General features: G+C 44.8%; 1 protein-coding gene across 2 annotated transcripts; it reads right to left on the reverse strand.

Annotated features, from left to right (window-relative positions):
• Nucleotides 1–637: 637 nt before the first annotated feature.
• On the reverse strand, nucleotides 638–55,389 carry BIN2 (bridging integrator 2). 2 transcript variants are annotated; one of them, XM_077297824.1, is made up of 11 exons: nucleotides 55,152–55,389; nucleotides 32,368–32,448; nucleotides 32,168–32,222; nucleotides 29,594–29,688; nucleotides 22,729–22,824; nucleotides 19,499–19,606; nucleotides 18,788–18,873; nucleotides 16,340–16,415; nucleotides 5,094–5,176; nucleotides 2,087–3,399; nucleotides 638–938 (listed from the first exon to the last, which is right to left on the reverse strand). In XM_077297824.1, the coding sequence occupies exons 1-11, from the start codon at nucleotides 55,227–55,229 to the stop codon at nucleotides 907–909; spliced, it is 2,103 nt and encodes a 700-aa protein (XP_077153939.1). In that variant the 5' UTR covers nucleotides 55,230–55,389; the 3' UTR covers nucleotides 638–906. The 2 variants fall into 2 exon arrangements, with proteins under 2 accessions (XP_077153939.1, XP_077153940.1); XM_077297825.1 differs by having other exon boundaries at nucleotides 770–938; nucleotides 32,394–32,448; nucleotides 55,152–55,288.
• Between the last annotated feature and the right edge of the window lie 16,700 nt (nucleotides 55,390–72,089).

Here is a 72,089-nt window from a genome sequence, read left to right on the forward strand (position 1 = left end):
GCTGTTCACATGTCTGTGAAAAAACAATTTTTAGCATTTTTTATGCTAGTCACAGATCAAACTCACCCTTTCAAGTTTATGAGTCTGTAAAAACTCGGACGGTACACTGATGCTATCTGTGTTCTGTCCATTTGTTACTGACTGATAGAAGTTTGGGAAACCTCCGTCAGTGTTTTGTTGAAACACTGATGGTAAAATCTGACACTCTGACCAAGCACTGATAGAAATCTGATCAAAAATATTGATCAAAATTAACCTTTTTTTTGCATACGCAAAGAAACACTGACATCTGCATGAGGCCTGAATAAATATAGGCCTCCCATCTTTTTTCTTGGATCATAGCATTATACCCCTAAACTGACATATTATAAAGCTTTGCCTGAAGAAACTATGATGGAAAGGATGGAAACTAATGAAAACTGACAGGTTCTACTGAGTTTCAGGTTTTACGAAAATAATAGCAAAATTTCTGTTTTTTGGCTACCACACGGCAGTGAAAACCTGATTAGAAATGTAATACATGTGAATATAGCCCAAGGTCCACTGTAATTTATTATAGAAATATCTTGCAATATGGTAACAATCAGATATACTGTATGTTGTTATTTTTCTGAGAAATTTACACCCAAATTTGTTTGTAACAGTTTATTAACAGTAAGTTCATTATACAAAATGCTGCATGGTCACATCACACAAAAATTATAAGAATTAATGCAAGTAAACAATAGACAATATAAAACGTATATTATGAACTTAATGGATCCAAATGACTAAGCAATAACCAAAAGCAATACCAACAGTCAGACTGAAAGATGAGATTGAACGCTGTGTAATGAAGGAGATGGGAGCAACTATTGGAGTAGCTGGCTCCAACATTAGTAACTGCCCTCCTGTTGGCACCTGAATTTACAGGTGAGTTATCAACTGGTCTTCACCACCTGCATAAGATAAAAAAATAAAGAAATGAAAATATACGATGTTTTACACTTATTCTGCATCAACACATTTGGTTAACACACATTCATTTTTGTATTACTGCTATGTGATCACAGCAATATTTTGGAATATAAACTAAAAAAAATAAAACAATTAGCAGAATTTGTTGTTTTCCTTCTATTATTTTACATTTTTAATGTTTATATTTTAGTTCATTTTCCAGAATATTGGTGTTTTGGGATCACTGAAAAGTTGTGCAAAGACTTGTTAACACATTTGTGAATTTACATGGATGAATCAATGCCACTTTTTACCTTTTTTAAAATGTTGTCATCATATTGGTTTCCCCTCGGTCTTTGGTGGTTACTATAGACTTGCTAGAAAAATATTTAGAACTGAGATTCCTCAGTGGTTGATACCTTTTAATGGCTAACTGAAAAGATGGTAACAAATTGCAAGCTTTGCTAAGCAGTTGTGCATTTTTTGAGATTCTGCATGTGGGATACTGACTTAATAAAATTTGTTACTTTATTTATTATTAATTATTTTATTAGTTCAAACCTCATGTTTGGCCCTGTTAAAATAAAAAAAAGTTTAAACTCACCCCCCCGTGCTGGCACAGTTTCAGCGGTGTCAGCACTTGCCTTCCTGAGATTCATGTGAGGTTGTGTTGACACGTGAGCCATGCGCCCAATAAGCTCTGGTGTCACTGTCTCCGCCTTCTGACGTGTCAGGAATTGACAGAAAGTGAGCAGCCAGCCGCAGCCCTGACTTTCTCTTGATTACTTACACATCTGAAGGTGGGGACAGAGACGTGACGTGATCCCTGGGAACGCCAGTGGCAACACTGATGTAACTGTGCCAACACCAGAGGTCAGTGTAAACTTTTCTAACAGGGCCAAACATGGGGAATGAGAAGGGGTTGTCCAAGAAGTGGACATCCCATTTAATATTATTGGGGAATGGAAAACACAGCAATTTTGTATTCTTTTCAGGATTTGTTTTACAGCATTCACGGTCATGTACAGATGTACAGTTCCTCTCAAATTTGACTTCTCAACCTTTAAAACTGAGTAGATGAAAAATACTGCATGGGGCAAGGGTAGGTTTGCTGTATGATATCGCCCTGTAATTAAGCAATCTAGCATACCTGATTCACTTTGGAGCTTTCCAGTTATTTTGTCAGATGTATCATTAGTTAGATTTTGCTTCACGTTATCGATTGGGCATGGTGAGCTGGGATGTATCACAGATGAAGAAGACTCATCACTTGGCTTGTTCACCTCATCAGTTGGACATGGTTGGAGGGGATTTGGTACAGAAGAATAAGGTTCATCACTTTGCTTCTTGTCTTCTTCAGCTGGGTATGGTTGGCACGGATTTAATACAACAGAACAAGTTTCATCACTTTGCTTCTCTTCATCGGCTGGGCGTGGTTGGCACAGATTTGGCATGGAAGAAGGTTCATCGCTTATCTTCTTCACTTCATCAGCTGGACAGGATTGGCAGGGATTTGGAACATCAGAAGAAGTTTCATCACTTGACTTCTTCAGTTCATCAGCTGAACATGGTTGACATGGATTTGATACAGCAGAAAAAGTTTCATCACTTGTTTTTTTCACTTTATCAGTCGGACATGGTTGGCTGTGACTTGGGACTGAAGAATGTTGTTTTTTTTGTTTTTCAGAATCATTGTCTTCAGATATATTTTCACATTTTACAGGCACTTCTTTACTTAGACCCTCCATTCCAACACTGTGTTGATCACTCCATATTTTGTCCTCAACACCCTCTTTGATACCTTCTCTGGCACTATCGTTTTCCTTTCTAGTCTCTGATTCCACTAAGCCTCTCTTGCAACAATCAATAACATTTTCTTGTGTATGGTCTATACCTTTCTGATCCCCATATTCCATATCCTCAGTGACCAGTTGCTTATTGTTCCTTTTATGTCCCTTTTCTTCTCTAATTATTTCAGTAGAGTGGCCTGGAATATCAAGGGTTGTCTTGTCTTTAGTTCCATTGTGTGTAAAGTTATTAATATTTTCAGATTTTACATTTTCTGATATCCTTTCATCTAATACCATTTGATGTTTCTGAGCCATTTCCTTTGGATCACAACTTGAGTCATTTCCTGTTTTAGCAATCTCCCAGTCTTCAATATCTTTAGGTGTATCATTTTGTACAAATTCCTCTGTGTTCTGACTTGTTGATTCTTCTAAGTGTTCAACATTTGGAATAATTTGTGATTCCTCGCAAGTAATTTCCTCGGTTGAAGAATTGTCTTCTTCTGTGTTGGAGTCTTGGGTTTCATTTAAAGTTGAAGATATAGGATTGGTCTCAGATCTTCCATCTAAGGAACCTTTTTCAGTAACTGGAATGCTTGTCCCTGGGTCTATTGAAGCCATGAAAAAGGAACTGGAAGAACTTATTGGTGATGAGATCAGCAGAGAATTTCTTTTACTGAAAATAAGAAATGGGTACAGTAATAATTGGGATGCCACATAAAATAAAAGCATAAAAACAAACACATTCTAAATGCTTAAAGAAACCCTGAATTATCCTAGAACTATTAAAAAGAAAACATGCAAGACGCTCCTAAAATAATTAAACAAGGCTAGGGCTACATGGCAACGTGTTGCGCGACACTGAAATTACAATGACATATTGTAACATTGAATATAATGATTTATTATGGTGTCGCATTGACTCGAGACCTGCAACACAAAGTTGCATATGTTTCCAAATGTCTTGGATTTTCTGTAGCTGGTCGGAAGTCGCAAATGACACACTTTTCATAAACTTCAATACACTTTGACTGTGACTTGTGACTTGATTGCAACTTTACTGTTTTATTTACAGCAAAATCAGAGCTTTATATTAGTAGGCCAACAGCAAGTCACAGACAAGTTGCACAAATGTTTCTGCTGGGTGACTTTTCAGAGACTATAAAGGTCTGCTGGAGACCTCTGGGTGTCATGCTAACTCATTTGTGACCCACGAACATGTGACGGGGTCACCGATGGGTGGGATTTCCAGTGCGCTTCCCGGAAGTGCGAGTTAAATACCACTGTCAGAGATTGACGTCTGCATTTAACTAGTTAACAGCCGTGGGTGGATCGTGATTCCACCTGCGGATGTTGCGGGCACATATCAGCTGTATATATCAGCTGATGTGCCTGGAAAGGTGCAGCTCAGCACCGGAGCCCGCACCAAACAGGGAGTCTGACATTGGCGTGCTATTACGCCCGATGTCGGAAAGGGGCTAAACATATGCGGCTGTTAAACTGGATGTACAGCAGCAGAGAGAAAATTAAGTTACATTCTCCCTGCAGTTGCTTGGTCTAGTAGGCGGTTCTTGGGACTGTGAGCAGTCAACGCTGTCAACACAGGGCAGTCTAATCACGCCCACTAATCCTCAACTGACATCCTGCTCAGTAGCGTGTGTATGTGCTGATCAGGATGTCAGACAACACGTAGTTGGTGTGATTTCTGTGCTGTCACTGTGTAGAGATATCTGCCTCCCACTTGACTAGAACCGAGCATCTGCAGGGGGAATAGAACTCCATTTTCTCCCTGCAGTTGAACATTCAGACTGCTGCATATGTTTATAATCACATTTATCTGCAGACTAGCACTATTGCTGCACGTATATCATTTTTAAAACAGTTATCTGCATGTATGTGAGCATTTAAGTGATGCTTGTCTGCTATTTTTTTCTCCAGTACTTGCTGCTTATTTTTTTTTATTTCTGCTCTATTAGGTCAGAGCTGTGACCTGTGACTACAGTTTAGCTACAGTACTTACAGAGTCTAAAGTAGTCAGAGATTCAGCTCCTGCTTCCTGATTGGTTCCTGCTGCTCCAGCCTCCTTACATTACCTTGTCTGATTGGCTGCTGTGTATACATACTGTAAAGGCTCACCAGGAAGTAGAGTATATGAGGTCATTAATGTTAATGCAGAATGATTTAAAAGGACTTATTACTAAGCCACTAAGATAGGTGAACATCAGGGAATTACTGCATGTGTACAAAGCTAAGTGAGCCTTAGTGAGGGGAAACCTGGTGAGTCACTTTAATGCAATGTTTATCCTTATTTGGCCACACTAACTTCAAGAGTCATAATTTTATGTGTTATACTATGTAAACTAAACGTACCTTTTGACTCCTTTAACAACAAAGACTTTGCTGGAATGTTGTTTCTCTAGCTTACTCATAACGTCATATAGGTCATGGTTGAGCTAGAGGGAGGATAAGAGAGATTCAGAAATTAATTGCTGTGACCTGATTGCTGTTGGCAGACAAAAAGCCTCATGTAAAATGTACACTCAAAAAAATGTGGAGGCAATATTTTATAGGAGATTATAGTATAAAGGCCATATATCATAAGAGGAACAGTGTGAGGGACATATGTTCTGCAGGGAGCACTGTAAGAGAGATCAAGATACACTTGGCTACTAACTTACTTTTATCCTGAAATGCAACAAATACACTGCCGTGTAAAAGTTTAGGGTCATTTAGAAATTTCCTAATTTTTGAAAGAAAAGCACAGTTTTTTGCAATGAAGCTAACATTAAATGATTCAGAAATACACTCTATACATTGTGAATGTGGTAAATGATTATTCTAGCTGCAAACGTCTGGTTTGTAATGGAATATCTTCATAGGTGTATAGAGGCCCATTTCCAACAGCCATCACTCCAGTGTTCTTATGGTACTTTGTGTTTGCTAACTGTGTTAGAAGGCTATTGGATGGTTAGAATACCCTTGAAAACCCTTGTGCAAGTATGTTAGCACAGTTGAAAACAGTTTGGATGATTAGAGAAGCTATAAACCTGACCTTCTTTTGACCTAGGTGAGAATCTGGAGCATTCTATTTGTTGGTTACATTAAACTCTCAAAATGGCCAGAAAAAAGAACTTTCTTGTGAAACTCAACAGTCTATTCTTGTTCTTAGAAATGAAGGCTATTCCATGGGAGAAATTGCCAAGAAACTGAAGATTTCCTACAACGGTGTGTACTACGCCCTTCAGAGGAGAGCACAAACAGGCTCTAACCAGAGTAGAAAGAAAAGTGGCAGGCCCCGCTGCACAACTGAGCAACAAGACAAGTACAATAGAGTCTGTAGTTTGAGAAATTGACGCCTCACAGGTCCTCAACTGGCAGCTTCATTAAATAGTACACGAAAAACGCCAGTGTCAACGTCTACAGTGAAGAGGCGACTCTGGGATGCTGGCCTTCAGGGAAGAGTGGTGGAGCGCCCCCGTAGGGCTGTGGGGTACTTGGTACCGGGTCCTTTCGGTTCTCAAGGCGGATGTCACGGTGGCTGACCCGGTCCGTGGCCCTAGGGACGTCCATTGAAATAAGGGGGGAAAGGTCTTTAAAGGGACATGTTCGTGACGCCACCTGTGGTATTCGGTCAGGATGACTGACGCTGCTTAGGGGTCCGCTGGGTTGATATTATGGCAGCTAGATGGTATACCTTCCCACAGGTGAAGTATGTCCCCAGGGCTTCCCAGTGTGTGTAGATGGTGTGAGGCGCAATGAAGAACGAGGACACAAGGTTGCAGTCTCTTTACCTTTTACTGAAGGCTTCAGCATCCACAGTCCAGAGCACCAGATCACAGGGCAGACAGAGTCCGGCCGGTCCATTGAGCTGTTGTGGGAGCAGCTTGACCATATGGTACGCAAAAAGTGCCCATCAAGCCAAACCAACTTGTTTGAGGGGTTTCTGGAAGCATGGGGTGAAATTTCTCCAGATTACCTCAGCAAATTAACTGCTAGAATGCCAAAGGTCTGCAATGCTGTAAGTGCTGCAAAGGGAGGCTTCTTTGACAAAGCAAAGTTTGAAGGAGAAAATTATTATTTCAAATAAAAATCTTTTTTTCGAACCTTTTCAATGTCTGGACTAGATTTTACATTCATTTGGCAACTCATTTGATTAATAAAAGTATGAATTTTCATGGAAAGCACAAAATTGTCTGGGTGACCCCAAAATTTTGAACGGTAGTGTATGTGTATTGGATCTTGTCTTGTTGAGCACAGTTACAGCCGCCGTCTCAATACATAGAGTAGTGACTGAAATCACACTGCCCACGTGACTGAAGCCTGAGCATTACCGGGAGGAATAAAGTTTGTTTCTTCCCGGCAACGGGGGTCTTAAATGCTGCTGACGGCCATATTCAGAATGTTATTAAAATGAAAATTATCCCCACATCTGCAGCGTTTTTTCATGCGACTGGCCCTTTAAAAATCATGCAGGTCATACAGTGGCTCAGTCATTAACACTGTAGCCTTGCAGCGCTAGGATCCTGGGTTCCAATCCCACCAAGGACAACATCTGCAAGGAGTTTGTTTGTTCTCCCTGTGTTTGGGTGGGTTTCCGCTGTGTCCTCTTGTTTCCTCCCTGCCTTTCTAAGACATGGGGATAGTGCCACTGGTTTCTGTAAAGCGCTGCAGAATTAATGGCGCTATAAAAGTGAGCAAAATAAATACAAAATACTAGATGTAATTTTTTTACGTGGGGTATATTTATTTTTGCATCAATTAATTTGAGTAAAACCGAAGATTTTATCATGAAAAATATATTATTAACCTTATTTTCACATTGTTCAGTGAGCTATTGATTAAAATCTTACATTTCAAAGAGGGTGTACTAATTTATGTTGAGCATGCTGGGAGATAATAGCAAAGGAGGATAAGAGAATGCTAGACTTTGATGTGATAGAAGAGTCAAAAAGTGGATGGTCGAGTCCCATCTTCTTCTGGCTGAAGTCCGACGGCGAGTGGTGATTTTCTAATGACTACCGCAGGCTGAACGAATTGTCCAGTTTTGATGTGTATCTGATGCCCCGCATGGATGAACCCATTGAGAGACTTGGACCCACGAGGTGCATTACAACCATTGACCTGACAAAGGGCTACTGGCATATGCCCACATCCCAGAGTGCCAAGGAAAAGACGGCCTTCTTGATGCCGGATGGGTGTCTCCAGTACACTAGAATGCCCTACGGACTGCAGGGGGCCCCATCTACCTTCCATAGGGCTATGGATCGGATCTTGCTGCCACATAAGAATTATGCCGCAGCCTACCTTGATGACATTGTGGTCTTCAGCCCTGATTGGAGTAGTCATCTACCAAAGGTACAGGTGATCCTGCATGCATTAGGAAAAGCTGGGTTCACCTTAAATCCAAAAAAGTTTGCCATAGGGGATTAAGAGGTCAAGTACTTTGGCTACGTCGTTAGGAGAGGCGAAATTAAGCCACAGTTAAACAAGATTGAGGCAATTCAGAAGTGTCCGCAACCACTTTTCAAGAAGAAAGTGAGGGCGTTTCTTGCAATTGTGGTGCATTAGCGGTGGTTTATACTAAGTTTCACCATAATTGCTGCACCATTAATGGATCTCCTTAAGGGCACTAAGTTGATGATGATTAAATGGACTACTGACACAAAGATGGCGTTTCAAGAGCTGGAGCGGGATCTGTGTAAACATCCGGTTCTGGTTGCATCAGACTTTACCAAAGAATTTGTGGTCCAAACAGATACTTCAGAAGTCGGGTTGGGTGCCGTGCTGTCTCAGGAAATAAATGGGGAAGAGCATCCTATCCTGTATCTGAGCCGGAAACTCTCTGCCTGCGAGAAAAATTATGCTATTGTCGAGAAGGAGTGCTTAGTCATAAAATGGGCTGTGGATACACTGAAATATTACCTACTAGGCCAAAAGTTCAAACTAGTGTCAGACCATGACCCTCTGAGATCGTTAAGAGAAAAGAAGGGTAAGAATACCTGGGTGACTAGGTGGTTCTTAGCCCTTCAAGATTTCAGTTTCCACGTAGAGCATTGACCAGGCAAGTTACATGGTAAGGCGGATGCTCTCTCCCAAATCCCCTGTTTGGTGTCTGAAGGTGTTAAAACTCCTGGCTTTGGGGCCAAGGGGAATGGGATATGTGACAGGGTCACTGGCACTGTATGTGAGGGGAGATATGTGTCACGAAGATTACTTTCTTCCGTGATCCAGAAACCAATACTTTTCTCTCCAGCATGCTATGTGCTGAAAGGGTTAATCAGCCATGATAAGCGACGGTGTCCTAGAAAATAAAAATCCTTGAGGTCCCTCATATCCCCCCTCCCTTTTTTCTTTTCTCTAGCATTTGTCATGAGGAGACAGGAGCTAGCACTCACAATCTGCCTTTTTGTAAAATGGCAGTGCACAAGGAGATGTGAAGCAGCTTAATTAAAATACAAGGATTCCTCTTTATGTTCAGGTGGCTGAAGAGGATGTGTATTGTCCACAGAGAGAGAGAGAGAGAGAGAGACAGGAAAAGTCTTATTAGATTTTGAATGAATCAAAAATCTCGCACCCTTTACAAATAGCTATGGTCACTGCAGTTACAATGAGAGGGCAGACAGTATGTCTCCGGGAGAAAATATAGAATATGGAAATTTCAATACATCTGATATTATTGAGATGTACATTTTCAGCACCATGATAACTATTTATAAATATACATATTTTCTCTTCATTATAACCCCTACCAAAAGGCCCCAAATCCATACGGGCCATATTGCCGCCAGCAGCTAGGCCTTGTTAGGTTTCTAAGCATAGATAAAATCCTGATACAAAAGATGACATCAGTTTCAAACTTCTGTGATCGCACTATGAGGAGTTATAGCATAAATTGTGATTTCCTAAGAATCATAAAGGGCTGAGACCAGCCCACAACCAGGCCCATGTGATGTCATCACAGGGGGTTTGTGGGTGATAGTCAGGGTCTGATAAAAGATCAATCCCAATTTTGGTCTGGATTTGTGTAGAGAGTTACATATCATGTATGCAGGGACCCCATTTATTGATAGCCAAATCGAAGCGCTCTCCTTTGGCTAAGTGCTCCTGTTAATACCTTTTATTTTATGTAACTGTATATGCTATATTGTTTTGTCCCCCTTGTAAAATCTTTTGTATATTTTTCTTAAACACTGCCTCCCTTTGGATTAAATATACAATTTAATAGTTCTGTTCCTTCTCTTCTGTAATCTACGAAGTGATAAGTTACCATCGGTGTCCAATCGACCGAGACAGATTGGTGGTTGGCTGTGGTTATTGGAGAGTAGCAGTGACCGTATCGGGGTGTATACACATATTCCATGTGTACGAATTCGGCCTAGTAGTACGAACAGCCTGCGGCCTTCTCCGTTGATCACCGGCTAATCGTGTCTTTGTCCGGATGAAAGGGGACAGCAGAGAGATGTTCGCTCCAAGGATCGCAGCGGGTGATACCCGTGACCTTCCCAGCTTATGATATCAGGAATTTATAGGGTTAAGAAAGTCTTGACAAATTAAATTACCGGACAGTTGGGATTTTTGGTGAGAAGGTCAGAGACACCTACTTACCATATCTCCACCTCAAGGCAGTGGCTGGGGAGTTAAATGTTTAACCACTCTTTTTTTTTTCTTCTTTTGTGTGTTTGAAAAGGAAAGATTCCAGATGTGGCTCCAGGAGGACCTGAGGACTTTGTGTGTTATCTGCAGGTGAATCCTGCAGGAAAAAGGACTCTATTGAACTTTATCCTTGTCTTGTTTTGCCATTCGGCCAGAAAGGCCACATTTACCTTGTTCAACCCTGCTATGGTTTATGCTGTGCTTTAATAAACCAGCAGGTGATTTACCACAAGAAGCGTTCCTGTGTTCACCCCGGCAAGCACGTGTGCCGATCTCTTAAGTATCAGCACAAGTGACCACCGGCCCCAGCAGGAAGCAGGTGGCTGACAGTGCGTGCTACTGAAGAGGTATGGATACTCACCGAGATCTCTGATGAACACACAGTGAGTATTCCGGCAGCTGTGCTCTGCTTGTGAGCAACGTATGATGTCCCTGCTATGCGCTGCTTACAAGCATTAACCCCTTCCTGACATCTGACGTACTATCCCGTCGAGGTGGGGTGGGCCCGTATGACCACCGACGGGATAGTACGTCATACGCGATCGGCCGCGCTCACGGGGGGATCGCGGCCGATCGCGGCCGGGTGTCAGCTGCATATCGCAGCTGACATCCGGCACTATGTGCCAGGAGCGGTCACGGACCGCCCCCGGCACATTAACCCCCGGCACACCGCGATCAAACATGATCCTGCGGGCTTCCCTGAGACCCCCGGAGCAACGCGATGTGATCGCGTTGCTCCGAGGGTCTCCTACCTCCCTCCTCGCCGCAGGTCCCGGATCCAAGATGGCCGCGGCATCCGGGTCCTGCAGGGAGGGAGGTGGCTTACCGAGTGTCTGCTCAGAGCAGACACTTGGTAAGCCTGCAGCCCTGCACAGCAGATCGCAGATCTGGCAGAGTGCTGTGCACACTGCCAGATCAATGATCTGTGATGTCCCCCCCTGGGACAAAGTAAAAAAGTTAAAAAAAAATTCCCCACATGTGTAAAAAAATAAATCAAAAAATATACTAAATAAAGAAAAAAAAAATATATTATTCCCATAAATACATTTCTTTTGCTAAATAAAATAAAAAAAACAATAAAAATACACATATTTAGTATCGCCGCGTCCGTAACGACCCAACCTATAAAACTGCCCCACTAGTTAACCCCTTCAGTAAACACCGTAAGAAAAAAAAAAAAAAAAACGAGGCAAAAAACAACGCTTTATTATCATACCGCCGAACAAAAAGTGGAATAACACGCAATCAAAAAGACATATAAATAACCATGGTACCGCTGAAAACGTCATCTTGTCCCGCAAAAAACGAGCCGCCATACAGCATCATCAGCAAAAAAATAAAAAAGTTATAGTCCTGAGAATAAAGCGATACCAAAATAATTTTTTTTTCTATAAAATAGTTTTTATCGTATAAAAGCGCCAAAACATAAAAAAAAGATATAAATGAGGTATCGCTGTAATCGTACTGACCCGACGAATAAAACTGCTTTATCAATTTTACCAAACGCGGAACGGTATAAACGCCTTCCCCAAAAGAAATTCATGAATAGCTGGTTTTTGATCACTCTGCCTCACAAAAATCGGAATAAAAAGCGATCAAAAAATGTCACGTGTCCGAAAATGTTACCAATAAAAACGTCAACTCGTCCCACAAAAAACAAGATCTCACATGACTCTGTGGACTCAAATATGGAAAAATTACAGCTCTCAAAATGTGGTAACGCAAAAAATATTTTTTGCAATGAAAAGCGTCTTTCAGTGTGTGACGGCTGCCAATCATAAAAATCTGCTAAAAAACCCGCTATAAAAGTAAATCAAACCCCCCTTCATCACCCCCTTAGTTAGGGAACAATTAAAAAATTAAAAAATGTATTTATTTCCATTTTCCCATTAGGGTTAGGGCTAGAGTTAGGACTAGAGTTAGGACTAGAGTTAGGACTAGAGTTAGGACTAGAGTTAGGGTTAGGGTTAGGGTTAGGGCAAGGGTTAGGGCTAGGGTTAGGGTTGGGGCTAGGGTTGGGGCTAGGGTTAGGGTTAGGGCTAGGGTTGGGGCTAGGGTTGGGGCTAGGGTTAGGGCTAGGGTTACGGCTAGTGTTACGGCTAGTGTTAGGGCTAGTGATAGGGCTAGGGTTATTGCTAGGGTTAGGGCTAGGGTTAGGGCTAGGGTTGGGGCTAGGGTTGGGGCTAGGGTTGGGGCTACAGTTAGGGTTGGGGCTAAAGTTAGGGTTAGGGTTTGGATTACATTTACGGTTGGGAATAGGGTTGGGTGTGTCTGGGTTAGAGGAGTGGTTAGGGTTACTGTTGGGATTAGGGTAAGGGGTGTGTTTGGATTAGGGTTTCAGTTATAATTGGGGGGTTTCCACTGTTTAGGCACATCAGGGGCTCTCCAAACGGGACATGGCATCCGATCTGAATTCCAGCCAATTCTGTGTTGAAAAAGGAAAACAGTGCTCCTTCCCTTCAGAGCTCTCCCGTGTGCCCAAACAGGGGTTTACCCCAACATATGGGGTATCAGCGTACTCAGGACAAATTGGACATCATCTTTTGGGGTCCAAGTTCTCCTGCTACCCTTGGGAAAATACAAAACTGGGGGCCAAAAAATAAGTTTTGTGGGAAAAAAAAGATTTTTTATTTTCACGGCTCTGCGTTGTAAACTGTAGTGAAACACTTGGGGGTTCAAAGTTCTCACAACACATCTAGATAAGTTCCTTGGGGGGTCTAGTTTCCGATATGGGGTCACTTGTGGGGGGTTTGTACTGTTTGGGTACATCAAGGGCTCTGCAAATGCAACATGACGCCTGCAGACCAATCCATTTAAGTCTGCATTCCAAATGGCGCTCCTTCCCTTCCGAGCTCTGTCATGCGTCCCAACAGGGTTCCCCCCCACATATGGGGTATCAGCGTACTCAGGACAAATTGGACAACAACTATTGAGGTCCAATTTATCCTGATACCCTTGTGAAAATACAAAACTGGGGGCTAAAAATCATTTTTGTGAAAAAAAAAAGAATTTTTATTTTCATGGCTCTGTGTTATAAACTGTAGTGAAACACTTGGGGGTTCAAAGTTCTCACAACACATCTAGATAAGTTCCTTGGAGGGTCTAGTTTCCGATATGGGGTCACTTGTGGGGGGTTTGTACTGTTTGGGTACATCAGGGGCTCTGCAAATGCAACGTGACGCCTGCAGACCAATCCATTTAAGTCTGCATTCCAAATGGTGCTCCTTCCCTTCCGAGCTCTGTCATGCGCCCAAACAGTGGTTCCTCCCCACATATGGGGTATCAGCGTACTCAGGACAAATTGGACAACTTTTGGGGTCCAATTTATCCTGATACCCTTGTGAAAATACAAAACTGGGGGCTAAAAATCATTTTTATGAAAAAAAAAAGAATTTTTATTTTCACGGCTCTGCGTTATAAACTGTAGTGAAACACTTGGGGGTTCAAAGCTCTCAAAACACATCTAGATAAGTTCCTTAGGGGGTCTACTTTCCAAAATGGTGTCACTTGTGGGTTTTTTTAATGTTTAGGCACATCAGGGGCTCTCCAAACGCAACATGGCATCCCATCTTAATTCCAGTCAATTTTGCATTGAAAAGTAAAATAGCACTCCTTCCCTTCCGAGCTCTGCTATGCGCCCAAACAGTGATTTACCCCCACATATGGGGTATCGTCGTACTCAGGACAAATTGCACAACAACTTTTGTGGTCTAATTTCTTCTCTTACCCTTGGGGAAATAAAAAAATGGGGGCGAAAAGATAATTTTTGTGAAAAAATATGATTTTTTATTTTTACGGCTCTGCATTATAAACTTCTGTGAAGCACTTGTTGGGTCAAATTGCTCAACACACATCTAGATAAGTTCCTTAAGGGGTCTACTTTCCAAAATGGTGTCACTTGTACAGGGTTTCAATGTTTAGGCACATCAGGGGCTCTCCAAACGCAACATGGCGTCCCATCTCAATTCCAGTCAATTTTGCATTGAAAAGTCAAATGGCGCTCCTTCCCTTCCGAGCTCTGCCCTGCGCCCAAACAATGGTTTACACCCACATATGGGGTATCAGTGTACTCAGGACAAATTGCACAACAATTTTTCGGGTCCAATTTCTTCTCTTACCCTTGGGAAAATAAAAAATTGGGGGCGAAAAGATCATTTTTGTGAAAAAATATGATTTTTTATTTTTACGGCTCTGCATTATAAACTTCTGTGAAGCACTTGTTGGGTCAAAGTGCTCACCACACATCTAGATAAGATCCTTAGGGGGTCTACTTTCCAAAATGGTGTCACTTGTGGGGGGTTTCAATGTTTAGGCACATCAGGGGCTCTCCAAATGCAACATGGCGTCCCATCTCAATTCCAGTCAATTTTGCATTGAAAAGTCAAATGGCACTCCTTTCCTTCCGAGCTCTGCCATGCGCCCAAACAGTGGCTTACCCCCACATATGGGGTATCAGCGTACTCAGGACAAATTGTACAACAAATTTTGGGGTCTATTTTCTCCTGTTACACTTGGTAAAATAAAACAAATTGGAGCTGAAATAAATTTTGTGTGACAAAAAGTTAAATGTTCATTTTTATTTAAACATTCCAAAAATTCCTGTGAAACACCTGAAGGGTTAATAAACTTTTTGAAAGTGGTTTTGAGTACCTTGAGGGGTGCAGTTTTTAGAATGGTGTCACACTTGGGTATTTTCTATCATATAGACCCCTCAAAATGACTTCAAATGAGATGTGGTCCCTAAAAAAAAATGGTGTTGTAAAAATGAGAAATTGCTGGTCAACTTTTAACCCTTATAACTCCGTCACAAAAAAAAATTTTGGTTCCAAAATTGTGCTGATGTAAAGTAGACATGTGGGAAATGTTACTTATTAAGTATTTTGCGTGACATATGTCTGTGATTTAAGGGCATAAAAATTAAAAGTTGGAAAATTGCGAAATTTTCAAAATTTTTGCCAAATATTCGTTTTTTTCACAAATAAACGCAAGTTATATCGAATAAATTTTACCACTATCGTGAAGTACAATATGTCACGAGAAAACAATGTCTGAATCGCCAAGATCCGTTGAAGCGTTCCAGAGTTATAACCTCATAAAGGGACAGTGGTCAGAATTGTAAAAATTGGCCCGGTCATTAACGTGCAAACCACCCTTGGGGGTGAAGGGGTTAAGCAGCTGCTGGCACCGGAGCAGGACGCTGCGACTGCGAGGGAGCGGAGGAAGGTAAGAGTAAAGGTTTTTTTTTAAATCTTTTCTGATGAGGCCATGGATACCAGAACTGGGATGGGGCAAATCATACCAGCAAGGGGATGGGGCCAATCAATCATACCAGGATTGCAGGAAGAAATGAATATTCATTGCCCTCCATGCCCATGGGCGTGGAATGCAGTGCATATTCATTTCTCTTTAGCAGCGGGCACAGGAGTTAGCCTGAGCCACCGGCTCCTGCCTCTGTGACCCGCTGCTCCTCCGATACCACTCCCCCACCTCCCCACCACAGCCAGAGCCAATATATCCTGACTATAAGACGCACCCCCTATTTTCCTCCACATTTTGGGAGGAAAAAAGTGCATCTTATAGTCCGAAAAATATGGTATTTACCAGGACAAATAGGTTAAAGAGAAGCCCTGTAGTACGACAAATCGATCATCAAGTGGAAGTCAGGGCTGTAGCTGATCTCTCACTGAAACGGCGCCGGCATGAGAGGCGAGTATAAGCTTTTTTATTTTATCTGTGCCATACATTTAGATCAAGAAGGGGTTATCCTCGTAGTGGAGAACACCTTTAAATACACTGAATAAAAACTGCTAGCCATGGTGTAGATTGCCTTTAATAGAAACAAATGTGGTGCAAGCATCCCAGTGTTACACAGCTATTAAAGATTATGCAAGCAGTTCCCCTTTAATAATTCCATATAACATGTTTTGCTATTTAAACATTTCTGTAGAAATCATGCCACTTACCTTACTCATTTCCTTGTAGAAAACGTCTCTAAGATTGGAAATATTCTGGAAAATGGTCACATAACACCCAATTCGACTGTCAGAACACATAAGATCAGTGTGAATTAAGAACAATTACAGTTGGACAGCAATTCAGTAATATGCAGACGAAAAATCAAACCACCTTTTAAATTTAATTACACAAATGAAATGTTTAACTAAACATAATGTGTCCAACTTTGGGAACAATTTTCTTTTTTTACTTAATAATTTAGGGCTACAAATCAATTTAAAAAAAAAATTAGCTTTCATTAAAAATTTAGCACTGTTTTTGCCCTTTATTATTTCGGTGTTGTACTGTGCTGGCTGCTGAATAAGTTAACTGAGAATCCATCAGTGAGCTTTTTCTGACAGTCTGACAGGAGACTTTATTATTATTACTCTTTTATCTGTCTTTTTCTGAGCTCCTCTCATTAGATTTAGGACCACAGACCACAAGAAAGTTGAATGTGTTGAGAAACAAAGATCCTGTAAAATCCAAACGGTGTAAGATTTGCAATGAAACCCAACTGCAATAATTATTTTAAACCCCAAATAAATGCATTAAAGTAAAAAATAAAAATCCCCAAAGGTGGCAGCTAATAGGGAGTACTCTCAAGGTGAAAACAAAATTTATACAAAGGCATTGAATGGATAGGAGACACCATCTGCAGAGACTGTGTTCTTTCAATGACAATAAAAGAGGGAATACTGACATGCTCTGAAGACCAGCACTTCACGAGAATCCCTTTTCCACTGAAGGCATCTGAGAAAGCAGCCACAGAGTCTATGGTAGCCCCATGCTGGCTATTATTTGTGAGCAGAATTGCTTTGGCTATTTCAGATTGTGGAGTATTATTATGAAAGTAATGGTTGTCTACGAGGCCACTAGATGGCAGCAGTGATATTATAAAAAGAATACTAATATAACTTTTCATGAACTGGAATTTAATTTTACTCATAATGAGATTACATTGTGATATTCAGATTGTGCTTGACGGACTACAGTTTACCTTAGTCACTTTGTATAGCCCTAAAGCTGGCATTGGCAGGGGATCATTGTGTCTAGGGGGATCTTAGAGGGGTTTGCTGGTCAGTCGTGTGACTGGCAGATATCTCAGCTTATCCTAATAACATGCCAATTTGGACTCCCTTTTGGAAGCTGGAAAAATTTTCCCCCATTTTGCTTTTATAGCAGGGTTAAAAAAGGTGCCTATTTTGATAGTCATCACTTTGCTTGATGTTAACAGTACGCCATTAATCCTACAAGCATTCTAACATACAGCTTGCCAAGCTCTCCAGCACGACCAAGGGCCTCTTTGGTTCATTTTCAACATTCTTCAGTTACGGTTGGCTGTCATAGCCAGCATCATCTTTATCATCATTTTCACTCTGCTTCACTCATCACTGCCTGTGCCAGGTATATGTCTCACTCCATATCATTCCACTTGCTGCTACTCCACCTCCAAGTCCTGCAGCATATAACATCGACATTGAGAGTCCTCAACAGACACAAGACAGTGATGAACAGGTGCAAGTTGCTATTTTTCCTCCATGCCCTATTATATTCCAATGCATGTTTTTCCAGGATAAATATTAGCAGGATTACCAATGTCTGATCTTTAAGAAACCTACGATCCATTTTGACTACTGCATGATGTAGTCGGTCCCTGATTTACACTGCTCGTACAGATGTTGCAAGATATACAGCAAACCAATGGCGCGCTGGTAGGCTGTTTAGTTTTCGCAAAGCCAGGAGGTTGTGCTTTGCCACATAGGATCGTTTGAAATGACCAGACACTTTCCACCACCTTCCACAAGCATTTATATTTGTGAAAGAAATGTTTGACAATTAAATTCAGGACATGGGTCATACAAGGAGCGGAAGTTACTTTATCCCACAATAAGGCAGCCGTTTGGTTGCATGCCTATATACAGGCCCATTCACTGATTCCAAGATTGTAGACACCTGTGATGCTATTTAGTCGACATGCCTTGATTTAACATGTCCCTTTTGTCACATTATTTTCAGGGGTACCATCATTTCTGTCCAGGCCTATTTCAGGAGTTTTATTTTATTTTTTATTCTGTGGAAGCATGGTTGAAAAGTAATGTCTGACTTTCATTTGTTCATTTTCATAGATCTTTTATTAATTATTACTTTTGTCAGATCAAGTTATTTCTGTGACCATTGTGGGTTTTGCTGTCATTAAACGAGATGTACCAACAATTTTGACCAATTTTGACCACGTGTGTACAACCTTTTTGCTTTATACCTTACAAGGGCTGCTCTCAAGCTGCCTCTGATTACAGTATGGGATAGCGCTCAGTTCAGACTAGCAGGTCAGCCAAGTTGCTGGCCCAAATTGTTAATATGCATTAGTTCACTGCCCCCAACTGCTCCTGAAGAAAGTAGAAAACCCCTTGTACCTGGCGTAGAGAACTGGAAGCTCTTCTCTTAATTCTTTGTTCAAATCTTCAAATATCATCTGAGCTTTATTAAAGTCCTCTTCTGCCTAAGTGAAATATTGTTTTACTTTAATAATAAACTAACATTTTATTGGCACATACAAGCCACAAGTAAAAACACTGCCGACATAAAACATCCACGCTTTGCCTATCTCATGTGAATGGCCTGCTTTATACACACAATTAGTAACAGACCTAAGGCTTATAAATTACAGGTATTCAGTTTAGTTCTAGTTTGTATATGGGATATTACTCCACGCTGTGTGAAGTAATGTACATGTGATTTATGTGCAATATATGTATATTTGTATGTCTAGCTCACCATAAATGATGGCTGTGAAATTTGTTTGCTGTGTAGGGGAAACGTGGTCACCAGTAGATAAAAACTTCAAGGATAAATTTATAAATGTATGCCTCTTGCTGAAATAATTGAAAAATAAAAATGGTCACATCCCACATTAAACTATACCTGCAATTTTGACATAACTACCTACTGTAAAATTGCCCAAAATTGTCCCATACTGTGAAGCCTCTAAACTGGAAGACCAATGGACTGTGCTTCATATATGCTGCCCTGCAGTGCGCTTGTGGCACAGAGAGAACCAATGCCACCAGACCAAATAGCTTTAGTTGTAAGCTTCAATCTATAGTGACTGATTGGCACGTGCTCACCTTTGCAATCTTGGCCTCATCTTTCTTCTTAGCACTTTGCAGTGCCTCCAGGTGGTGTCTGGCACTGTCATAATCCACCAGTTTTCTCCCTCGTTTAGCAATTCTTTCCTGTACAGTTTATAATACAATATATTATTACCAGAGTTGAATTATCGCTAGCCATTTAGTCCATTAAAGATAACAGTATGGTAAGTTAAAATTGAATATTTTCACATGTTAATGTCCATTATCATTATGGGTGAAGTGTACCTCCAGGAAAAACCTTACAGTGCTGCTGCAGGCCTCCTCATTCTCTACTATATGATTATTAATTCTGCACCATACATTTGAGATATAACTTGGGGGGTTAGATTTTGTAATATATATATATATATATATAAGGCATCGTGATTACTCGCTAATCCCGCCCCCTGCACAGTAGCTCTGCCCCCCACCACATTACCACACACAATCCCGCCCCCCCACCACATTACCACACACAATCCCACCCCCACCACATTACCACACACAATCCCGCCCCCCACCACATTACCACACGCAATCCCGCCCCCACCCCATTACCACACACAATCCTGCCCCCCACCACATTACCACACGCAATCCTGCCCACCCACCACATCACCACACATAATCGCGCCCCCCACCACATCACCACACATAATCCCACCTGCCCACCACATCACCACACATAATAAAGCCTGCCCACCACATCACCACCACAATCCCGCCCACCCACCACATTACCACACACTATCCCGCCCCCCACCACATTACCACACACGATCCCGCCCCCCACCACATTACCACACACAATCCCGCCCACCCACCACATCACCACACATAATCGCGCCCCCACCACATCACCACACATAATCCCGCCCGTCCACCACATCACCACACATAATAAAGCCCGCCCACCACATCACCACACACAATAAATCACCACACACAATCCCGCCCGCCCACCACATCACCACACATAATCCCGCCCCCCCACCACATCACCACACATAATCGCGCCCCCCACCACATCACCACACATAATCTTGCCCCCACCACATCACCACAGATAATCCCGCCCCCCCCCACATTACCACACACAATCCCGCCCCCCACATCACCACACACAATCCCGCCCCCCCACATCACCACACACAATCCAGCCCCCCCACCACATCACCACACATAATCCCGCCCGCCCACCACATCACCGCACATAATCCCGCCCCCCACCACATCACCACAGATAATCCTGCCCCACCACATTACCACACACAATCCCGCCCCCACCACATTACCACAGATAATCCCGCCCCCCAGCACATCACCACACATAATCCCGCCCCCCACCACATTACCACAGATAATCCCGCCCCCCCACCACATTACCACACATAATCCTGCCCCCACCACATTACCACACAAAATCCCACCCCCCACCACATTACCACACACAATCCCGCCCTTCCAACACATCACCACATAATCCCGCCCCCCATCACATCACCACACATAATCGCGCCCCCCACCACATCACCACACATAATCCCACCTGCCCACCACATCACCACACATAATAAAGCCTGCCCACCACATCACCACACACAATCCCGCCCACCCACCACATTACCACACACTATCCCGCCCCCCACCACATTACCACACACGATCCCGCCCCCCACCACATTACCACACACAATCCCGCCCACCCACCACATCACCACACATAATCGCGCCCCCACCACATCACCACACATAATCCCGCCCGCCCACCACATCACCACACATAATAAAGCCCGCCCACCACATCACCACACACAATAAATCACCACACACAATCCCGCCCACCCACCACATCACCACACATAATCCCGCCCCCCCACCACATCACCACACATAATCGCGCCCCCCACCACATCACCACACATAATCTTGCCCCCACCACATCACCACAGATAATCCCGCCCCCCACCACATTACCACACACAATCCCGCCCCCCACATCACCACACACAATCCCGCCCCCCCACATCACCACACACAATCCAGCCCCCCCACCACATCACCACACATAATCCCGCCCGCCCACCACATCACCGCACATAATCCCGCCCCCCACCACATCACCACAGATAATCCTGCCCCACCACATTACCACACACAATCCCGCCCCCACCACATTACCACAGATAATCCCGCCCCCCAGCACATCACCACACATAATCCCGCCCCCCACCACATTACCACAGATAATCCCGCCCCCCCACCACATTACCACACATAATCCTGCCCCCACCACATTACCACACAAAATCCCACCCCCCACCACATTACCACACACAATCCCGCCCTTCCAACACATCACCACATAATCCCGCCCCCCATCACATCACCACACATAATCTCGTCCCCCACCACATCACCACACATAATTACTCCCCCCACCACATCACTACACATAATCCCGCCCCTCACCACATTACCACACATAATCCCGCCCCCCACCACATCACCACACATAATCCCGCCCCCACCACATCACCACACATAATCCCGCCCCCCCACATTACCACAGATAATAACGCCCCCCCACCACATTACCACACATAATCCCGCCCCCACCACATTACCACATAATCCTGACCCCCACCACATTACCACACATAATCCCGCCCCTTCACATTACCACACGAGGCTCCGTCCCCCACACATTACCACACGAGGCTCCGTCCCCACACATTACCACACGAGGCTCCGTCCCCCACACATTACCACACGAGGCTCCGTCCCCACACATTACCACACGAGGCTCCGTCCCTCACACATTACCACACGAGGCTCCATCCCCACACATTACCACACGTTAATTTACCACCTGCGTAAGCGCTATTGAATGTTGTCATTATTTACTTCAGTTTAATTACCAGCAGCGTTAATTAGATAGCAATGAGCGTGCCGAGTGTTAGCTGGCTGGAAACACCTAGTATATATATATATATATATATATATATATATATATATATATATATATACTGTATATATACATTTATGTATATATATCTGTGGATATGATCATGTTAAGTGTAGCAGAAAGACATTTTTTAATAGCCCAAAAATCCATCTATATAGTTTGTTGGCTATATATATGTTGGCTAACATATTTTCAGAATTAAGTTATATTTTAATAATGCATCTCCCAAAACTGTTTAATCAATACTGTATTATATCACCTTCATTTCAGAGAACTGAGACATGTAATTCTCCATAATGTGGACAGCCTGGTCAGCTAATTTTTCCTCATAATCATTCCAGAGAAGGTCATTGTTCTAAAAACAAATCATAAAAAAGCTAAGTTTTCATTAAGGTGAAATGATTTACACAAGTGAAAATAATATATTTCTGGTTTAATTAATAGATAATGCAACTAGAAATAAAATTGGAAAGAGTTCCCTCTTCTGACCTCGGGGAACCAGTTTTTCAACATGACAACGCCAGGCCGCATGTTTTTTGTGCTCCTGTGAGCATCCTGCATGGCCTAAATGTGCTACCATGGCCTGCAGCCCCTTCGGACTAACCTCATTGATAGCAGCCCAGGCATGTTATTATTTGCCTTCTTTGGCTCGATCTCGAGCCATGGTGACTTGATGGATGAACACTCTATAGGAAGATTAGTCTTGTGGAAGCCTAGATAGATCCACTAGGGTCTTCTCTGCTGTTATCTTGATAGTATAATGCCATCAGTTGCTGGTCTTCCTCTTCGTCTTGTTTCTTCTATTATTCTGACCATGTTGTCCTCCAGTGATTGATCTCTACATATGATATGTCCAAAGTAGGCACGTCGTAGCTTCATGATCCATGCTTTGAGTGATATGTCTAGCTTGATTTGTTCCAAAATTGATTTGTTTGTTATTCTTGCCATTCATGTTATTGATAAGATCCTTCTCCAGCACCACATTTCGAAGGCGTTAATTCTTTTTTTGTCTTATTTATCATCCAGGTTTTGAACCCTGTTACCACTGTAAGAGTCATGTCGGTCTGGTAGTCGGGGGCAGGTATATCTCGCCCAGGTATTTGTCCTATGTGAATTAGGCCGCTCAGTATCTTCAGGATACCGAGGGGTTAATAAGTGCAGGAATAAAGGCTGACCAGCTGGAGGTTTCAGGTGTCAGCCTGGGGCACACAGATTGCCTGTCTGTGTGAGACAAACGTGAGTGAGAGCGGTGCTCAAGGACTGTGTGTTGTTAGCTGGGTGGGAGAAGCCCCCCCCAGTTGTTAGATAGCAGCTTATTTGTTTAGTTAGTGCCGGACAGGCTAGGATTTATTTTTATGTTTTGTTTTTTCCTATGTTGCTTTCACGTTAATAAATCTGACCTGAGGTCAGTCATCTTGGAAACCTGCTGTCGCCTCAGATTCAATGCACAAACCACGTGACCTTTGACCCCAGCAAAGGCGATCCCGGAGTGTTTTGTCACATTGTGGTGGAGAATGCGGGCATCGCGTGGCACAGGCGACAGTATGGAAGACGTGGTGAAAGCCCTAGTACAGTCCACTGCCGCACAGCAGCAGGCCACTGCCGCACAGCATGAAGCTAATCGCTTGATGGCCGCACAGCTGAAGGAGTTATTGGACATGACGGTTGCAGACCGCCAGCTTCTCCAACAGGTGGCGCAGCGCCTGGTGAGCATGCCTGAGGTAGACCCGGAAGCAGAGTCCAGAAGGATCCATGTGAGTCGGTACTGGCAAAAGTTGACTGCAGAAGATGACGTCGAGGCATACCTGACAACGTTTGAGCGGACGGCGCTGAGGGAGAAGTGTCCGAAGGCACGATGGGCCGATTTGATTGCTCCGTTTCTCTCCGGCGAGGCCCAAAAAGCTTACCATGACTTGGACCCGGAAGTCGCTCAGGACTTTGAGAAGCTGAAAGTTGAGATCCTGGCCCGGCTAGGTGTGACGACGGCTGTCCGTGCGCAGAGGGTACACCAGTGGACATACCAGCCTGATAAACCGCCGCGGTCTCAGATGTTCGACCTGATCTACTTGACAAAGAAATGGCTGCAACCCGAGGTACTGACAACCCCAGAAATAATCCAGCGGGTTGTCCTGGACAAGTACCTGAGAGTGCTACCTCCAGCGCTGAAAAGGTGGGTAAGCCAAGGAAATCCCACGACAGCGGATCAACTTGTGGAGTTGGTCGAGCGTTATTCCGTGGCAGAAGGACTTCCCGACGAAACCGCTAGCACCCGGTCTGTGCCTTCTCCTCGTGGAACCGGTAAGACTGTTCCAGCGACTGCGGGTGAAGGAAAATCGCCCAAAACTGTGGGGGAGGAACCCGGGACTGCTCGCACTCCGAGACCGAGAGTATGGGACGGTGGTCTCAGTAGGGGGCCTGTTAGGTGTTTCCGTTGCCATGAGAAGGGCCATGTTTCTGCGAATAGTCCTGTTACCACTGAACCTATGCAGTGCGATGTTATAGACTCTAAGAAACGCATGTCTTTGGTTACACGGCTGGTGAATGTGAATGCGGGCCAAAATGATATAGCAAAACACCTGTGTGAATTATCTGTTGATGGGAAAAGTGTTATGGCATTACTAGACTCTGGAAGTGTGGTGACTCTGGTGAAAGCTAGTCTGGTGGCACTTCCGTCTGGTTCGTCTGACAAATTCTCTGTAACGTGTGTGCATGGTGACACCTGCTCGTACCTAACAGCGGTCATACCGATTTCCACTCCCTATGGGTCTGTGCAACACAAAGTGGGACTCGTTCCCGCATTGTTACATGATATAATCCTGGGTAGGGATTTTCCCCATTTCTGGCAGTTATGGGAGAATCAGTTGCTCCTTCACGGTAGCTGTGAACCTTCCCCCATGCCATCTGGAGGTCCCGAGTTCCTAGACGGGACCCCACAGGAAGATGATGCTGGGGAGGTTATTGAATCTAACCTTCAGTTCCCCTTCTCAGTTATGGCGGGGGAAACTGAGGAAACTGAGGAAACTCAGCGAGAGGCGGAGGCAGACAGCCATCCAGCACCCTGCCTACCCGATTTGGGAGTCCAGTTGGATGACTTCCACAGCGAGCAAATGAGAGATCCTACCCTGACTCAGGCTAGGAAAAATGTAAAAATGATAGATGGGGTACCCGTAGAACCTGACACTAGGCTAGCGTACCCGTACATGGTTCTTGAAAATGATTTACTCTACCAGGTAGAGAAAAAAGGGGAAGATATTGTGCAACAGTTAGTGGTACCCAAACCTTATCGGCGGAAGGTACTGGACCTGGCCCACGGACATGTAATGGGGGGACATCTGGGGGTACAGAAAACCACAGAAAGGATATCGCATTGTTTTGTGTGGCCCGGAATACATAATGATGTGCGTAATTATTGTGAGTCCTGTCCAGAGTGCCAAGTCTCTGCGCCTAAAACTCGGTTCTGTAGCCCTTTGGTACCCCTCCCTATCATTGGGGTCCCTTTTGAGAGAATTGGGATGGATCTGGTTGGGCCCCTTCCCCGGTCCGCACGTGGGCATCAACATATCCTCGTCATCATGGACTATGCCACTCGTTACCCAGAAGCCATCCCTTTGAGTAACACTGCTACCAAAACGATCGCCAAAGAGTTGGTACAAGTGTTTAGTCGGGTGGGAATTCCAAAACAGATTCTCACCGACCAGGGGACTCCCTTTATGTCAAGGGTGATGAAGGAGCTCTGCAGGCTCTTACAAATAGACCAGTTGCGTACGTCTGTCTATCACCCTCAAACAGATGGGTTGGTTGAGCGGTTCAATAAAACCTTAAAACAGATGCTCCGGAAGGCGATAGACAAAGATGGGAAGAACTGGGATTACTTGTTACCCTATTTGCTGTTTGCCATTAGGGAAGTTCCCCAGTCTTCCACAGGGTTCTCGCCTTTCGAGCTATTATACGCCCGTCGTCCCCGTGGACTGTTGGACGTCGCAAAAGAAACCTGGGAAGGTCAAGTCACTCACTTTAAAACGGTGATAGACCATGTAACGCAAATGCAGGACCGTATTGCTGCTGTCATGCCCGTTGTTAGGGAACATATGTTACAGGCCCAGGGAGCCCAGAGGCTAAGTTATGATAGAGGCGCCAAGGTCCGTACGTTTGCACCCGGGGATAGGGTGTTGATCCTAATCCCTACGGTGGATAGTAAATTTCTGGCGAAATGGCAGGGCCCCTTTGAGGTCATGGAACGAGTTGGAGAAGTGAACTATAAAGTGCACCAGCCTGGTAAGAGAAAACCAGAACAGATTTATCATGTGAATCTGATAAAACCCTGGAAAGACCGCGCTGCCCTAACAGCGGATCTGCCCCGTCCGGTTTGCTCACCTACCGTACCGGAGGTGCAGATTGCCGAGACTCTCTCTGAACGACAAAAATCTGAGGTTAAGCAGTTTTTGTTACAGAACCAACAGTTTTTCTCGGAAAAACCTGGCCAGACTAGGCTAGTGAAACATGAGTTTGTCACAGAGCCTGGTGTCACAGTTCATGTGAAGTCATACCGGATTCCGGAAGCACGCCGTGAAGCCGTCTCCCGGGAGGTGAAGGCAATGTTGGACTTAGGAGTCATTGAAGAGTCGCACAGCGCCTGGTCCAGTCCAATTGTGTTGATACCTAAGCCGGATGGCTCTATACGGTTTTGCAATGACTTTAGGAAACTGAATGCGGTTTCTAAATTTGATGCCTACCCTATGCCCCGGGTCGATGAGTTAATCGATCGGCTGGGTAAAGCCCGATACATTACGACCCTGGACCTAACAAAGGGGTACTGGCAGATCCCTCTGGCCGAGGCGGCCAGAGAGAAGACGGCATTTGCTACACCGGAAGGGCTGTTCCAGTATATCTACATGCCGTTTGGACTTCACGGAGCCCCAGCAACGTTCCAGAGATTGATGGATCGAGTCTTGAGGCCCCACAGGCAGTACGCTTCTGCCTACCTAGACGGCATCATAATTTACAGCGTGGACTGGGAAGCTCACCTCCGGAACGTACAGGCGGTGATTGATGACCTGAGAGACGCAGGCTTAACGGCGAATCCCAAGAAATGTCACATCGGCCTTGAAGAAGCCCGATACTTGGGCTACGTGATTGGCAGAGGAGTGGTTAAACCCCAGATCGACAAAATACAGGCAATTCAGGGCTGGCCGCAACCAGTGAACAAGAAACAAGTTCAAGCTTTCCTGGGCATTGCCGGCTATTATCGCCGGTTCATACCCAACTTTGCGGCCATGGCTACCCCCTTGACGGATCTTACCAAAGGAAGGGATTCCGTCATGGTAAAATGGTCCTCAGCGGCTGAAGAGGCCTTCCACAGTCTGAAACGGGCTTTGGGCTCTCAGCCCGTACTAGTGACTCCTGATTTCAGCAGCGAGTTTGTGGTGCAAACTGATACTTCTGATACTGGTGTCGGAGCTGTACTTTCCCAGGTAAGGGACGGAGTCGAACACCCGGTTCTCTACCTCAGTCGGAAACTGAATGTACATGAGCAGAGGTATGCCGTGATTGAAAAAGAGTGCCTAGCCATCAAATGGGCTCTCGACTCCCTCAAATATTACCTGGCAGGTAGGAAGTTTAGGCTGGTCACGGACCATGCCCCTCTCAAGTGGATGCATCTCCACAAGGACCGTAATAGTCGGGTAACCCGGTGGTTCCTTGCCCTGCAGGCTTACTCTTTCACGGTGGAGCACCGCCCCGGGTGCAGATGGGGAACGCTGATGCCCTGTCCCGAGTACACTGTTTGGAGAGTATTCTTGCTCGACCTGAGTGGTCTGAGCAGGGGGGGAGGATATGTAAGAGTCATGTCGGTCTGGTAGTCGGGGGCAGGTATATCTCGCCCAGGTATTTGTCCTATGTGAATTAGGCCGCTCAGTATCTTCAGGATACCGAGGGGTTAATAAGTGCAGGAATAAAGGCTGACCAGCTGGAGGTTTCAGGTGTCAGCCTGGGGCACACAGATTGCCTGTCTGTGTGAGACAAACGTGAGTGAGAGCGGTGCTCAAGGACTGTGTGTTGTTAGCTGGGTGGGAGAAGCCCCCCCAGTTGTTAGATAGCAGCTTATTTGTTTAGTTAGTGCCGGACAGGCTAGCATTTATTTTTATGTTTTGTTTTTTTCCTATGTTGCTTTCACGTTAATAAATCTGACCTGAGGTCAGTCATCTTGGAAACCTGCTGTCGCCTCAGATTCAATGCACAAACCACGTGACCTTTGACCCCAGCAAAGGCGATCCCGGAGTGTTTTGTCACACCACAGAAAAGACCAAACTATGTACAAGCCTTGTCTTCGTCGCCAGTGAAATGTTCTTCGATTTTAAGACCTTGTCCAGTGACGTTATTGTTGATTTGCCCATAACTTTTCTACAATTGACTTCCAGTGTCATTGTTGTATTTCGAGTTATCATAGATCTAAGTAGGTTGAAGTTCTTCACAACTTCCAGTTGTCACTGTGCATCTCCAATGTGTCCTGGTCGTACCTGGAAGTAGTCAGTATCTTTGTCTCCTTTGTGTTGAGTCGCAGTCCTATGTTCAGACTTTCCATCTTGACTTACCGTAATAAGTCCTTCATTCCATCTTTGCTTGTTGCTATCAATGTTGTATGATGTGCGTATTTAAGATTGTTGATGACTTGTCCAGCAATTTTGATTCCTTCTTCTTTTTTGACATGTCCAACATTCTTAAAAAAGCTTCTGCACATAAATTGAAGTGAAATGGTGACAGGCTGCAGCGTTGTCTGACACCTCACTCTATTTTGAACCATGCGGTGTCGTTGAGTTCCATTCTGACTGATGCTTCCTGGTCGATGTTAAGGTTACCAATGAGGCTGATCAGATAGTTCTGCACACCCATATACTTCATGGTATCTCAAAGTTTCTGGGAATCAACACTGTTGAAGGTGTCCAAAGTATGCGGGTATTACTTGCCGTGGCGCATCATGCTTTTTAGTAAATAAATTGAGATGTTTTGGAAATGTTGTTTCCATTTTTTCATTCTTTGCATATCATTAGCTTTAAGAATTATTGATTGAATACCTTAAAGGAAAGCAATTCTATTTGCAGACATTCTCAGGCTACAAGCATATTTACCTCTACAATTGCTTGAAGGCCTTCATGTCCATTCCAGTCTGGTCTGTAAATGACTTGAAGAGTTTCTGATAATCTTTTAGAACTTTCATGCATTGCTAAAATAAAAAGGTTGTCACATGTTCTAGTTATTTTCTCTACAATAAGTAGCAATTTTCATAAATTGTATCAACATAAAAATCCTAATATCCAAGAAGTGGGGACCTGTGGAATACAGTATGTCTGTCAGAATGAATGGATGAAAATGGGGGATATTCCCCATAAATTCAGAGGTTAATGGTAAGCATTTTACACAAAATGTCTTATTTTTTAAAGAGGACCTTTTATTTACTAAAAAAAAAATTGCGTTAAATACATTTTAAAAATCTGTGAGCTCCCCTGATTCTGCCAGTGCAGAGATATTCACATTTGTTTGTACTGCTGCACATTACATGAAATCTCTGCAGTCCAACTGGGTGTTTGTGTGGCACCCCAGGAGTTCGGGTACCACAGTAGTGCTTCCTTCCTCTTGGGGAGGGTAGTGCTATGTCCGGAGACAAGTGGGATTCCCTTTGGTAGGTTTACACACACACAACACCTTCCAATTCCAGGCCAGGAGGGGGAGCTCAGAACCCTGTTTTAGGGCAGCTTCCCTCAATAAAGATCCTGGTTTGGAGGCGGAGAGAGTTTCAGTTTGTAGTAGGAGTCTGTGTGCAAGGACAGACAGGAGTGGAGCACAGAGGGAAGTGAGAGCCCCAAGAGGCCACGAGCAGGCCTCTGAAGGGCTTAAGCGCAAGGAGCCGGGAAGCAGGGGCCCGAGGCTCACATGGACTCTACGACACGGAGCAGAACCGGAGGGCATTGTATTACTAAAACTTTGCCTACAATTACCTGTGGCACAGCAGCACTTAGGAGCCCGGAGTCACCAAGAACGGACCCCAGTACCTACGGCCCAAGCTGCCTGCCATACAGGTACCTGTCCTAGGACAGCAGAACGATTAAAGACCTTGTTGAGACACTTAGTGGCAGCAGGGACTTAGAGACAGAAAGCGCAGAGTGGTAGGCTCCCACCTGACTTACCTAGGGGAACTTGCTTGTCTCTGGACTGCCTGGACTTCTCTGCCTGCCCTGTGGTCTGGTGCCCTGGACTGTGGCTGCTGAAACCAACAGTAAACAAGGTAAAGAGACTGCAATCCCGTGTCCTCGTTCTTCTCTGCACCTCTCACCATACCACCATCTACACACCGGGAGCCTTGGGGATATACTTCACCTGTGGGAAGATATACCATCTAGCTGCCATAACATCACCCAGCGGACCCCTTAAAGCAGCGTCGGTCACCCTAACCGAATACCACAGGTGGCGTCACGAACACAAACTTTATTTCCCTTTAAAGACCTTTTCCCTTTTACATGGGTGCCCAAGGGCCACGGACCGGGTCGCCATCGTGACATCCCCCTGTGAAGTACCGGACCCGGCACCGAGTACCCCTTGCCCTGGACGGGGCAACCCATCTCTTCACAGTCTTCTCTGGGGGCATGTGCTTTCACTCCTCCCTTCCAGATTGTCACACCAGGGCAGGGGGATGCCCAGTGTGCAACGCAAAAGGAGGAGCTGAGGGAACAGGAAAAGGAAAGCTCTGATGATAGCAAGAAAGGGAAGATGGTGACCCCTCAACACTCATCCTATGCTGAAACCTGCGCTACCTTTTGCCCTAGACGGGTTCCTCCCCCCTTTGCAAGGTCACCTGTCTAAGCCCTGACTTACCCAGCACTTTGACGCCTGCAGGACAGTAAGACACTAGTCTTACTACTATCGTAAAAACAAAACAGGGAATGAGACAGATAGGGGAAAAACACACAAACAAATAGAAATCCACAAATTTCAAAGAAACACAGCAGTTTCTCCAAAACACCTTATCCAGAGACGTCAGGCACAGGATAGTAATTCTATTGCTGGCAAGGGATGAAGCCAGGAGTGGGTTTAAATAACGAAAGGGGTATTGATCCTATTGAGCATCAGCTGAGACAAAAGCCAAATGGAATCTCTGCAGATTTATACAAGGAACCTTTAACTCCTTCCATACCATAAGAAACAATAAAACTGCACCACTCATGTTAATGGTCGCACAGACTCCAAAGAGGACCTGTGATCAGCTAATCTTTGTGATTTTCTGATCCCAGATGCACCACAGGTCCCAGTAGGTTGTGACACATTCGTGACACAGATGCTCAGCATCATCTGAGACGGTTATACTGCTTCATCAACTATGGAGCTGTGATTGACTACACCTTGAGGGAAGAATAAAAAAGGCACAACCTCAGAAAAGACTGAAGAAATTGGACTGCAAAGTAGAGATTTCACATAGTGCGCTCCAAAAGAAATATATCTACTATGGAGCGACACAGTGCAAAATGGAAAAAAGTGGCAGATTCATGAGTCCAGGGATTTTTACAAGGCATTTAACTACATTTTTTTAAGAAGTGACATCTTCTCTTTAATAACGCAATGTGTAAAATAAGCATCTAATAATACTAGTAGCATGTGTGACGTGAACCTGACCAAGTGCAATATTTACAGTGTTAATGTACCTGTCTTACCTTTTACAGCAGTGAAACCCGCCTTTAAATCCTTATACAACCTGTTACCTTCATTCTGAAACAAAATAAGCAATGAGAAACAATTTTACTGACTATAAAATCACAATTAAAATAAATATCTTGATCTGATGGTCAAAGATTCCTTTCCCCACAGCCATTCCCCTTTTCTGTTTTTACTTTCTTCAGTTCTGTGGAGTTACCTGCTGCTTGTTAAAATCATACGCACACTGCTCAAATAGCTCATCCTTGGTTTCTATTGTTCTTCCCAACTTTTGTAAAACCTAAGTAGAGAATAAAATAAAATAAATTGTCTGTGATTCCATATAACAACATTGCATTTTTAATGAAGAAAGCAGAAAAATCCAGCTCACAGATGAAGTCGAAAAAAGTGCATTTTATTTTCCAAGGTACATGAAGCAAAGATTAAAAATGTGTGTTCACAAAAAAGAGAGTACAGGCATCCTTTGACGCATTTCGAGCGACATGCGCTCTTTGCATTTTTAACCCCTTTGCTCTTCAGCTATTTTTCACTTTTGTCTTTTCGTTTGCTTTCTGTCCTTTTTTCAAGTCATAACTTTTTTTTGTTTTTTTCCATCAACATAGCTGCAGAGGGCTTGTATTTTGTGTGGCGAGCTGTAGTTTTGAATGAATTTAATGAAAAATGGGAGGAAAATTCTAAAAAGGATGACATGGTGAAAAAAATGCAATTCTGCCATTGCTTTTTAGGTTTAGTTTCATAACGTATATTGCTGTAAAACCATAATCATGATTCTCCAGGTGAGTATGATTACGACAAGACCAAATTTTCATAGATTTTTTTTTAAGTGACAACAAAGTATTTAAAAAAAAAATTGGTTTCGTGTTACCATTTCCAGAGACCCATAATGTTCTTATTTTCCTATCGACTGTTCTGTGTGAGGGCTTAATTTTTGCAAGGTGAACTGACAGTTTTGTTGATATCAATTTTGGGTACAAGCTACAAACAATTTTTTATTGCATTTCTTGAGTGGTATGTTGTAGAATTTTTATATTTTTTTATTTTGTAATATTTTTTAATACCTGTTGGACTTGAAAGTGCGCACATTCAAATATGATATACAGTACAATACCATAGTATTGCAATTTATACTGAAAATCACAGTCTCCTATGAAGCTCATCCTGAGAAGTATAAGGATGGCAGCATCGGAGGCCTTCCGCAAGCCCCTGGCTGCCATTGTAATCGATCGGTGCCCAGCGACCATATGAAGAGGGGACCATTGTTAACTTTGGAATACAAGCACCGACAACTGCACAATTTACACAACACACTCAACTCTGACCACTGCTGAAGTACCTTGGGCCCACCAGAGAAAATAATTCTTGGGGCCCATTAGGTAGCTAAATAGAAATAATACAAGACCACCATTTGTGTGGTACCATATGCTAATATCATGCTGTAATATAAAAACACAGTGATTCACATTTATAAAAAATGTCTTAATTTGATACAATACTAATTGATACCGCGCTAAGGTGATACAGACCATACACTTAAATACACTGTAACTTGATAGACAACACGCACTTAAGAACACCATTAGTTGTGTGCTAATGTGCTAGCTGTCCAACTTCCCGATACACTCCAGATACCGCCGACACTGCGGTCACTCGCAAAAACAACTGTGCCATGCGCTATCAGGATCTAAAAATGAATGCTGTGTATAGCTCTTACCATATGTTGTCTTGTACGAATTCCTGGTAGATGCTCCGCAAATGCTAGTAGCTGGTGCAGGGGTAGGCTAGCGCTAGCCAGTAGCGGGTGGGTGAGCAAGTGTACACTGATCGACCGCGACCAGTGTGTGGTGCAGAAACTCAGTGCAGCGCCAGGAAACGTCCCGGCCGGAGACGTCCCTGGTTGCACTACAAAAAAATGGCCGCCGCTGCCAAGCAGCGTGTGACGTCACGGGCACGGAGTCTCGCTGAGACCAAAAAGCTAACCAACGCGTTTCGAAGGATAAGCGTCCTTCTTCCTCAGGGAAGGCTGACTTTGTAATGTAGCAAGCATCAGAAGCCCTTTCCACACCCAGGCAACCCTGCAATCACATACATGAACATTAATTTGCCGTAAGGGGTTAATGATTATGGTATGTCATGTGCTTGGTAGATAAACTGAAGGTTAAGTCAGGAAATGTATTTTTTTTCTAAACTGTGCTGTATGAATTTCATAGATAACTGCTAGAACAAAAAGCAATAAACGATATAAATATTTCCTGCTACTGCTATGTAGCATATAGACAGGGGGTTCACAAGCTTTTACTGTCTTCATACTTTCTTAATGAAAGCAAATGTGGAGAGTGAAGCAAAGGACGTGCAATCCTCTTGTGCATTATTGGTGGTAAAAAAGTGCTTGACTCCCAGTATATATGGGGTGTGGATGGGTTGGCGCATGGAGTCAGTATTGGTCTGTACTAGTGAAGAGTGAGTATGCTCGTGACTCAAGTTTCTCTGAGCATGCTCGGGTGGTCTCTGAGTATTTCGGTGTGCTCGGAGATTTAGTTTATGTCGACACAGCTGCATGATTTGTGGCTGCAAAACAGCCTGAACACATGTGGGGATTCCCTAACAACCCCCACATGTATTCAAGCTGTCTAGCAGCCGCAAATCATGCAGCTTTGTTGACATAAACTAAAGCATACTCGCTCATCACTAGTCTGGACCTATCTTTTATGTTTTTTTGTCTCCTCTTCCTCCACTCTATAATAATTGTTTGAGAAATTCTTGTTTTGTAGCTGTATAGTACGTACACTTCCTGTTGTGTTGCCCTTTTTGTACCTTTTTAGGATTAGCAGGAAGTTACAACCACAATATCACACTTAAGGCAGCAACATTTTCACAACTGAATTTTGCAGACCCAAGTAGCCATGAGCAAAGCAGTGGGACGTACAGAAAGAGCCGTTCTCATAGCACAACCTAGTTATGATACAGGACATGATAATTTTTAGTGCAGTCTGGTAAGGTTACGGGGTTAAACATATGGCATTACATCAGTTCTGGTTACAGCTGACAATAAGAAAGTTATACGCCTCAACCACATATAGAAATAACAACAATATCATTACCTAAAATATAGAGAAAACTCAGAGGTGCCCAGTGACCGCAACACAATTGCATAATTACTTCACAAAATTGATCAGCTACTACTGGTCCTAAGCTACACCATGCAACTTAGTATCTTGCCAGCATAGTACTCGCTATTAGTGATGAGCGAGTGTACTCGTTGCTCGGGTTTTCCCGAGCACGCTCAGGAGACCTCCAAGTATTTGCAAGTGCTCGGAGATTAAGTTTTCATCGCAGAAGCTGAATGATTTACAGCCAGTAGCGTAGCTACTGGGGGGGCAAAGGGGGCCATCGCCCCGGGCCCAGTCACATGGAGGGGCCCACTCAGAGCCGCGGTCGCTTTAGTCATTAAGCAATAAGCGGCCGCGGCTCTCTGATGTTTCAGAGTACAGGAGGAGGCAGGCAGGAGCGCAAGCTGCAGCGTCGCCCCGGGCCTTGTAACATGATGCAGGAGGGGCCCACCCGGGCCCACTCACCCATCCAGAGCCGCGGCTGCTTCAGTGTTAGGCTACTTTCACACTAGCGTTTTTTGCAATCCATCGCAATGCGTCGTTTGGCCGAAAAAACGCATCCTGCAAAAGTGCTTGCAGGATGCGTTTTTTCCCCATAGACTAACATTAAGCGACTTATTGCGACGTATTGACACACGTCGCAACCGTCGTGTTGTGGCGGACCGTCGGCACAAAAAAACGCTACATGTAACGTGTGGAACTCCGCCCCCACCTTCCCGCACTTCCCCGCACCTCACAATGGGGCGGCGGATGCGCTGGAAAAATGCATCCGCTGCCCCCGTTGTGCGGCGCAGAGAACGCTAGCGTCGGTAACCTCGGCCCGACGCACTGCGACGGGCCGAGCCCGACGCTAGTGTGAAAGTAGCCTTAAGCAACAAGCGGCCGCGGCTCTCTGCAGTCCAGATATGGCGATGCGCTGCTGCCTGGTCTCCGCTAGGCTGGAGATTCTGCACGCTGCACAGCAGCCAATAACAGAGTCTCACTGCGAGCGCACGGTGCGGGCAGGAGCTGGAGTGCTGCAAACCTGATAACATCTTGACAGGCTGGCAGCGCTGCAGATAGCTCCGCCTCCACCCCAGGTCTGCTGCTCCTATTGGTCCGCTGTTCTCAGGTCCTAGTCAGCACTCAGCAGCATCTCTTATTGTGCCAGGAGCCCAAGATAGTGCCTGGCCTGCCACCTGGACAAACTGACGGATGGGAGAGAGAGACAGGAGTCAGGAGGACAGACATTTTCATACATGTAAGGGCTGCTGACTGAGAAACAGTGCAATGTTTGACTTCTTTTAAATAAATTAAAGCACAAATGACACGGCACATGATGTTAGTAATGCTACTGTGGGAGTGGGGTGAATGTTAGGGGGAGTTGAGTTAGGGTAGTGGGGGGTGGGTGGCGCTGTAGGGGCCTGCCTGCTGTATTTCTTTTCATGGAGTATTATTATCTAATAGTTGTCTGGGTGGAGGTAGGGGGCGTATTATATTTACAGCTGTTAGGCTATGTCTCCACGTTCAGAATTCCCTGCGCTTTGGATGCAGCAAATACCCCGCTCCGCCAAAAGCGCTGCCCCCTGCTGTACGCGCGGTGATTCTGCCTGTGTTCATTGAACACAGGCGGAATCACCGCATCGTATTCATAGACTGGTTTATTCATCTTGTGGAGATGAAGCATCTTCACAAGATAAACAGATATGCTGCGGTCTATAAAAATGCGCCGCATGTCCGGTTACGCAGGTCTGCCACCTGCGTGTTTGTGCGCATAGTGGAGACGGGATTTCATAAAATCCCATCCACTATGCTGTAACATCTGGACGCTGTGGATTGGATGCTGCAGCTGTACGCAGCGTCCAATCCGCAGCAAATCCGGAAGGTTTCATGACCATGGAAACACAGCCTTGGTATAGCAAGCCCTCATACAATAACCATGGCTCTAGCTGCACTTTATTTAAAGGGATTGTCTGATCTCATGCTGCAAGTTTGCTATGTGGCTGTAAAATTGTGACCCTTCACATCTCACATACTAAGGATTCGCCATTACCCATATCGACAAGTATGCGATTTGCTTACTCCTGGCCATGTTCTAACTGTGCAGCCTCAATAAGGCCTCTTTCACACGTCCGTTTATTTCCAATACCAGAAAAAACGGTACCAGACATATCCATGTCCGTGTGTGTATTACGTGCGGCACACATGTAACTGAGATGCCCACAATAGTGTTTAAAACCACCATAAGGCTGTGTGCACACGTTGCAGATTTTTCGCGGTTTTTTCGCCTTTTTTGCGCTATAAAAATGTGAAAAAAACGCATACATTATGCATCCCATCATTTAGAATGCATTCCGCAATTTTTGTGCACATGATGCGTTTTTTTCTGCAAAAAAAGCATTGCAGTAAAAAACGCAGCATGTTCATTAATTTTGTGGATTTTTTGCGGATTTCCCACTATATTATTGCATTGGGAACCTTCGGAAAAATCTGCAAAAAAACCGCACCAAAAACTCTGTAAAAACGTGCAAAAAACACATTCAGATTTCTTGCAGAAAATGTCCTGTTTTGCTCAGGAAATTTCTGCAAGAAATCCTGAACATGTGCACATAGCCTAATTATGTAAACAAACGTTACTCGGGTTAAGGGGCCCACTCAGATGTGTTTCGCCCCCCCTAGCCTGAACCCTTAGCTATGCCTCTGTTTACAGCTATTAGCCAGCTTGATTATATGTGAGGATCCCCTAGCAATCAGGCAACCCCCACATGTACATAGCCTGGCTCATAGCTGTAAATCATTCAGCTGAGGCAATCTCTGAACCCTAACAAATACTCGGAGGTCACCCGAGCGTGCTCGGGAAAACCCGAGCAACGAGTATATTCGCTTATCACTACTCGCTATCAAAGATTATAGTCACTGCTGTGTTAGGGCGCATGAGGCCGTCTGGCTCCAGTTTGAATTGATTAATGCTTATTTTTCATAAACCACCAGCAATTTATCCCTTTTTAACCTACCCGACGAACCACTTTAGTTTTACAGACTCGTCATTTTTACTACAGAAAACATATCAAATTCATGATGAGCAGTGGTATTTCTTACGCCATAAATCTTACTCCAGTCCCTGACTGGAATAAAATTTGGGGTGAGGGGCATGCTTCTTGCGCCTCGTCTAATTCATTAAGAGGTAAACACCTCCTAATGGTTCAAGCATCTTGATGAATCCCAACCAGTAGCGTAGCTACCAGGGGGCAGAGTGGGTGGTGGCCTCGGGCCCTGCGCTCTGAGAGGCCTAACAGAGCTATGCTACTGTTAACTGTATATGCGTGCAGTTGGAGCGCCCCCACACCGCCGCAGGGCCGAGGGGTACCCGGAGCCGGGCCTCTAGGTCTCAGTCCTGGGGTTGTCACGGTAGCTAGACCCGGTCCGTGGCCCTGTCTGTCAGTGGGGGACGTCCGGTGCAATAAGTGATGTTGTAGCGGTGCAGTTGTGGGGTGCAGGTCGCGGTAAATAACGAGGACACCAGGTTGCAGTCTCTTTACCTCTTTACTGAAGCTCTCTGGGTCCTCAGTCCGGAATACGGCTCACCAGGCTGCGCAAGTCCGGCCGGTCCAATGGCACTTCCAGAGCTCTCCTTGCAGGTGGAAATCGGTGCCTTCCTTCTAGCGCTATGTGTTGCAGTCCTTCCCTGCTGTGCTTACGGAAAGTACCCCACAACTGTTGTGTCTGTTTCTCGTGTTCCCTCACAACAACTTAATTCGCAATGATCTTCCTCGTCCCTCCAGATACTATGGTAGGAACGCACCCGTATGACGGGGAGGCTCGGAGATCTTCCGGGACTCTATCTGCGCCCCTCTCCTGTTGGTACCCCCCTTTGCCTTCCTGGGTGATGCGTGAGACAGTCCGCCTCAAGCTAACTGCCCTGCCGTAGGTCTGAGGTATGGCTTGAAACTCTTTACCTCCTCGGCGTTCCGGCCACCGGTAGTGCGCCTCAGTAAGGTGCTGCCTCTTTCAGCACAACCCTCACTGGTATCTCCTTTCGCTTGATTTCGTTTCTCACTCAGCACAATCTATCTCGCTTCTTAGTCCTTCCTTGGGCACCGCCGCTATGCTGAGCAGGCACGGTCCCTTTACGTTCTTTCCATGCCAAGCCTCTGCCAGGATCCCACCCCTGGCAGAGACCCTACAGTCTCTCCCTTCACAACACCCTCTGCCACCAGGTGTTGCTCCGTTCAATCCCGTCAGCGTTCTCTCTCTAACTTCCTGCCTGACCCCCAGTTTACCCACTATGGTGGGGAGTGGCCTAATGAATAGCACCCTTAGCTCCCCCCGGAGGCCCAGCTGTGAAATGTATTGGTGACTGTGATACCTGCTCAGAGAACTCCTTCCGTGCCATCGAACGCAGCATGGCCCCCCTTAGTGGCTGAACCATGCTACTGCAACGACCAGGACTCTGGGGCGCTGCACTCCCCCCTGGTTAAACACAGTACTCCGGGACTGGGAAGAAAAACAACAATACAGGTTAGCAAAAAGACATACAATTTTGTTGAGTGCAAATAACAATAAGTATACTTAAGTAGGCTTCCCTTTATGGGAGGTGAGGACACTTGTAACGTTACAAACATAATTAACCTTATAATTTACAGAGTATAAATAACTTCTGTTACCCAACCGGGTATTCTATTTAGTGCAATTTTTGAAATAATAACTTAACATTGCCTTTAAGAAACTCACACTCTTAGTCTATCAAAGGCCTTCCTATAATCACATTATAAGGCATTTCAACTTTTCATTCTCCTTCTTGTGAACCTGCAGGACCGCCTGTCCCTACGGCACCAGGCCTACTGCCTCTCCTTTCTTCTACAGGACCGCCCTGTTCAGCCAGGGCCTACTGCCTTTCGCTACTATACACAGTATAGACATAACATTCCTTTCGGTTGAAGAACTCTGAGCCAGCTCTACTCGGCCCCTTTAAGGACTCACTCTCTAACCCCTACGGGTTCACTCTCTGTCCTTAGCAATAAAGTAACTTTTCAATGGGGACGCAGGGTTTACCTTCTATCCTCACCCTCATTATTACTTCTCTTACTTTCAACTATGCAGACCTCTACTTCTACCCCTACGGGCTCTCTGCATCTTTCCTGTCTTCAAAACATTATTCAAATTTCACATTTTAACAAATTCAACACATATAACTTAGCATGTAAAACAGTTACATTTCTTTTCAAGGCATCATTATGGCATTACTGTTCTGCAACAGTATCTCTCTCAAGTTCAGTTTCTCACATCCCCTTTAAGAGGAGACCAAGTCTTTCTAAGATAGCTTGTCTCCTCAGCCTACCGGCCCATGCAAAGGTTCCGGCATGGTATCTTCGCAAAGTGTCTTTAACTAGAACCGGTAGGAAAGGTATCTTCGCAAAGTGTCTTTGGCTCAAACAAATAGGACAAATATCTTCGCAAAGTGTCTTTGGCTAAAACCAGTAGGGAGCACCTTTAAGAAGGTGCAAACTATTTACAAGGGAAGTTCGAATCATGCACAGTCCATGATTTCTGCAGTTTGTATAACTTTTGTGCAACAACTTCAGAAAAGGAAAACAAACAAAGAGGATCCCGGGTCAACAGAGGGATCCATTAACCCTGGGCGGGTTTAGCAGCAACTTAAAGGAATAAAAGACAAACAGTAACTATTTACATTTTCATGGTATCGAGGTTTATTCTTTTTCAGGCGGCTCGGGCTCCTGCCCCCCAGCCACCGTGGTGCCAGCGTCCGCGGTTCGAACGTGAAGATGAACTCGACTGGCCAACTCGGTGGCCGCAACCAGGCGCACCGTTGCGATGGTGACAAGATCGGGTGCTCCTGGGACCAGGTCCGAGGCGGTAAGGGTCGCGGCTCCAGACATACACCGCCGAACATTCCGTGCATACCACCCGAGCGGGTTCTGGTGGCGGCTGTAGGTCACCGAATCCCCCTTTTGCAATGGTTCTCCACTTCGGCCACAGCAGGGAGCCCTCACGTTACAATGCGCGACAAAAACGTCAGTATCCAATCCTGGCTCGTGTATGAGGCCCCACCCTCTTCTTGCATGGTAGGCCAACACAGTGCCCCGCCTTGTCACGTCTCTGTCATCCCATGCCGGGGGGGGTTGTTGTACTTTCGATGAGCCCATCGACTCAGCTCCTTTCCGTCCTTTCCACTGCATAATCAAGCACTGTCTATATTGTTCCCATGTAAGCACCGCAAGAGTGGACCCGTTCTCCCGGGACCCATCTGCTCTAAACCAGGGGGTGTCCCACCGAAGAACTACTCCATCTAAGCTCACATCTACAGGCTCCCCCACTCCAGTCGACAGCGGTGGCACCATCCTCCCCAGGTCATCGGGGGATAGCACCATTAGCCCTGCCGTGATAAGTCGCTCCCTACTGCGATAGAGGTGGGTCATGGAAGCGGGCTCGCGGAGGGGAGCAGGGACGTCGGCCATACCTGCGCCTAATGTGGTTCCATCGGTGTCGCTCTGGTCCGTTAACGAGGACGCTGGAGTCTGCTGCAGCCCGGACCGGGGCTCCTCCAATGGGATGCTCGGATTCGGCTCCGCTGGCTGTGGTTCCTCCTCCTCTAACTTCGAGGTCGGGATTGGTGGACGTAACTCCGCTGTCGGATCCGCAGGCCTCCGGTCCATCTCCGGTGAAGAAAGGCAGGCCTGAACCGCTTCTTCCTCGCTCAGGCACTCGCCGTTCATCATTGCTGCCTGATAGTCGGTGGCAGTGCATGCACCTAGCTCCGCCATTTCTCCGAGGTCGGGCTTCTCCGTCACCCGCTTCTCGCCGTTGCATATCAAGGGGTGTTTCTCTTCTGCTTTGGGGCAGGTCATTCCTCTGCAGCCAGAAGTGCAAGGGGCGGTAGCCATTTCTCGCGCCACACTGGGAGTCTCCGCCCATAACACGCCCTCCTTCCCCTTGGGTGTAGCAATGGCGGCGCCTTTTGGCGGGAACTTTTGGCGGCTAATGGCGCAGCACAGTCTTACAATAAAGTACGGTCCAAGCACAGTAAATCACAGTCTCTAGGCACACATGACCTGATTCTTCAGGCTTAAGTAGATCCTGTTCGTGACGCCAAGTTGGAGCGCCCCCACACCGCCGCAGGGCCGAGGGGTACCCGGAGCCGGGCCTCTAGGTCTCAGTCCTGGGGTTGTCACGGTAGCTAGACCCGGTCCGTGGCCCTGTCTGTCAGTGGGGGACGTCCGGTGCAATAAGTGATGTTGTAGCGGTGCAGTTGTGGGGTGCAGGTCGCGGTAAATAACGAGGACACCAGGTTGCAGTCTCTTTACCTCTTTACTGAAGCTCTCTGGGTCCTCAGTCCGGAATACGGCTCACCAGGCTGCGCAAGTCCGGCCGGTCCAATGGCACTTCCAGAGCTCTCCTTGCAGGTGGAAATCGGTGCCTTCCTTCTAGCGCTATGTGTTGCAGTCCTTCCCTGCTGTGCTTACGGAAAGTACCCCACAACTGTTGTGTCTGTTTCTCGTGTTCCCTCACAACAACTTAATTCGCAATGATCTTCCTCGTCCCTCCAGATACTATGGTAGGAACGCACCCGTATGACGGGGAGGCTCGGAGATCTTCCGGGACTCTATCTGCGCCCCTCTCCTGTTGGTACCCCCCTTTGCCTTCCTGGGTGATGCGTGAGACAGTCCGCCTCAAGCTAACTGCCCTGCCGTAGGTCTGAGGTATGGCTTGAAACTCTTTACCTCCTCGGCGTTCCGGCCACCGGTAGTGCGCCTCAGTAAGGTGCTGCCTCTTTCAGCACAACCCTCACTGGTATCTCCTTTCGCTTGATTTCGTTTCTCACTCAGCACAATCTATCTCGCTTCTTAGTCCTTCCTTGGGCACCGCCGCTATGCTGAGCAGGCACGGTCCCTTTACGTTCTTTCCATGCCAAGCCTCTGCCAGGATCCCACCCCTGGCAGAGACCCTACAGTCTCTCCCTTCACAACACCCTCTGCCACCAGGTGTTGCTCCGTTCAATCCCGTCAGCGTTCTCTCTCTAACTTCCTGCCTGACCCCCAGTTTACCCACTATGGTGGGGAGTGGCCTAATGAATAGCACCCTTAGCTCCCCCCGGAGGCCCAGCTGTGAAATGTATTGGTGACTGTGATACCTGCTCAGAGAACTCCTTCCGTGCCATCGAACGCAGCATGGCCCCCCTTAGTGGCTGAACCATGCTACTGCAACGACCAGGACTCTGGGGCGCTGCACATACACAGTTACAATCTGTGACAGAGCAGAGAGACTTGATCACTGCTTGGCTGCTATGGGGCCCCTGAGCAGGTGCCAGTGGTGGTGCCAGTGCTGGGCTCTCGGCCGTCATCGCACGTTCACCTGTATTGGCTGGTTGCCAATACATTTGAAAGCACTGATGAGACAGGAAGTGTCATGCTACATCTGCCATCATCCCCCTCTCAGTGTCTGATGCAGACAATGACAGCGGGTGTGGTGATGTCATTGCTTGGCACCTGCTTGTCCTGAGATGAGAGGGTGCTCATAGTATAGAGAGTCTGTCTAAGGGGCTGCATTATACTGTAGAGTCCTATGGGGAGTGCATTATGCTCTAGAGGCCTATTGGGGTACATTATACAGCACACTATATAGTGCAGGGGTCTCAAACTGCATTCCTCGAGGGCCTCAAACCATCCGTATTTTCAAGATTTCCTTAGCATTGCACAAGGTGCTGTAATCATTATGTGTGTAGATGATTAAAGTATCACCTGTGCAGTACAAAGAAATCCTGAAAACATGACCTGTTTACAGCCTGTGAGGAATGCAGTTTGAGACCTCTGATACAGAGTCTGCCTATGGGGGTGTATTATACTATATAGAGTCTCCCTATGGGGAGTTCATTATACTATATAGAGTATGCCTATAAGGGTGCATTATACTACATAGAGGCTGACTATGGAGAGTGCATTATACCACATAGTCTGCCTATGGGGAGTGCATTATACTGTAGAGAGTGTGCCTATGGAGGGTGCATTATACTCTATAGAGTATGCCTAAGGGGAGTGCATTATACTATATAGAGTGTGCATATGGGAGTGCAATATACTATATAGTCTGCCTGTGGGTTGTATTATACATATAGAGTCAGCCTATCGGTGGTGCTTTTTCCTGTATAGAGTCTGCCTATGGGGAGTGCATTATACTTTATAGAGTCTGCTTATGGGTTGCATTATACTATAGTCTCCCTATGGGGAGTGCATTTTAGAATATAGGGTCTACCTATGGGGAGTGCATTACACTATGTAGGGTCTGCCTATGAAGAGTACATTATACTGTATAGAGGCCTATGAGGGTGCTTTATACTATATAGAGTATGACTATGGGGTGCATTATTCTGTATAGAATCTGACTATTGGGGTGCTTTATACTATAGAGGCCTATGGGGAGTGCATTATACTGTATGTAGACCTATGGGGGTGCATTATAGTGTATGGAGGCCTATGGGGAGTGCATTATACTATACAAGCCTATGGGGGTGCTTTATACTAATTGGAGGTCTATGGAGAGTGCATTATATTTTATGGAGGTCTATGGGGAGTGCATTTTACCATATAGAGGCCTATGGGGAGTGCATTATACTATATAGAGGCCTATGGAGAGGCCTATGGGGAGTGGGAGCTACTAAGGGGTCAGTATACTGCGGGAGGATTACAGTGAGGGAACCACATACAGTGTGGGAGATAATGTAGGGTCTTTGTACAGTGTTGGAGCCAAACAGCTTGGGGGCTACTAAGGGGTAAGTATAGTGTGTGGTGGTACTATACAGTATGGGGTCATTATACTACATGGAGGCCTATGGAGAGTGCATTATATTATATGGAGGTCTATGGGGAGTGCATTTTACCATATAGAGGCCTATGGGGAGTGCATTATACTATATAGAGGCCTATGGAGAGGCCTATGGGGAGTGGGGGCTACTAAGGGGTCAGTATACTGCGGGAGGATTACAGTGAGGGAACCACATACAGTGTGGGAGATAATGTAGGGTCTTTGTACAGTGTTGGAGCCAAACAGCTTGGGGGCTACTAAGGGGTAAGTATACTGTGTGGCGGTACTATACAGTATGGGGTCATTATACTACATGGAGGCCTATGGAGAGTGCATTATATTATATGGAGGTCTATGGGGAGTGCATTTTACCATATAGAGGCCTATGGGGAGTGCATTATACTATATAGAGGCCTATGGAGAGGCCTATGGGGAGTGGGGGCTACTAAGGGGTCAGTATACTGCGGGAGGATTACAGTGAGGGAACCACATACAGTGTGGGAGATAATGAAGGGTTTTTGTACAGTGTTGGAGCCAAACAGCTTGGGGGCTACTAAGGGGTAAGTATACTGTGTGGCGGTACTATACAGTATGGGGTCATTATACTACATGGAGGCCTATGGGGAGTGCATTATAATATATAGAGTCTGCCTATGGTGGTGCATTATAGTATATAGAGGCCTATGGGGAGTACATTATACTATATTGAGGACTATCTGGTGCAATATACGATATTGAGGCTATTTAGGGGGCCATCATACAGTGTGGGGATTTCAGTGAGGGGGCCATCATACAGTGCAGGAGATAATGTGGTGTCTTTGTACAGTGTTGGAGCCATCAAACAGCTTGGGGCTTACTAAGGGGTCAGTATACTGTGTGAGGGTACTATACAGTGTGGGGGCATTATATTATGTATAAGAGAACATCATCCAGTGTATAGGAGAGAAGTACATGAGGAGACTCGGGACATTAGTAAATGTTAAATGGAACCTGTCACCTGAATTTGACGGGACCAGTTTTGGGTCATATGGGCGAGGTTTTCGGGTGTTTCATTCACCCTTTCCTTACCCGCTGGCTGCATGCTGGCTGCAATATTGGATTGAAGTTCATTCTCTGTCCTCCGGAGTACACGCCTGCGCAAGGCAATATTGCACTTTAAGAGGGCAATTATTGTTATAAAAGAACTCAGGTTATTGTGACTATCAAAGGGGCACACAGAGAGAATTATTACTTTCTAGGGGGCAAAATGTGGGCACTGTTTTCTGGTGAACTTGGACACGACATTACTATATTCTGTAGATTTGTTTTACCATGTAGAGGGCACACAGAACCACACAGTAGGTGCAGTAATATAGACACATACGGCAGCAGCGGCTCAGCATTGGGGTATCAGCAGGATTAGGAGTTTGTACAGGTTGGGGATAGATGGGGATGGTGGACGAAATGTGAAGTCAGATGTGTCCTGACTCGAGAATTTGTGTCATGACAGTCTGAGCCAGATGGAAAAGGCGGGAAAATTGAACAGTTCCATCAAAAAGAACATCATCTGTAAGTCACCATCTGCAACTGTACTGTAATCTATTACATGTTCTGCAGGACTTGCATCTACCGCTATATGGTCACAAAATGGGGATAATATCAGTGTTGGTCTTCGTATAGAGATTTATTTTAGTAGCAGCTCTGGCATCTGCTGAGGTTCCCCTATAACTATCATTAGGGTGTGCCACCACAGTTGTAATCCGGGTTACCTGGCAGTTAGGGGCCCACTCTGAAGTTTTGCCCGTTCTGAACCAAAACCATAGCTATGCTTCTGATCCCAGCCATTGTTCCTGGTTGCCTTGAAATGCTAATATTACAGATGGGGGAATTTCACTGTAAATTATGGAGCATTACTAACATTAATGAGCATTTTAGTAGATGTATGCAATTATTTGGTTGCATTTTATCTCGCACCTCTACAGTTTCAACATGTGGACATTACCACCAAGAACGCATACTATTTTATTCCTATCAAGGATACACATTCAGTTTTTCCCCACTAGGATACTCATTAATTTTTTTTCTGTCATTGCATTTGACCTGAATATTGCACACTGACTAGCATGTTTGGAATTAGGAGGCTAGTAGATATTGGACTTTTGGGTACATGTTTGGCAGGTATTGTATAGGAACATCTCTTGCACTGCTTGGGAATTTCTCTGGTACTCTATAGGGACAGCCTCAGTAGTAAACAGGGCATTGCAGGCACTGCATAGAGTGATCTTTGAAACATCATGGAGTCATCTCACATACTTATTGGGAATATCTTTGGAACATTATGAGGCATCTCATGTTATCCATAGGGGGCACTTTATTGGAAAATCTCTGGCACTGTTTAAATCTCTGGAACTGTATCGAGACATCGCTATCATTAGATGATGACATATCTGGCACAGTATAGGGGCTTTTTGGAGGGTCTGTGTAGTAGGCACTCTTGTGGGACCAGTGGCAGACCAGTGGATGTGTGCTGCTACTCCACCGTGCCATTGTGCTGGGGCTTTTTATGTGCTATCTGGGTTATAATCATTGTCACAGTTATACAAGTCTACTCACCAACAACAGATGCAGAGGAGAAAGATATTGAACTATTCTATCAAGCTCTAAGAGGAAATCGACAAGACATCAAAACAAAACTGACTATCATTGGAGAGTGGACTGTGGCAAACATGGAACCATTGTTGGAAACTTTGGACTTGAACGAAACGAGGCTGAAGGAAGATGCACTGGCTTTTGTACGGTAAATCAACTGTTCATCATGAACACCTTCTTCCGAATTTATAAACTAATACTCTGCATACATACATGGACATCACTGAATGGGGCCTATAAAAATCAGATTGACTATACGTGTTCGCCAAAGAGGCAGGTCGTTGATTATTACCATGAAAATAAGGCCAGTCAATGACTGAGGAACCGATCATTAACTTTTGACATCAAACATTAGAGTCAAAGTTTTTTCGAATGGTCTGCACAACCGATTTACATTACTGGACATGGATGAAAGAAAGAAATCCTGAGGAATTATGAACACATATAAAGACTATTATTAGTGGATAAGCCAGTAAGACCATAAACAGGAGGCAGAAGAGAACCCAGCAGCCATGTTTAATAGAAGAGACCCTAAAGATCAATTAAGAAAGACGAATTGCAAAAACAATAGGTTATAAGAAGGACACAAACAACATCAGTTAAAGACTAAAGAGAGCTATTCGAGCAGACAAAGAACTTTATTTCAAAAAGATATGTACAGAGATAGAAAGAGAACACATGAGGGGCAAGGCCAGGAAGGCACACCGAAAAATCAGAGTTCCAACCAAGTGTGCTTATTGAAAGACTTCAACGAGAACAAGCAAACTGAGCCAGAAGAGATCAAGGAAAGATGGAAAGAGTACACAAAGCACCTATAAAAAAACTACTCAGGAAAAAACAGAAGGAACATGGTGAGGAGGAAGACTAGCATCAAGGTGGCTTCATGCTATCAAGATAATAGTGGAGAAGACCCTGGTGGATCTATATAAACCTGTACAAGATCGATCTTTCTACAGAGCATTCATGCATCAAGTCGAAGAGGCTCTTCTCTATCTTCTTCCTCTGCAAATCTCTGCAGTTGAGCAGGGACTCAGGGCCTTCATCCAGTCAGCACAGTTGACATTTTTTATGTAAAAAGCCCAGCAGGCAGCAGGTCAATAATTACACTGAAGGGACTGGCACCTATAGATGCTAATATGACATTTATTGCACATCTAGTGTCTTTTTGTTCAGTGCTCTCTTTTTGTACAATATCCATTTATTGTGCCTTTGCTGTTCTTTTTGCCCAATTGCCATTTATTACCACTTTATTACTCTTCGTATTAATCAAGCAATAAAAGGCAAATGTGTACCAAAGGGAGGGGGCACTGGTACTAAATAAGTATTAGGAACTAATTAGATATGAATAAATGTTAGTTGGTCTCAATAGGTTAAATGAACATATGAAATTAATTCACAGGGGTTATAGAAATTCCCATGGAATGATGAAAGGAATGAATGTGCATGGTTATACTACCATTATGCTACCATTCATTCCCCACCTGGATGCAGGGGGGACACCTCCTCATATGGCACAATGGTTTATGGACCTGTGACCTCAATATAGATGTCAGAGGTGGGAGCCATGACATTTAGAGAATATCTTGATGACATCTTTTTCTTAAAAATATTTTTTTCTTATGTGGTATTTCCTGATGAAGGAGTTCTTTGAAACTCAGAAACACGTTGAATAAAGACCACTTTTAATAATACCTTTGGACTACATGATTCACCAGCGCAGAATTTGATCACGTTCTCCTACACTGTATTCTCAATGGCAGGTCCCTTGTGGATCTGCGGCAGCGAATCTCTCTAATGCTTGTCTTAAGCTACGTCTGGTGAGTGCTTTTACCTTGCATTTACTGCTTAATCTCGGATAAAACCCTATTGCGCTATTTTCCTCCAATAGTTTTTATAATAAATGAGTAAGTTGGAATTTCCCATGTAAATAATAATCTTTATTTTTATATAGCGCTATCATATTCCGCAGCTCTTTACAGTTTGCACATATTATGCTGCCCCACTTACACATACCAAAGCTCGCAAAATCAACAGACAGCCCTGGCACACCAGCCTGACCAAAGAACTGAGGCGAGCTTCCAGGGCTGCTGAGCGCAGATGGAACAGATCCCACTCCAACGAGCACTTCATCGCATTCAAACAGTCCCTCACTACTTTCAAGACCACACTCGCCACAGCTAAACAAACCTACTTCTCATCTCTCATATCCTCCCTGTCTCACAACCCTAAACAGTTATTCAACACCTTCAACTCTCTCCTCCGTCCCCCAGCACCTCCTCCCTCCCCACTTATCTCAGCTGAAGACTTTGCCTCATTTTTCAAGCAGAAGATTTATAACATCAGAGACAGTTTTGGTCAACAACCCCCAGAGCTCTTCCTCCCGACTTCCCAGCCCTCCACCTTCAAATCCAACTTCTCCACAATTACAGAAGATCAACTCTCCACTCTACTCTCAAGATCGCATCTCACCACCTGCGCACTTGACCCGCTCCCATCCCACTTCATCCCAAACCTCACCAAAGTCTTCATCCCAACCCTAACCCATCTCTTCAACCTATCACTAACAACTGGTGTTTTCCCCTCAAGCTTTAAACATGCCTCAATCACACCTATCCTCAAAAAGCCCTCTCTTGACCCATCCTCTGTATCTAGCTATCGCCCTATATCACTTCTCCCTTATGCCTCCAAACTACTGGAACAACACGTCTACCTTGAACTGTCCTCCCATCTCTCTTCTTGCTCCCTCTTTGACCGCTTACAATCTGGCTTCTGGTCACACCACTCCACTGAAACCGCCCTAACTAAGGTCACCAATGACCTCTTAACCGCCAAGAGCAAGCGACACTACTCTGTCCTCCTCCTCCTCGACCTGTCGGCTGCCTTTGACACAGTGGACCATTCCCTATTATTACAGACCCTCTCATCCCTTGGCATCACAGACTTGGCCCTATCCTGGATCTCATCATACCTAACAGACCGGACATTCAGCGTCTCCCACTCACACACCACCTCCTCACCTCGCCCCCTATCTGTCAGAGTCCCACAAGGTTCAGTCCTTGGGCCCCTGCTCTTCTCCATTTACACCTTTGGCCTGGGACAGCTCATAGAATCTCATGGCTTCCAGTATCACCTCTATGCTGATGACACACAGATCTACATCTCTGAACCAGATATCACCTCCCTACTAACCAGAATCCCTCAATGTCTGTCCACTATTTCATCCTTCTTCTCCGCTAGATTTCTGAAACTTAGCATGGACAAAACAGAATTCATCATCTTTCCCCCATCTCACGTGACCCCCCCAACAAACCTATCCATTACAGTGCATGGCTGCCCACTCTCCCCAGTCCCACAAGCTCGCTGCCTCGGGGTAATCCTTGACGCTGATCTCTCCTTCAAACCACATATCCAACCCCTTTCCACTTCCTGCCGACTTCAACTCAAAAATATTTCAAGAATCCGTAGATTCCTCAACCAAGAATCAGAAAAAACCCTAGTCCATGCCCTCATCATCTCTCGCCTTGACTACTGCAACCTCCTGCTCTGTGGCCTCCCCTCTAACACTCTCGCACCCCTCCAATCTATTCTAAACTCTGCTGCCCGACTAATCCACCTGTCCCCCCGCTATTCCCCGGCCTCTCCCCTCTGTCAATCCCTTCACTGGCTCCCCATTGCCCAGAGACTCCAATACAAAACCCTAACCATGACATACAAAGCCATCCACAACCTGTCTCCTCCATACATCTGTGACCTCGTCTCCCGGTACTAACCTACACGCAACCTCCGATCCTCACAAGATCTCCTTCTCTACTCCCCTCTTATCTCCTCTTCCCACAATCGTATACAAGATTTCTCTCGCGTATCACCCCTACTCTGGAACCCTCTACCACAACACATCAGACTCTCGCCTACCATCGAAACCTTCAAAAAGAACCTGAAGACCCACCTCTTCCGACAAGCCTACAACCTGCAGTAACCACCGATCGACCAACCCGCTGCATGACCAGCTCTATCCTCACCTACTGTATTCTCATCCATCCCTTGTAGATTGTGAGCCTTGGCGGACAGGGTACTCTCTCCTCCTGTACCAGTTATGACTTGTATTGTTTAAGATTATTGTACTTGTTTTTATTATGTATACCCCTCCTCACATGTAAAGCGCCATGGAATAAATGGCGCTATAACAATAAATAATAATAATAATATTATCATCACTGTCCCTGATGGGGCTCACAATCTAAATTCCCTATCAGTATGTCTTTGGAATGTGGGAGGAAACCAGAGAACCCGGAGGAAAGCCACGCAAACACGGGGAGAAAATACAAACTCCTTGCAGATGTTGTCCTTGGTTGGATTTGAACCCAGGACCCCAGTGCTGAAAGGCTGCAGTGCTAACCACTGAGAAATGGGCACTAGTGGGTTAATGATTCACACACAGCTGTGCATTAATAGACATTGAATATTACTAAAAAAAGGAATTCATGTATTGCACTGCTAGGAATACATATGTGCTATTTATAGGAACATTACTACTGTATGGCTTTATTAAGGGTTGTGTATGGAAACTAATAAGAATACAATTTATATGTGCACAATATGGCACTAATAGAGTGTTGTGTCTGTATACACTCAAACAAATCAAAGTAAAGACAAGAATTAACCTGAGCATCAAGGCAGCCGGACAAGGAATGATAAGTGAATTAAGCTCCCATACCCATTTGACTAAAGTCGCCTGAAACCAGGTTCAGCTGATGGATTGATGTGTGTGAATGCGCAGAGTTACTGATGGTAGGGAGAGATGTTGATCGGGCATGTACGATTTTGGACTGCTGATCACATTCGTGTCCCGGAGATGAGCTGTCAGCCAGCATGTCAATCCGTAGCTTTCCCACAGAGAGCAGAGGAGCGCTCCTGTGTATGGGAGAGTCGGCTAGGATGGCTGTTGACTGAACGATTGACCAAAGTATCATTTGGTGACAGCCACCTAATGTGTATGACCAGCCATAAATGCTAAGTAAAGCTTTTGGCAACTGGCAGTTTGAGGGCATTGTATGCACAGATAGGCCATATTTTCTACTTTTCAACCCTTGTATTGATTCCTTTATAAAACCTTGGAAAACTTCAGTGAGAGCATTACAATTTTTCAGAAATTATTTAATACAAATCTGTGTAGCATTTCTGTGTATGGGAATGCTGCAACTGATATGTTATAAGCATAAAAATGGGCAAGCAACAAACGTACAGATACCCGCCATTCTTATAAGCACCAAATTATGTGTAGACGACTGGGTCAGGGTATCATCAAAAGTTGTATAAATCAAAACTACGTCCTTGCAGACTGGGGAAAAAAACATTTTGCCTTTTCATCCGGACACCTCACATCTGCGGCACTGCTAGTTTCCTTACTGGGCCTCCTGATGAACCGCTAATATGGGGAAACGCGTCGAGGCTGGAGCTAAGTAGGGGTTAAAATCCCTGATGTGTGTTTTGTTCAATGGTCAGAAACTATTATAAACATATCTGGTTGTTCCTGACTGAAATATATAGATATTATGTGATCCACTCTTGATTAATAGACTCTACCTTTGGGGGGAGAATATTAATGCTGTTATGGCTTTACAGTTGAACTGCTACCCTCGCACCTCATAGAAAGCATCTGCTTAAGGAATTTTTTAGGTGTTTTTTCTGTGGTTGGTTATATGTTTTTTTTTATTAGTGTATCAAACTATAAGATAATTGTTGACTGATATTAAGATAGGAGTGGATTGGTGCATAATCTGTTTGACATTTATTATTTCTATCCATTCATCTCTTTACTATGCCTACTGTATTCCCGCCAATACTTGAATAGGGGCTATTAGGGCTAATCTGGGACAGCCGTCGCTGAGTGGGGCGCCAAAACAATCGTATCTCCTAGGGTGCCAACCTCCACTGTTAGGAAGGGTTAGCAGGCAATTGTAGGGATATTTGGACAGGTTATTTCTTCTTGTGTTAATATTGCTTCACACTGGGAAAGTGTATTTTAATGACATTGAAATAAAAGAATATTTTAAGGGATTATATATGTTTTCACTATCACCAGAAGTTGTAGGTGTCAGAAGTGTCCACACAGTCAATCAGATCTTTTGTTTTATTTTGAACCTTGCTTTGATGGAAAGAAATCTGGATTCTGATTGTTTGCTTTGGACAAGACGTACTTCACATTTAAGGTCCGATGTATTAGTAGAGATTAGAGTGAGCATGTTGTCCATACACAAACATAAGTGACAAAACAATTCTCCCTACAGCAGTTGTGAAATTTAATTTGGTAATTATTAAATGTAAATTATACATTCACAGCACATTTAATTACACCTATTTGTAGCACTTTAGAAGCTCAAACATAGTTATTGGACATAAGGAAATTCATGGTAATGATACAGCTACATAAAATACGTGAGCAATAACGTATAATAATAGTGCTGTTACATTGTATAACACAGACTGTGTGTTACCCAGGGCAAATAGCAGAACATTACTGTGTGCAATGTGGATCATAGATAACATGATCAATCGATCTATTGATAGAAGGAAAGATGATAGATAGATAGATAGATAGATAGATAGATGAAAGAGATAGAGGATAGATAGATGATAGATAGATAGATAACAGATAGATAATGTAGAGATAGATAATAGATAGATGAAATAGATAGATAGAGGATAGATAGATAGATAGATAGATAGATAGATAGATAGATAGATACTATAGATAGATAAGCTCGCTAGGGCAGGGTCCTCACCCCTCTGTATCAGTCTGTCATTGTTAGTTTGATTACTGTAAGTGATATCTGTAATTTGTATGTAACCCCTTCTCATGTACAGCACCATGGAATCAATGGTGCTATATAAATATATAATAATAATAATAATGATAGATAGATAATAGATAAAGAAAAGAAAAGAAAAAGCAGCACAGGAAGATAGCTTTCCTGGGTACCGTGCCTCCAAGGCAATGACCAAACCTCCACATACAGACAGAAAACAAAGGCAGCACACCAGTTCAGGGTGAACAGAAAGGCTCAAAATCCTGAGCCAAAACTTTGCCATTTTGAGCAATTAAATAACCACATTTTTTCACCCTGAACTGGTGTGCTGCCTTTGTTTTTTGTCTGTAGATAATAGATAGATAGATGATAGATAGATGGATAGATAGATAGATAGATAGATAGATAGATAGATAGATATGATAGATATAGATAGATAGATAGATAGATAGATAGATAGATAGATAGATAGATAGATAGATAGATATTCTGAAAAAAGAGGCAGCACTCCTGTATTTTAAAAAATACAAAAGGGACTTTAATAGCCCTGGTGGCGTGACTATGTTTCGGCTGCAATGAGCCTTTCTTGTTTTGCCCTAGATAGATAGAAGATAGATAGATAATAGGTGAGAGATAGATTACAATACCTTTTCTTGTGCCCGGGAGAATCTCTTCTGGACATTTTTGGCAAACACTCCTGCACCTCCTTGCTTAGTTTCTGCCATGGCTGTTTGACAGCATATGTGGTTTCCTAATTCTGTGAGGGGATGTTTGCAGTTGATGAAGTGTCAGCTCCGCCTAAATTTGACATCTTCCGCTGTAAGGTTTCTAAAGCCACTTCACTTTTTTTCCTTCTGATTTGCACTAAGTCTCTTTACAGGAATCAGGATCGTGCAGAGACTAAAACTACATTCCGCTTAATAATATGCAAAGCCCCATGTTGTGCAATGTAGCAAAACCAGTACTACCTTTAGGAGATTTGTATCCAGCCTCATAGTAAATGTCACCCTATTGTGAAATATTGTAATATTCTCCAGTGTGTGGTAAGATTTATAAAGTATCTCTGCGTGTCCTAACATCTCAGTGAATGGTAGTGCCCCTTTCCTGTTTTGCTGCAGTTTTACATTGTTGATTCTTTATTTGCTCCTATATGTGCTAGATAGCTATGCAGCAAAATTCATCATTTAATGAACATAGTGTGGTCAGCTAAAGACCCATCCTGTGCCCTGTATGTAAAATATTACCTAAAGTTAGAACAGTGGGACCGATGTACTAAAACAGTCTAATTCCTAATGTAAACCTACAGGCCAATTCATCATTTGCATTTTTCACTTTTCTTATTTTGTCTTGTGGTTTTCATTGACATTTTTATCACAAATTCATCAAAATTACGTACACAGTTCATGAATTTTGCACATAGTAAAAAAAAATCTTTTATTCTATCTTTAATAGTTTTACGACACAAAAAAATGCCTTTACATTTTTTACATGTATATTGCAAAAATTGGTAAAAAGTTTGAATACATAGAATGAATCCAGAGGTGACGAATTTATATTTTTGACAAATTTTTAGACTTTTTGAAAAGTCGCAAATGATGATGAATCGTGTGAAAACATATGAAAACAGTGAACCCTGACCACAGTGATGAAAAAAAAGGGGAAAACATCAAAAACTTGACAAAAAAACAGGTGCAGATTAGTGATGAGTGAGTATGCTCATTACTCGAGATTTCCCGAGCATGCTCGGGTGATCTCCAAGTATTTTGACGTGCTCGGAGATTTAGTTTTTGTCGATGCAGCTGCATGATTTGCGGCTGCTAGACAGCTTGAATACATGTGGGGATTGTCAGTTTGTTTGCAATACCCACATGTATTCAAGCTGTCTAGCAGTCACAAATCATGCAGCTGCATCGACAAAAACTAAATCTCCGAGCACGTCAAAATACTCGGAGATCACCTGAGCATGCTCAGGAAATCTCGAGTAACGAGCATACTCACTCATCACTAGTGCAGATGCAATAATGATTTGGGCCTTTAGACTAGAAAATCTTAAAATGTGCCAAATTTATCATAGTGGTTCATGCTGTTTAACCCCTTAGTGACATGAGGTGTCTTCCTTCTGTGTAATTTGCTGTCCACTGACTGATTTCAAATGTAGTCCATGTGTAGCGGCAGAGACTCCGGGATGGACTACAAGAAGTGGGTCCAGGTTTTCAAAATCTCTGCCCCTGCTGTCTTCTCTGTCATACTGCATGCAGAGATTAGAGATGAAGGCTTTCAGTTCCAGGTAGGCAAGCCATTGGACGATTGCTGGTACAATGCATTCTGGGAAGTGAGGGAAAGAAAGTTTCAGCTGTTATAGTGCTGGCAGAATGATGATGAAGTGGAACTATCCACTAAAAAGAGCATAAAAAGCTATTTAACATGTTCTCTAGCTGATTGCAGCACGTTTTGTGAGAAATGAGAAGTAAAACATTAGAAATAAAAAAAAAATCGAGAACCCTAACGGTATGTGCATGTGCTCAGTAGTTGCATCAGATTTTTAGATAAGGCAGAGCTTGCTGATCACTATGATAAGACTGTTTTCTCTTAAATATATTTATTAAAATCTACAGTAAGTATCTGATTTTTACAAGATTGAAGTTCCTTATATGAAAGTCTACATGGTTAAGCTTCAGCTTTGGTGTGATGGACACCCTTTCAGGCTTACAATTTTGCCCTAAAATTTTTGCCATAAAAACTGATCTAAAGTAATCCAACCTGGCTGAACATAATAAGGCAAAAGTGTATAAATGCATGCCCCAAATCTGTTATCCAGCTTGAGTCGCTGTGATAAATTTGGTACTTCGAGTGTTGTCTAAAATTAAGACACTGTTAGGCTGGGTTCACATTGCGTTAGGGCAATCCGTTTAGCACTAGCGGATTGCGCTAATGCAATGTATTTGTAGGGGCCGCGTTTAGGGGTCGCGCTAACGTCCCCGCTCTCGCAGATCCCCGATCTGCGAGAGCGGGGAACGGACCTCGGGTGCGCCGCGGATGCTGCAAGCAGCGTCCGAGGTGCGTCACAAAAGAACGGCACATCGCTAGCACGAGCCGAAAAAGGCAATTATTGAGAAGCTGGGAAGCTAAGTGTTTCAATCTGATGATCTTACCCTCTGCTTGCTATCCGCTATAGCTTCATTTTTATATCAGACTATACACTACTGGCCAATACCATAGGACTAAAAGACTGCACTAACTATGCTATTGAGGCTCATAATGGACCTGTTTTTCCTGTGATTGAGATGGGCCGTGTGTGTATAGTTCTGGTATATATATTTTGAACCATTTTATATTGGACTATTACTCCCCTTGCTATTATCTGTCCCATGTGTATCAAAATACTTTGGACAAGATTGGGGATTTTTATATAATTGTTCGGTGTACCTAATTTTTGTTGCTTTTCTCTCCACACTATATTTCATCTCTTTATATTAATCCATTGTTTTCCCACCTGTAGTGTATAGGTGGTTGATAGGGTGAGCAGTGGATAGCCGCCGTTGAGTGGGGGCGCCAAAATCGACTCTATCAGGGTGCCAACCTCCACTGTTAGGCAGGGAGAGCAGCAAAGTGTAGGGATATCGTGAGGATAGGTTCACACCTCTTTTGATCCTGTTTTTGATTTTGTCTTTTCGCTTTATGTCACTGGGATTTTTGAAATTTTAAGATATATTTAATAAAGTATTTTTAAAGGGACTACATGTTCACACAGTTATAAATGCATGCCCCAAATCTGTCATCCAGCTTGAGTCGCTGTGATAAATTTGGTACTTCGAGTGTTGTCTAAAATTAAGACACTGTTAGGCTGGGTTCACATTGCGTTAGGGCAATCCGTTTAGCACTAGCGGATTGCGCTAATGCAATGTATTTGTAGGGGCCGCGTTTAGGGGTCGCGCTAACGTCCCCGCTCTCGCAGATCCCCGATCTGCGAGAGCGGGGAACGGACCTCGGGTGCGCCGCGGATGCTGCAAGCAGCGTCCGAGGTGCGTCACAAAAGAACGGCACATCGCTAGCACGAGCCGAAAAAGGCACGCGCTAGCGATGCGCTTCAGGCTGAAACAACATTGCTGTCAATGGGTGAGCTAACGGACCCGTTGCACGGCGTTAATTGCGACATTTTCGCCGTGCAACGCTGTCCGTTAGCGACCACCCACTAACGCAATGTGAACCTAGCCTTAGAAATTCTGTCTACCTGTTTTGTCCAAAGGTATTTTCCTTTAATGATAGGTGAGCTCAGACAGAAAAGGATGGAGAAGAATTGGTAAAAGAAAATGCTGTTGGTATGAAATACATTTTCATAGTCCTGAACCTTGTGAGATATCGCACCAGAGCATTAAATTGTAGTAGAATCATGTAGTAATGCCATCAGCGCCTTCTCCTGAAATCTGAACTTACAATGACTGCATGAATCATACAGATGAATGGGAGCGGTCGAGTAACTCCTAAGCCAGTCGTGCTTAGAAGGAACCTGTTGTGTCCTCAAACTCTATTAATCTGCAGGATAATTATGTTCCAATATTGTCTGGCCACCATCTGTGCAGAGTGAGCTGTCAATCAAAGTGCTGGGGTGTGATTACAGCCTCCGCTCACTCTGTACAGAATAGTTGTAAGCAGGTTGCAGGATGCAGTGACGCAATGGAGGCAGAGCAAGGGTTAACAGATTAACAATTTAATTTGGTACAATAAAGAGGCTCCTCGCAGGGAGATAATAGTTAAATTGAAAGGGAAAGTTATACTGTAACAGTCCAATTATCAAACTTATCTGTTGTGAATTGGGTTTCTGGGCTCCCCCGGTGGTCACTGGTGGTACTGAACTTGTGTGCTTCATCTCCTCTGTTCACCTGTTTCCATCAGGATGTGGGAGTTTTCTATTTAACCTTGCTCCTCAGTCATTTCTATGCCGGCCAACAATGTTACCAGAAGCCTTTCTGTTGCATGTTCCTGCTCCTAGACTACTATCAGCTAAGTTGGACTTGTAGTCCTAAGTTTGTTTTGCATTTTTGTTCCAGTTCTCTGTGTTTGAATATTTCTGAGGCTGGAAGCTCTTGTGAGCTGAAATTGCCACTCTAGTGTCATGAGTTGATATTAGAGTCTTAAAGTAATTTCAGGATGGTGTTTTGAAAAGGGTTTTCAGCTGACTGTGAAGTTCCCTTTTCTGTCTTCCTACTATCTAGTAAGCGGACCTCAATTTGCTAAACCTATCTTCATACTTCGTATGTCAATTTCCTCTAAAATCACCGACAATATATGTGGGGGCTACTGTCTGCCTTTTGGGGAAAATTTCTCTAGAGGTAAGCCAGGTCTGTATTTTCCTCTGCTAGGGTCAGGCAGTCCTCCGGCTGGCGCTGGGCGTCTAGGGATAAAACGTAGGCACGCTACCCGGCCACTGTTAGTTGTGCGGTAGGTTTAGCTCACAGTCAGCTCGAGTTCCCATCTTCCAAGAGCTAGTCCTTTTGTATGCTTTACTACGGTCTCTTGCCATTGAGAACCACGACAGTTTGGCCGGCCAAGGGTTAAAATAATTGGCAGAAGAAAGGAGAGAAAAGAAGTCTGCAGAGAATTTTTTTTTTTTTTCCTGAGTTTGCTCATTAGTTGATTCACTTGCATCTCTGCTTACTGCAGCCTTCGTCTCTCTCTCCTTCTAATCCTTGAATGGTTCTGATTTCACCTGATAAAAATGGATCAGCAGAGTTTAGCTACAGGTTTGAATAATCTCGCTATGAAGGTTCAAAGTTTACAGGATTTTGTAATTCATGCTCCTATATCTGAACCTAGAATTCCTTTACCTGAATTTTTCTCCGGGGATAGATCTCGCTTCCAGAATTTCAAACATAATTGTAAATTATTTTTGTCTCTGAGATCTCGCTCCGCTGGAGATCCTGCACAGCAGGTCAGGATTGTAATTTCCTTGCTCCGGGGCGACCCTCAGGATTGGGCATTTGCTTTGGCACCAGGGGATCCTGCGTTGCTCAATGTGGATGCGTTTTTCCTGGCATTGGGGTTGCTTTATGAGGAACCTCATTTAGAGATTCAGGCTGAAAAAGCCTTGATGGCCCTGTCTCAGGGGCAAGATGAGGCTGAAATATACTGCCAAAAATTTTGTAAGTGGTCTGTGCTTACTCAGTGGAATGAGTGCGCCCTGGCGGCGAATTTCAGAGAGGGTCTCTCTGATGCCATTAAAGATGTTATGGTGGGGTTCCCTGTGCCTACAGGTCTGAATGAGTCCATGACAATGGCCATTCAGATTGATCGGCGTTTGCGGGAGCGCAAACCTGTGCACCATTTGGCGGTGTCTACTGAGAAGGCGCCAGAGATTATGCAATGTGATAGAATTCTGTCCAGAAGCGAACGACAGAATTTTAGGCGAAAAAATGGGTTATGCTTCTATTGTGGTGATTCAACTCATGTTATATCAGCATGCTCTAAACGTACTAAGAAGGTTGATAAGTCTGTTTCAATTGGCACTTTACAGTCTAAGTTTATTCTGTCTGTGACCCTGATTTGCTCTTTATCATCTATTACCGCGGACGCCTATGTCGACTCTGGCGCCGCTTTGAGTCTTATGGATTGGTCCTTTGCCAAACGCTGTGGGTTTAATTTAGAGTCTCTGGAAGTTCCTATACCTCTGAAGGGTATTGACTCCACGCCATTGGCTAGTAATAAACCACAATACTGGACACAAGTAACTATGCGTATTAATCCGGATCACCAGGAGATTATTCGCTTCCTTGTGTTGTATAATCTACATGATGTGTTGGTGCTTGGATTGCCATGGCTGCAATCTCATAACCCAGTCCTCGACTGGAAAGCAATGTCTGTGTTAAGCTGGGGATGTCAGGGGACTCATGGGGACGTACCTTTGGTTTCCATTTCGTCATCTATTCCCTCTGAGATTCCGGAATTTTTATCTGATTATCGTGACGTTTTTGAGGAGCCTAAACTTGGTTCACTACCTCCGCACAGAGATTGCGATTGTACTATAGATCTGATTCCGGGCAGTAAGTTTCCAAAGGGTCGTTTATTTAATCTATCTGTGCCTGAACATGCTGCTATGCGGGAATATATTAAGGAGTCCTTGGAAAAGGGACATATTCGTCCTTCGTCATCTCCCTTAGGAGCCGGTTTTTTCTTTGTATCTAAAAAAGATGGCTCTTTGAGGCCGTGTATTGATTATCGGCTTTTGAATAAAATCACGGTTAAATATCGGTATCCTTTGCCACTGCTTACTGATTTGTTTGCTCGAATAAAGGGGGCCAAGTGGTTCTCTAAGATTGATCTTCGTGGGGCGTATAATTTAGTGCGAATTAAGCAGGGGGATGAGTGGAAAACCGCATTTAATACGCCTGAGGGCCATTTTGAGTATTTAGTAATGCCTTTTGGTCTTTCAAATGCCCCTTCAGTCTTTCAGTCTTTTATGCATGACATTTTCCGTGAATATTTGGATAAATTTATGATTGTGTATCTGGATGATATTTTGATTTTTTCGGATGACTGGGACTCTCATGTCCAACAAGTCAGGAGGGTTTTTCAGGTTTTGCGCTCTAATTCCTTGTGTGTAAAGGGTTCTAAGTGTGTTTTTGGGGTTCAAAAGATTTCGTTTTTGGGGTACATTTTTTCCCCCTCTTCCATTGAGATGGACCCTGTCAAGGTTCAGGCTATTTGTGATTGGACGCAACCCTCTTCTCTTAAGAGCCTTCAGAAGTTTTTGGGCTTTGCTAATTTTTATCGTCGATTTATAACTGGTTTTTCTGATGTTGCTAAGCCGTTGACTGATTTGACTAAGAAGGGTGCTGATGTTGCTGATTGCTCCCCTGCTGCTGTGGAGGCCTTTCGGGAGCTTAAGCGCCGCTTTTCTTCCGCCCCTGTATTGCGTCAGCCTGATGTTACTCTTCCTTTTCAGGTTGAGGTCGACGCTTCAGAAATCGGAGCTGGGGCGGTTTTGTCGCAGAAAAGTTCCGACTGCTCCGTGATGAGACCTTGCGCGTTCTTTTCTCGTAAATTTTCGCCCGCTGAGCGAAATTATGATATTGGTAATCGGGAGCTCTTGGCTATGAAGTGGGCTTTTGAGGAGTGGCGTCATTGGCTTGAGGGGGCTAGACATCAGGTGGTGGTATTGACCGACCACAAGAATTTGATTTATCTTGAGTCTGCCAGGCGCCTGAATCCTAGACAAGCGCGCTGGTCGTTATTTTTCTCTCGGTTTAATTTTGTGGTTTCTTACCTACCGGGTTCTAAAAATGTGAAGGCGGATGCCCTTTCTAGGAGTTTTGAGCCTGATTCCCCTGGTAATTCTGAACCTACAGGTATCCTTAAGGATGGGGTGATATTATCTGCTGTTTCCCCAGACTTGCGACGGGTCTTGCAGGAGTTTCAGGCGGATAGACCTGATCGTTGCCCGCCTGGTAGACTGTTTGTTCCGGATGATTGGACCAGTAGAGTCATCTCGGAGGTCCATTCTTCTGCGTTAGCTGGTCATCCTGGAATCTTTGGTACCAGGGATTTGGTGGCTAGGTCCTTCTGGTGGCCTTCCCTGTCGCGAGATGTGCGAGGTTTTGTGCAGTCTTGTGATGTTTGTGCTCAGGCCAAGCCTTGTTGTTCTCGGGCTAGTGGATTGTTGTTATCTTTGCCTATTCCGAAGAGGCCTTGGACTCACATCTCCATGGATTTTATTTCTGATCTCCCTGTTTCTCAGAAGATGTCTGTCATCTGGGTGGTGTGTGACCGTTTCTCTAAGATGGTCCATTTGGTCCCCTTGCCTAAATTGCCTTCCTCATCCGAGCTGGTTCCTCTGTTTTTTCAAAATGTGGTTCGCTTGCATGGTATTCCGGAGAATATAGTTTCTGACAGGGGAACTCAATTCGTGTCTAGATTTTGGCGAGCATTCTGTGCTAGGATGGGCATTGATTTGTCTTTTTCGTCTGCTTTCCATCCTCAGACTAATGGCCAGACCGAGCGAACTAATCAGACCTTGGAGACTTATTTGAGGTGTTTTGTGTCTGCGGATCAGGATGATTGGGTTGCCTTTTTGCCCTTGGCGGAGTTTGCCCTCAATAATCGGGCTAGTTCTGCCACCTTGGTTTCTCCTTTCTTCTGTAATTCGGGGTTTCATCCTCGTTTCTCTTCCGGTCAGGTGGAGTCTTCGGATTGTCCTGGAGTGGATGCTGTGGTGGAGAGGTTGCATCAGATTTGGGGGCATGTGGTGGACAATTTGAAGTTGTCCCAGGAGAAGACTCAGCAGTTTGCCAACCGCCGTTGTCGTGTTGGTCCTTGTCTTTGTGTTGGGGACTTGGTGTGGTTGTCTTCTCGGTTTCTTCTCCTAAGTTTAAGCCTCGGTTCATCGGCCCGTACAAGATATTGGAGATTCTTAACCCTGTGTCCTTTCGTTTGGACCTCCCTGCATCTTTTTCTATTCATAATGTCTTCCATCGGTCATTGTTGCGCAGGTATGAGGTACCGGTTGTGCCTTCCGTTGAGCCTCCTGCTCCGGTGTTGGTTGAGGGTGAGTTGGAGTACGTTGTCGAGAAGATCTTGGACTCCCGTGTTTCCGGACGGAGACTTCAGTATCTGGTCAAGTGGAAGGGCTACGGTCAGGAGGATAATTCTTGGGTGACAGCCTCTGATGTTCATGCCTCCGATTTGGTCCGTGCCTTTCATAGGGCTCATCCTGATCGCCCTGGTGGTTCTGGTGAGGGTTCGGTGCCCCCTCCTTGAGGGGGGGGGTACTGTTGTGAATTGGGTTTCTGGGCTCCCCCGGTGGTCACTGGTGGTACTGAACTTGTGTGCTTCATCTCCTCTGTTCACCTGTTTCCATCAGGATGTGGGAGTTTTCTATTTAACCTTGCTCCTCAGTCATTTCTATGCCGGCCAACAATGTTACCAGAAGCCTTTCTGTTGCATGTTCCTGCTCCTAGACTACTATCAGCTAAGTTGGACTTGTAGTCCTAAGTTTGTTTTGCATTTTTGTTCCAGTTCTCTGTGTTTGAATATTTCTGAGGCTGGAAGCTCTTGTGAGCTGAAATTGCCACTCTAGTGTCATGAGTTGATATTAGAGTCTTAAAGTAATTTCAGGATGGTGTTTTGAAAAGGGTTTTCAGCTGACTGTGAAGTTCCCTTTTCTGTCTTCCTACTATCTAGTAAGCGGACCTCAATTTGCTAAACCTATCTTCATACTTCGTATGTCAATTTCCTCTAAAATCACCGACAATATATGTGGGGGCTACTGTCTGCCTTTTGGGGAAAATTTCTCTAGAGGTAAGCCAGGTCTGTATTTTCCTCTGCTAGGGTCAGGCAGTCCTCCGGCTGGCGCTGGGCGTCTAGGGATAAAACGTAGGCACGCTACCCGGCCACTGTTAGTTGTGCGGTAGGTTTAGCTCACAGTCAGCTCGAGTTCCCATCTTCCAAGAGCTAGTCCTTTTGTATGCTTTACTACGGTCTCTTGCCATTGAGAACCATGACACTTATCGTGTTCTTAGGTTCCACAGCCGCAGGTGACCAGTACCAGCAACGGCCAGTGTAGTGTCCCAAAACTAACAGTCCAACATCTGGCAGCAACGGGTGGTCTCTGGTTTTACTTGTTGAGCCCCTAGTCCATAAGTCTGTGCAGCTAAAGTAAAGAGAGCTGCAGAGATCCCGGTATCAAACGTGGGCTGATGCGCGCTGTCCAGCAGGGGGGACCACAACTTAATGTCCTGTAACCGGATCACGTTCTCCTGCACAAGCATGGTCTTACCCTCGTCCGAGCACATGGTGCTTCCCACCCTCAATACCCCGCTGATGTGTCCAGGAGGAGTCGACCACAATGCGTCGAGGCGCTGCCGCTCTTGGTGCGGAGTGCGCTGCTCACCCTCCTGCACTCTCCCTGATGGCGTGAAACTGACTGCAGCTTTGCGTGCTTTCAGCTCTGTATTCTGCCTAGACACCCCTCTCTTCCTGGGTTATGGGGCATGTCCAGTCCCCTATTTCTTCCCCCAGGCAACATGGGACGTAGCATCGACAGTTCCGGACCTTGCTCAATACAGGTACCCGCAGCCCGGTCTTCCTTCTTGCACTCTCCCTCTCCTTTAGCTCGCCATTCCACGGTTCGAGATTTCCTTCAGTAGACATTGACACTCTTCCATTTCTCGAACAATCCATTGCCAAATAAACCGTTCTTGGTCATAACGAGTGGGAGATATTCCAGCACCACTCTGCTCTGTACGGCATAATTCAGGTTGAGTGGTAGAGTCGGGCTGGGTGGTAGAAGATGAGATCACATCCGGTTCCAATGTAGCAGCCATGTCTGCAGTTTTGGGCCGATGTACTTCCCTTGGACTGGTGGTCGGTGGACTATCCAAGTTTGAGAATGAGGCCAGTGCTTCTTCCTCATCACAGTCAAGAATCGTGGGAGTGAGCGTTTCAGTGGCACCTGGCCCTCTCTCCTCTTCCTGTGACAGGCAAGGATGCAACATGCTACGGTGGACTACTCTTCTCCCTTGGGTTGAACTTCATACACTGGCCCATTGGATCCAACTCAGCGTTTCACTCGATACAGAGTCTTTTCCCATCGATGTTCTAACTTGCCCCGAGATCGCTTGTCTCGAACTAACACTTAATGTCCTGTAACCGGCTCACGTTCTCCTGCACAAGCACAGCCTTACCCTCGTCTGAGCGCACGGCGCTTCCTGATCTCAATATGGAGCGCCCCCAGACGCAGGGCTGCGGGGTACTCGGTACCGGGCCTCTCTGTCTCAGTTCTGGGGTCGTCACGGTGGCTAGACCCGGTCCATGACCCTGCTAAGGGGCGTCCAATGAAAGTTGTAGGTGGTGGTGCGTGGTGCAGGTCGCGATGAATAATGTGGACACAGGGTTGCAGTCTCTTTACCTCTTTACTGAAGGCTTCAGGGTCCTCAATCCACAGTACGGTTAACAGGGCTGTCTGAGACCGGCCGGTCCGATGTCACCTCCAGAGTTCCCTTTGCAGGTGGAAATCAGTGCTTACCTTCTAGCGCCTGTGTGTTGTAGTACTTCCCTGCTGAGCACCACGGGATAGTCCTCACAACTGTTGTGTCTGTTTCTGATGTTCTTTCCCACAACTTATGTCTGTTCTGATGTTCTTCTCCGTCCCCCAGATGATATGGATAGGACGCACCCGTATGACGGGTAGGCCTGGAGTTCTTCTGGGACCCTAGTGATGCCCCTCTCCCACAGTTGCCCCCTATGTCTGCTTAGGTGATTTAGGTGAGACAGCCAACCTATAATTAACTGTCCTGCCGTTGGTTTGAAGTATTGCTTGGAGCCAGATACTTCCTCGGCGTTCCGGCCACCGGCTACGCGCCTCAGTAGGATGTTGCCTCGATCTTACAGCACGACTCCTACAGGTGTTATCTCCTTTTTGCTTTGATCTCGTTTCTCACTCTCCACAATAAACCTCGCTTCTTGTCCTTTCTTGAGATACCACCGCGATGTAGTGCAAGCGCGGTTCCTTAACGTTCTTTTCTGTTCGCTAGGCATCTGTCAGGATCCCACCCCTGACAGGGACCCCCCTGAATCTTCCCCTGCAACACCCTCTGCCACAGGATGTTGCCTGGTTCCAACCCAGTCAGCTTCTGACTAACTTTCTATCCAACCCCCAGTTTTACTAAATTGTGAGGAGTGGCCTAATACATAGCGCCCTTAGCTCCCCCTGGAGGCCAGACTTTGAAGTGTATTGGTGTCTCTGATACCTGGTCAGGTGAACTCCTTCAGTGCCATCAGACGTACCATCACTCCCCTTAGTGGCGGAGCATCAGTACTGCAACGACCAGGTCTCTGGGGCGCTGCACTCCTCCCCAGTTAAATCCAGTACTCCCGGACTGGGAAGAAAACAACAATACATATCAGCAAAAGACATACAAATTTTGGAAATGCAATAAACAAGTAAATTTGAACAGAGCTTCCCTTTATGGGAGGTGAGGACACTTGAACGTTACAAACATGGTTAAATATCTTAAATAACACACTATAAATAACTCCTATTACCCAACCGGGTATTCTACTGAGTGCAAATGCTGAACAATAACTTAACTTTGCCTCTGAGGAAGTGTAAGCTGAATCCACTAAAGGCCTATGATAAAACTCCTAAAATATAAATTAACTTTTCTTCATTTTTCTCTTTTAAGTACAATATTTTCTTTTTATTCTCTGATTTGTCTCATGCAGGACCGCCTGTCTATCTGCCCAGGCCTACTGCCTCTTTCTTAGTACAGGATCACTGAGCCATCTCTTTATGGCTCCTAAGAGGACTCACCCACTAACCCCTACGGGTTCACTTTCCTGTCCTCATTCTCTAGCACATTATTAAACATTTTCTATAATTAACTAACTGGCTACATATAACTTTTCTATGTAAAACATTATTTCTATTTACTCTTCTTTAAGGCAATGCTATATATTGATTGTAACTAGCCAACATTCCCTTTAAGAGGGAACCAAGTCTCTTTAAGGTAGTGCAACTACTCATGTTGCAAGTCCGTGTAAGGCAGGAACTCCGATGCTGTTTCCAGGAACAGTTTCTTCGCAAAGAGTTCTCTTCCTTGTAAAACCAGTAGAGGGCACCCTTAAGAGGGTGCGAACTATTTACAGAGCAGTATGTGAACCATTCACCGTCCATGATTCGGCAGTCTTTTCCAAATAGGAGGTTTAAAGGAGCAAAGAGGGAAAACAAAACAAAAAATAAAAGTAATAGGGATCCCGGGTAAACAAAGGGACCCCTTTAAGAACAACCCTGGTCGGGTTTAAAGCAGCAAAAAGCAGGGAAACAAACAATTAACTATTTACATACTCGTGGTTCCGAGGTTTAGTTGGACGGCTTCCAGGGCTGCCTGTGTGTTGTAGTACTTCCCTGCTGAGCACCACGGGATAGTCCTCACAACTGTTGTGTCTGTTTCTGATGTTCTTTCCCACAACTTATGTCTATTCTGATGTTCTTCTCCGTCCCTCAGATGATATGGACAGGACGCACCCGTATGACGGGTAGGCCTGGAGTTCTTCCGGGACCCTAGTGATGCCCCTCTCCCACAGTTGCCCCCTATGTCTGCTTAGGTGATTTAGGTGAGACAGCCAACCTATAATTAACTGTCCTGTCGTTGGTTTGAAGTATTGCTTGGAGCCAGATACTTCCTCAGCGTTCCGGCCACCGGCTACGCGCCTCAGTAGGATGTTGCCTCGATCTTACAGCACGACTCCTACTGGTGTAATCTCCTTTTTGCTTTGATCTCGTTTCTCACTCTCCACAATAAACCTCGCTTCTTGTCCTTTCTTGAGATACCGCCGCGATGTAGTGCAGTCGCGGTTCTTTAACGTTCTTTTCTGTTCGCTAGGCCTCTGTCAGGATCCCACCCCTGACAGGGACCCCCTGAATCTTCCCCTGCAACACCCTCTGCCACAGGATGTTGCCTGGTTCCAACCCAGTCAGCTTCTGACTAACTTTCTATCCAACCCCCAGTTTTACCAAATTGTGAGGAGTGGCCTAATACATAGCGCCCTTAGCTCCCCCTGGAGGCCAGACTTTGAAGTGTATTGGTGTCTGTGATACCTGGTCAGGTGAACTCCTTCAGTGCCATCAGACGTACCATCACTCCCCTTAGTGGCGGAGCATCAGTACTGCAACGACCAGGACTCTGGGGCGCTGCAAATACCCCTGTGAAGTGTCCAGGAGGTCTCGACCGCAATGCATCGCGGCACTACTGCTACTGCTACAGGCCACTCCTTTGTCTATGCTGGCTGAAGCTATGATGTCATAGTTCAACCAGTCAAAGGTCCGCTGCAGTTTGTGATAGTGATGGAATAATGCTTATTATTGTATTTATTGCAACAACTACTATTTACTTCTGTTTAACCCCTTCACCCGAAGCCTTTTACAATTCTGACCAGTGTCACTTTATGTGGTAATAACTCTGGAACGCCTTAACGGATCCCAGTGACTATGAGAATGTTTTTTTCGTGACATATTGTACTTTGTGATAGTGGTAAAATTTATTGCCAGATTTGCCCGATGGCACGTCCAACCCTGCACATCACCCTAGGTAATGCACCCTGTAATTGAAAATAAGCTACAGTAGAAGGCATATTCTTATGCACATCAGTGTCCAGCACATAGTTCTGAACAGCTCATTTACATAGAAAAACGAGTATTCCCCTGGAATAAGACATCGAATCGTAGATATCAAGGTATTATTTTATTCTCCTTCCTATGACCTACATGCCTATATAGATGGCTTAGGAGGGTTGATCCTACTGACAGATTCCCTTTAAAGTAAGTTCACAATCCTCATTATATTGTGTAATCTTTTGACATATTTGCTTGAAAGGACATTTATTTTCTTCTATTTCTTAGGCTATGTGCACACGTTGCGGATTGGCGTGCAGAATTTTCCGCACAAAATCTGCATCTCCTGGCAGAAAACATAGGTGCGGATTTTATGCGGATTTTGTGCGTTTTTTACCCCTGCGGATTTCTATAATGGAAGGGGTCAGAAACGGTGCAGTTCCGCTACTTCTTTTGATCCGCAGCGGATTTCTTGCGGATTTTTCCGCACCATTATAACAGCCTTTTTTTTTTCTATTGATTTACATTGTACTGTAAATCACATTGTGGAACTGCAGCGTTTCTGCACGGAAAAATCCGCTGCGGATCTGCACTAAATCCGCATGTGTGCACTGCACACAGCCTTATTGCTTCTTATTTATTTATAGAGGACCTTTTGCCAATTTAAAAATGTTAAACAGGCCACATCATAGAATAGTGGCTGCAGACCTGAGTAAAATGTTGTTAATATTTTTTAAGTTGTCTGCTAATTAGCTTGTAAAGTTTAGGTTATAATTTGTTATAGTTCAACTGGGCATTACCAGAGATTCTTCTCTGGAGTCACGTACTTCTTTTCCTGCATGAGGTTGACCAAAGCCAGCAGGGTCATGCAGGGGAGAAAAGAACAGGCCCTCTATTCCTCACTGATCTCTGTAACTACTGTATTTAAATGTAGTAGAGTTGAGTTATGTATTACTACAAACACATCCAGATCTCATCTCATGGCAGTCAGTGTGGGTGACAGCTGACAGTACCATGAGATAAGATATGGAAGTGTTTGTTTTGTTACATAACAGCTTAGCTGAATCTCTACACAGTAACTGCAGAGATCAGAGAGAAGGGTATGTTATTTTCTCCCCTGCATGATACTGCCGGTTTATTATTGGTCATCCTCATGCAGGAGAAGAATTATACGCCCCCAAAGAAGAAACACCCACTTGAAATTAGCATAAATTTTATTCTAAATTGTACACCCTAATATCTCCACAATAGAAAGGAGAAATTAAAAAATAAAAACTATGGTTTACTTTGCTCTGCAGCCACTATTCCATGAACTGGCCAGTTTAACAGGCTCAAACTGGTGAAACATTCTCTTTAATGATGAAGAATCCTGCAACTGGCTACTATTTACATTTATGTCAATTGTGAGGCAGTGACTCATGTTACAGGTAGGAGTCGCTGTGTGTTCTCCCCAGGTTGTGCATGGAGACAGATGAAGTCCATAGGTGTGCATGGCAGTCACAGATTTCCGGTCCGGGTTTTCCATGTGGCTGAAAGCCACAGGTTTGTTTGGTAAAAACGCTACAGTAAGGGGTATGGGTGTGTCAGGTGTCAGGTGCAATGTCAGTGTCAGTTTGGTGTGTGCTGTTGTGCAGAGCAGAGGCCTGCAGAGCACTGGCTGTGTGTGTGAAGCAGCACAGGCCAACGGAGCCAGAAGCTATGGCAGCTGAATAGCCTGGCACCCGCAGCGTATACAGCGATGCAAGTTGTCCATGGTATCTCGTCTCGAATGTGGACAGTCCTGTGCCTGAAGGTGAACCGCAGGTGGATGTCCTGTGCCCGAAAGAGGACTGGCATGTGTAACGATTGCAAACAGGTGGATATGGTGCCTGTCTGCTATCCGGAGGATATCCTGGGCTGTGTACGGCTGTGTGAGTAAAGAGTTTGTGATACAGCGGTGCAGGACACCCACAGGAACTAGTCAGAGGAGGACTGGTGTGTGTAATGTCTGCAACATGTGAAGCTGTGTTTGAAGACTAATATGGCGTGCGGTCGCCCCACGGATACTGGACAAGGAGAGGTCCGGCGTGTTTAGGGACTGCAATCTAAAAGCCATATGATGTGTAGTGCTATGAAACGGGCACTGACACGAGATGCAACTGTGTGTATTGAGCTTTGATGATATATACTATAAAATGCTATGCACCTTTATGTGTAAAGTAACACATTAAAGAGACTTTTGTGTTTGAACTTTGTGGGTCACTGCCTCTTCACTGCATACGGTGCTACCACAGCATCACATATGGTGGAGAATGAGGGCAGTGTAAACTGAGGCATAACCCAAAGCGTGCTGCATAGCATTGTGCAAATCTGCTGGAAATGTTTTTTCAAGGCAGCTTGCTGTGGCTCGGCGGGGCCACAAAGATTGAAGGCTTCTGGCGGTAACTCGTGGGGTTACGAAGATTTACTGTGGATTGGCAGTCCATGAAGTCTGCATTGTAGA

The sequence above is a fragment of the Ranitomeya variabilis genome, chromosome 3 (genome assembly GCF_051348905.1).
Source record: "Ranitomeya variabilis isolate aRanVar5 chromosome 3, aRanVar5.hap1, whole genome shotgun sequence".
In the NCBI taxonomy this organism is placed as follows: Eukaryota; Metazoa; Chordata; class Amphibia; order Anura; family Dendrobatidae; genus Ranitomeya; species Ranitomeya variabilis.

What these genes read in the sequence shown, in the direction of transcription:
- BIN2 (XM_077297824.1), bottom strand. Translation starts at nt 55,229, where the DNA reads ATGGCAGAAACTAAGCAAGGAGGTGCAGGAGTGTTTGCCAAAAATGTC. An exon ending in GGGTTTCACTGCTGTAAAAG is followed by an intron (nt 29,689 to 32,167) that starts GTAAGACAGGTA and finishes TTTTTATTTTAG; the next exon opens with CAATGCATGAAAGTTCTAAA. An exon ending in CTCAGTTCTCTGAAATGAAG is followed by an intron (nt 19,607 to 22,728) that starts GTGATATAATAC and finishes TAAACTGTACAG; the next exon opens with GAAAGAATTGCTAAACGAGG.